We start from the raw sequence: 72,089 nt of genomic DNA, 5'->3' as shown, positions 1-72,089 counted from the left end.
CTACGACCCAGCAATTGCACTACTAGGTATTTATCCAAGGGATACAGGTGTGCTGTTTCAATGGGGCATGTGCTCCCAAATGTTTATAGCAGCACTATCGACAATAGCCAAAGTATGGAAAGAGCCCAAATGTCCATTGACGGATGAACGGATAAAGAAGATGTAGTATACATACACAATGGAGTATTACTCGGCAATCAAAAAGAATGAAATCTTTCCATTTGCAACAACGTGGATAGAACTAGAGAGTGTTATGCTAAGCCAAATAAGTCAGTCAGAAAAAGACAAGTATCATATGACTTCACTCATATGTGGAATTTAAGATACAAAACAGATGAACATAAGGGAAGGGAAGCAAAAATAATATAAAAACAGGGAGGAGGACAAAACATAAGAGACTCTTAAATACAGAGAACAAACTGAGGGTCGCTGGAGGGGCTGTGGGTACAGGGATGGGCTAAGTGGGTAGCGGCATTAAGGAAGACACTTGTTGGGATGAGCCCTGGGTGTTATATGTAGAGGATGAATCACTAGAATCTACTCCTGAAATTATTATTGCACTATCTGCTAACTAACTTGGATATAAATTTAAAATAAATAAATAAATAAATAAATAAATAAAATTTAAATAGCAAACAAAAAAATAGTAAAAAGTGGTTTGTGTGTGTATGTGTGTGTGTGTAAATGATTATTATTATCTCAATCAAAACAAGGGGATAAATATGAATTAATAAGATTAGAAATAAGAACAAACTATATTTCTGATTGTGTGCTTGCTTACAAAAATATAAAGCATCAAAAAGAAACATAAGCAGTTAGCCCACAAAGATGCCTGATCCTGGTGGACATGAAAATTTTCCAAACTTTCAAAGAACAAAAAAATTCCTATGTCACATAAACTTTAAATGTGTGAGTGTTTGCATGTGTATGTTGTAGGTTAACCAACTTATTTTATAAAGTGAAAATGATTGATTTCAAAATCTGAATAGGAAACTGAAATCAAATTATAGGTAAATCTCATTAATAAACAAAAACATTAAGGACAGAAAACAAACAAAAGGAGAGAAAAATATTTTACATGTGCTAGTCACTATGCTTAATTCCAGAAATCCAAAACTTGTACAAAGAAGTAAAAACAATATAGCACATCATGTTGGATATATAAGTTTTATCCATAGAGATTTTAATAAGTTGTTGGCTATAATTCTCATCTCTTCCTAATGAAAAATTTTAAAATCAAGTGTTACTAATTTAGAGATTCCTTTTTTGTCATATGGAACTTAGTAATTCATCAGAAAGGTGGATTTCTGGTCAGCATTGTTTAAAACCATTTCTCTTATATGAGAATATATCCTTTACTCTGGAGAAAGCATGTGCAGGAAGGAGGACTGGTAACAAGAAAAATATTAGCACCTCGGGGCAGGGACTCTCATATTTACAGATTGTGGCACTAGGGATCCAGGATCCAAGGAGAGATGAATTCAAGAGGCTCACATGTAGGAAATAACTTAGCAACGCCCAGGAAAAGGGAATAGGAACAATTGCTTCCAAATGCCCTAATGATATACTTTTTTTCCTTTTTGCTTATTTTTCTTTCAGCTGCCTCCAAACTATTTTTATCTTCAGCCATTCCAAACAGGAAATGGAGGCAATGTTAGCCATGTTGGATTGCCAGTCTAAACATGATGGAGTATGCACGGAAAAGAGTCTATTTTATTCTTAAAGAAACACACATTGGTTTTCTCAATCAGGATTTGTTGTTCTAGAAATGTTGTCAGTAACTATCAAGAAGAAAATATTATGTATAAATGTTGGAAAGGAAGAAACAAGAGTGTCTATTTTACAGATGGCATGATTGCAGACCTAGAAATCTAAGGAAATCAACCGAAAATTACTGAAAGTAATGAGTTTAGCTACAGAACTGACACTAAAAATTTTGTATATATGTATATATAATATTTATGTATAGATTGCATTGAATTATATGTTCATGTCAATATATATGCTGATATAAAACCAGGGAATACAATAAAAATGGATTTCTATTGTTGCTATTACAACAAAAACAGATTAAATGCATGGGGATTGACTTAATTTGTGGCAAGGGTTATTCAGAGAAATTATAGAGAGCGTAACATATTGAGTGCTATGCCTGCTCCTAATTAGGAAAGTAAATATAATAGTATTTTCAAGGTTAGTCTGTAGATTTATCAAAGCCTCAGCAGGTTAACGTACCTAACAAACAAAGAGTACAATTCCTCTGGTATAATAACAAGAAAAAATCCAAAGAAGGGTTATTTTAAGAAATATAATGATTACAGACTTATCCTACTTTATATTTTGTGTTAGTACATTTTAAAACATAAAGTGCTAATCATGAAGGCAATAGGGCACGACATTGAAAACATAATTAAATCAGAAAAAAACAGATGTAATAGATTCATTCAAAGAGTTTGAGTATGACAAATCAAAAGTAATACAGTGAGGAAAGGAATCAGTAATAAATGCTACTGAGACAACCAGAAATTGGTATAAAAATCATTTACTTATGCAGTACTTAAGAACCAAATTGGAATCGGTTCATTTGTCAGACTATGGCAAGTCTTTAAAATTCCTAAGACTCCTTTTACTCTTGGTATGGTAGGACTTATAACACCTATGTTTGAAGATAGTTTTGAGGAGTAACTTAATAATGTATGTAAAGCATTTAGCACAGTGCCAGGAACATAGTGAGTAATATCATCCTGAATCAGAGCGTTAAATACAAACTAGAACAAACTGGCTAAATGATCCAGAAATGTAAACGGGAAAACATTTATCCCAGTGGTGGAGAAGAAACAAATTTCTGATCATAGAAGCATGAAGAACATTATCAGAGACAAGACGGACAAACAAAAACTTAAAAACAAAAAACTTTCAAACAGAATGTATTATTGAGAATAAATACATATTATTGAGCTCCTAAGTGAGGTGGCTTTGGAAAGAGTGTTGCCAGCCAAGGTAATGGGGGGAGGGTAGTGGGGGTAGGTGGGAGTGTGGGGGCTGGTGCTGGACTAAATTTGAGGATGGTCTGAAGTCTCTGTTTGTCAAAAAGCCCTATCCTAGGGGAGGGGTGTGCCCAGGGCTTTCTTTACATGAACCCAAAGGAACTCAAACCCAGCAAAGGTGGCCCCCTCCCTGTTCTAACACCTCCTTCGGCTAGGTTTATCCAGAGCCCTGTGGTCCCTTCTCCTCCAGCTTGTGGTCCAGAGGGGCTTCGTGTGGGCAGGACAGGTTCGTGGTTCTCCCAGTTTGCACTGCCAGCTGAGCCCCTCTCTCTCTCCACAGAGGCTGCTCATCTGGCCCAGCTCCAGACAGTCCAGCTGCTTCTGCCAGCCTCCTCCAGCCTGCTCAATGGTCCCATCCGTGTCCTGTTTACCCCTCCACCCACCTAATTAATGTCATTGCCTCAGCTTTTTTTTTTTTTTCTGCTCTAGTAATCCCAAATTGTATGTCATTCCCACATCCCCACCCCGACCGATACACCTTCTGTATTACTCAGGGTTCTCCATACATGAAGAGATTTTTCTTGAAATGTTTATTTATTTTGAGAGAGCGAGTGAGCAAGCGGCAGAGGGGCAGAGAGAGAGAGGGAGACAGAGAATCCCAAGCAGGCCCCAGGCTAGCAGCCCAGAGCCCGACGCGAACCCATGAACCATGAGGTCATGACCTGAGCCGAAATCAAGAGTCAGACATTCAAATGACTGAGCCACACAGGTGCCCTGAGATTTTTTGTAAGGAATTGGCTCACACAATTATGAAGGCTAAGAAGCCCAGACCCAAGAGAACCGATGGTGCAGTTCCAATGCAAGGAAAGCCTGAATGCAGAAGACCGATAGCCCAGTTCTGAGACATAAGGCAAAGAGAATTCTCTGTGCACTTACTTTTTTCTTCTATTTGGGCCTTCATGGGGGAACCCCACCCACAGTGGGAAGGGCATTCTGCTTTACTAAGTGTATCAATTCAAATGCTAATCTTATCCAAAAAACACCCTCCCAGGCATACCCAGAAATAATACTCAACCAAATCTCTGGGCACCCCAGGTGGTCCAGTCAAGTTCATACAAAAAATTAGCCGTCACAGACTCGCTGCACAGTTCATACCTCAAAGCCTTTGCCCAGGACTATTCCCTCTCTCTTCTTCATCTGGATACTTTATCCTTTATGACTCAGGTAACTCCTCCAGGCAGGCTTCCTTGACACATCCTAGCTGAACCAAAAGCTCTCTTCCAAGCATCATAGCAACCCACCTGTGCATTTCTCCCCGACTAGGTTGCAAATTTCTTGTGGGCCAGAGACAGTCATAGCTCTTGGCCGTCCTTGTTCCTAGCACGGTGCAGGCCCACGCTCGTCCTGGGGAAGGTTTTGTGCCATCTGCTGCTGTCTATTTCACTGCTGGCCACTAGTCTGACATCACTGTTTGTCCTACTGAAGCTGCTCATACGATTTAGACAGCGGTTCTTAGCCCTGATGCACATGGGAATCTCCTGGAGAGCTTATAAAAATACCAGGGCCAGGTCCCCACCCAAAGCCAATTAAATCAGAATCTCTGGGGGTGGGCCCAAGTATCCATACTTTTTCAAAGTTCCCCAGATGGATTTGCCCATGCTGCCAGGATTGAGAATCATCAATTTAGGACATAATTCAGAGCTTCAGGGCCAAACTAAGAGATGATCGCAATTCTGAGTCTGACTGGGCAGATGGGGAAGGGCACCCTGCTGATAGGGTTGCTATGCAGGGATTAGGGAAGTCAGGAAGCATCTCAGCTCCCTGTCAGGGCCTCCCCCTCTTAACTCCGCCCCCCCCCCCCCCCACCATGAGGCTGAATGCTTATAGTTATCACTTTCACATGTTCTTGAAGGCTAGCTGTTTAAGCCCTGTCTCCTGGAGCTGGCTTTGAATGCTGCCTCACTCATTCACAGGCTTGCCTTTACTCCTAATGAGGGGGATGGGGCCCTTCATCTGGCATTACGGTACTTCATCCCTTGGGGCTTTCCCTCTAGAGCAGAAGGGTTGTATGGTAGTAATGAGGAGGGTCCAATGTGAGCCTGGAATATATATAATTTTAGGGACCTTTTTAAGAAAAAGAATACAAATTTACAAGTCACAAAATTGCTAGGGCCTTCCCAAAGTTTGGGGAAGGGCCAGCGCAAGTGCCGCAACCTGAATTTTAAGCTTCAGCAGGTTCAGAGCAGACCTGCTTCTGAGACTAGTAGCTATGATTTACTGTGTCAGTTTGCACCAGACACTTTTCATCTATGGCTCTCTTTACAACAAACAAGCAAGGATGGGTTATCCCAATCTTACAAAGGAGGAACCCCTGGTTCAAAAGTGTTTGTTACTTATGCAGAAGTCACGTATGTGGAAGTCACATATGTGGAACTAGAATTTGATCTAGTTCTGACTGGTTTCTGGACCCAGACTCTTTCCATCACACCAGCAGATCTCAATATCTACAGAGGCTGTGTATGCCCTGGGGCCTGGGATCATCATAAGAGGTAGGCAAATCTATAAGTATACCAAGTATTGTATGCAGGTTGAAAAATTAAGGTGGCTTGCATATGTATATGGAATGTTTTCTACATTATATAGATGCTGTTGTAGTTAGAAATCATTTAAAAGCACAAGTGTTACTTAACAGCCTAAATCGCAGTCTCCTTTCTCAATCAAGAGATATGAAAAGTACAACTCTTGGGGCGCCTGGGTGGCGCAGTCGGTTAAGCGTCCGACTTCAGCCAGGTCACGATCTCGCGGTCCGTGAGTTCGAGCCCCGCGTCAGGCTCTGGGCTGATGGCTCGGAGCCTGGAGCCTGTTTCCGATTCTGTGTCTCCCTCTCTCTCTGCCCCTCCCCCGTTCATGCTCTGTCTCTCTCTGTCCCAAAAATAAAAAAAAATAAAAAAAGAAAAAAAAAAGAAAAGTACAACTCTTATATGAGCACTTGCAGAACTTTTTGATTTTAAAAGGGATCCTGGTGCTGGAAAGGTTTGGAGGGACTCTTCTCAAATAGTGGTCTCTAAAATGAGAGATCACAAAACAGTCTGTTAGGGTAAAGGAAGACTATATCAGAAATTCTATCTATGTTTATTCTTACCCTTACCTTTAAAAATATCCATGTATGTTTATGTTTCATAAGGTATATACACGTTTGTAATTATAAATAAGTGCATATTGCATGACAAAAGTTAAGAGCACAGACTCTGGGGTCAAACTGTCTGGGTTAAAATGTTGGGTTTGCGTTTGTATGTCCTTGGAAAAGAATATTTTCTGTGCTTCAGTTTCCTCACCTATACAATGGAGATAATAATACCTACTGCATAGAGTTGTGAAAATTGAGTTAACGCATGCAGGATATTAAGAATAGTGTCCTGCAATATAATAAGTGCTGTGGAAGTTTTTTTTTTCTGTAATTAAAACAATGATTATTATGCATATATTAAGTGTACATTCTCTCTCTCTCTCAACCAAAAAAGGTGTGATCCTAAAAGTTTGGCAATTACAGCTCTAACAATTCAACTAACTATTGTAGAAGCAGAGAAACAAATTAATCTGGGGCAGCAGATCAAGAACCCCCCCCCTCCCCCCAAGCTGCCTCCTCCTGCTTAAGCCAGATTCTAGCTTTGGGATCTGGGCTAGCACTGCCAAACTGCCTAACTACACAAGAGTTAAAAGAGGCACTGATACGCTGGAATTATTTCTCTTTGTGTTGTTCTCCTGCCCAGGAATGGGAAACAGACTGCTACAGAGAGCTTCCCTCTGAAAACTGGGGGTGGAGAGACCAAATAACAAGGCTCCACTTACAGCAGCTTCCCACTCCCTCCTGGAAGAAGAAAGGGGTCTGTGTGCCGGGGGCCCCTCCCCTGCCAGCAGCCTGGCAGAACAGCTGCTGATCCCCTGCCCTGAGATCCCTTTGCCTCATCTCCAGGCTGAGGCACCGGGAAGTGGCAACATCAGCTTTAGAGAAAAAGAGAAAGAAGTACATTGAGTTTTGCTTATGCTGTTGACTTTTCTTTCCTCTTTTGCTCTTTCCAGGGACAATTTCACAGTCTGTATCCTCCTGAAGCCTCAACGCCCTCAAACCAAGAGGTCAGCTGGTCTGGCTTTCCTGACTTCCCAGATGCTATCATCCAGATTCCCTTCCTCCTGAAGGAAAATCCCTGAAGACCCTTGCTAAGTCCCAACCCCCACTCCAGGCTCCTCTCTCTCATTGGGTCTGCCTCTCATTTACTCCAGATAGATTTATAACTTATGCAAATACATGTAGATGATTAGGCAAATGATTATGCAAATGACGCCTTTCCTTTTCTCCATCCCAATTCTGGTAACACTGGGAGAAAGGAACAATAGTGATTAAGTCCTGACATTCGAGACAAACATGGATAAACCCTGAGGGCATTATGCTAAATGAAATAAGTCAGACACAGAAAGACAAATACTGCATGATTTCACTTATACATGTGGAATTTTTTTAAAAAACCAAACGCACAGAAACAGAGAGTAGATTGATTGGTGGTTGTCAGGGGCTGGAGGGCAAAGGTGATCAAGGTTACAAACTTCCAGTTATAAGCTGAATAGCTTCTGGGGATCTAATGTACCACAAGGTGACTATAGTTAACAATACTGTACTGTATATTTGAAAGTTGCTAAGAGAGTGGATCTTAGATGTTGTCACCACACATGAACCAAAGGTAATTAGGTGAAGTGGTGGATGTTAACTAACGTTATTGTGGCAATAATTTGTAATATATGCATATATCAGATTATCATGTTGTAAGCTTATATGATGTTATATGTCAGTTATTATCTCAATAAAGCTGGGGAAAAAAGGATTGAAAGATGGGAACTAGAATCAACGTGTAAACAGCAAAGAAGCTCTAATTTTAATCTAGAAAATAAAACATAATGGCTATTTCACAGCAAAAATTTATTTCCACAGAGGATAAAATAAAGGAGGTCTTTGATCCTTAAGTTTCCATGAAAGCCTCACATCTGTAGCAAATTATAGAATCTGGCTCCCTATACCCATTGCATTTTCCCACTGAAATTAGTGATCCTTAGGAAATGGTCAAGGGGACTAATTTCTGTATTTTATCAGGACTTCATACTATTACGTTGGTGTATTATACACTGAAAAAAATCCTGAATCTTCTGCCTAGTAGACAAAATATCTTCATATAAAAAAACATAGGTCCAACTGTTCAATTTCTATTTTAAAAACTCTTGCCCTATTTTAAACAGTTAATAAAGCTGGCTTTTCATGAACCATATAAGAATAAGTAACCGTGTTTTTAAATTGACATGATATTATAATGCTCACTCTTATAGACTTAACAAAATCTATGATTCAGGAGTTCTGCTAAAACTTCTGGGAAAGGTTATTGGAAGCCAAGCACATGCTGACCGCTGAGAATTTAATAATTTCAAATGCTGTTGCAGCTGAAATTCTATCTCCAATTTCCACCTACTCAGATTGTCTATTATTTATGAAACTGACCCTCATCACGTCCGCACACAAGCCCTAGGAGCCCACAGAATACTTTGTCTAAAGTTATAAAAACAAATGTTATTAGAGAACCATCCTTAAACATATGAATTATATTCTATTGCTTAGTTAAAAGAGAACCCCTAAATTGGAATTTCTTAGAAAACTTCTTTGCAGCGCCATCTAGTGGGGAGTGCAGAAAAAACCCAGTCTGAATACACCTAGTTCTTGGAATGATTTAAATTTTACTTAATGAAGCTTGTTCCATTTTCTGACATAGAGCCTAAATTATGAGATAGTCTTAAGGAATACTTGGGTAATAGAAAAAATAGTAGTATAGCAAAACTTAGATTTTCTCCAACACTTCAGATTTCAAATTTCCATATATTCTAATAAATATTCTTGAATTTTGTATTTCTTTTTATGTAATGTTATGGTCTTAAATAAAGAGAATTTGTTAGTTACACCACAAAATGTAATTTGGTTTTTAGTTCTTTGTAAGCATTCTTAATTTTTTTTTAACATTTATTCATTTTTGAGAGACACAGTGTGTGAATGGGGGAAGGGCAGAATCTGTGGCAGGCTCCAGGCTCTGAGCTGTCACCACAAAGCCCAACGTGGGGCTTGAACTCACCAACCGTGAGATCATGACCTGAACCGATGTCGGACGCTTAACCGACTGAGCCACCCAGGTGCCCCTCTTTGTGAGCATTCTTAAATTTAAGTCACAAATTAGGAAACATTTTATTGGATCATGTGTTCTAAAGTCAGGGGTGGGTAAACAAGGCAAAAGTTAGGTTACCAATGGAAATTTAGTTTTTACACGACATTATGTTAAGCTGTGCTAGACACTTTTTAAACAGACAATTGATCATCAATGTTTTTATCCAAAATGCCTGCCTTCTAGGAGCTTACATTTGGGGAGGGAGCAGAGAAAAGAAGCAAAGAAATATATAATATTTCAGATGGTAATTGTGCTATGGAAAAAAATGCAATATTGAAGAAATAGGAAGAATAGGGGAAGGGAATTGTTGTTATTGTATGTGGTATAGGCAGAGAAAGATCTCACAAGGTGACATTGAAACAGCAAAAGAAGAGAGAGAGAGCAACCTATGCAGAGAGCTGAGGGGAGTGAGTTTCCGGTAGACAGAATAGGAAGTGCAAAGGCCCTGGGTGGGAGTTTGCTTGACATATTCTGAGAACACCAAGGAGACCAGGAAGTTATGGGGCCTTGAGGCATTGCAGATAATCTCATTTTTATTCTAAATGAGATGGGAAACCACTGGAGGATTTTGAATAGAAGAGTTGCTCTGGCTGTTGTGTCAGTAAGGGCATAGTAAAACAAAGGCTGAAGAAAGGAGTCCAGTTAGGATGTGCTTACCCTAGGTGAGGAATTATAACTTGGATCCAGGTGACCACAGAAGAACCAGTAGTAAGTACTTATATTCTGAATATATTTGCAGGTACAGCCACTAAGATTTGCTGGTGGATTTGATATGGAGAGTGAGATAGAAGAGTCAAAGATGACACTAAGGTTTACAATCTGAGTAAACGGCCGGATGGGACTGCTACTTACTGAGAATGAGACAAGCTTTAGGTAAAGCCTGTATGGGGGAGTGGGGGCTGACAGATATCAAAGAGCTCAGTTTTGAACATTCTAAGTTTTAGATATCTGTTAAACATCCAAATGTATATTTCAAGTAGACAAGACAAATGGGAGTTGTCCAGGCTAAAGGTGTGAAATTAGGAGTTTTCAGTGTGTTGATGATATTTAAAGTCATGCAGCTGAGATCATCAAGAGAGTAGATGTACAAAAACAAAAGAAGAGCTTTAAAGATTGGGCCCCAAGGCCTTCCAACATTTGGAGGTGAGAGAAATAAAGAAACAGCAGTGGAAACCAAGAAGGAGGCTAGTGAGGTGGAGGAAATTAAGAGAGGGGTAGGATCCTGGAACGGGAGTGAAGCAAGCTTTGTAAGGAAGAGGGAATGATTGATGAGTCAAGTAGGATAAAAACTATGACTGACCTTTGGACTCAGCAATAGAAGAGCATTGGTGACCTTGACCAGGCAGTATTGGTAGAGTGGTGGGGATATAAGGCTGATTAGAATAGGTTCAAGAGAGAATAAGAGGAAGGCAATGGGAAGCAAGGAGAATAATCAATATGGAAGTTTTACTATGAATGAAATAAAAGTGTTGGGAGCTAAAAGAGGAGACAGGATCAAGATTTTTTAAGACAGGAAGAAGGTTTTTTAAAATATTTTTTAATGGAAAATATTACAGCTTGTTTGTAGACTGATTGGTAAGAAGCCACAGAGAAAGGGAAGTTGGGGCAGAAGAAAGAGGGAAGGGTTGCTGGGAGAACGGATCTGAGTAGGTGAAAGGGGATGGGATCCAGAGCCGAGTGGAGGAGTTGGGTTTTGACAAATAGTTCGTTCACACAGAAATAGGAGGGAAGACAGGATACATGAGCACAGATGCAGGGAGGTGGGTATATGTGTTGATGGCTGCCTGTGGAAGTTCTCTTCTGATTGCTTCTATTTTCTCTGGGAAGGAAACAAAGACATCAACTGAGAAGGAGGATGGAGAAGGCAGTGATGGAATTCAGAATAGGAGGTAGGAACAGTCAGCCAGAGGACTGGGGAAATGAATGGATGAGAAAATGTAATAGGATAGCTTCCTTGAGGTTAGTGGCATTAATTTTTTAGTGACCACCTCCTTCTCTGAATTCCAATACTAATGTTCTACATTATTCATTTCCCCATGACACATTTCATTCTATTACTGTTTATCTGATTTTGAGAGTCCTATCTTTTTTTTTTTTCCCAATTATTCCTTACCTGTTTGCAAAAGGGTCTGAGACAACTCACATGCCATAGAGAATTATTTAAAACTATGTACCTGAGGGCTTCAGAAAAAAAAAAAAAAAAAAAAAAAGCTATACGTGTGGTCCAGTACTGCAGCCACTGTTTGGGGAGATCTAATTCTCAAGTACAGTGCTATCCAATCTGCAGAGTTAACATACCGAAACCCACATCCTTCCACCTGGACTGTACCACTAATAAAGGTGATATTAGGCCCCCATAGTTTACTTTCTGATTTATTCCTTAATTTATGTGGAAGCTTGCTGGTGAAGCCATTCATTGGAGACCCCCTTGAAGACCCTAAGAATTTAGGCCAAGGAGATGTCGGGATATTCAGAGAATATTTTGAGACTAGAGAAGATTCTGCTGATTGGGAATTGAGTTCCTTGAGGATTCAAGGGAAGGATTTGGAAAGTTGAGGAAGACAAGGCATCAGATAGAGAGATACACAGAGCTGCGTAGGGCCGAGAGTTCAGGGATGAAGTGAGAGGTGGCTGGGGGTTTGGGCTTTCTGCAGTAAATGACCAAAACAGGGATAAGGTACAATGAGAGTAATATGCATACACGGCAAAGCTGTGTATTGAATGCTGTGGTACACTGCCCACATCCCTCCTTTTAGTACCAAGGCACTTACTCCCTTAGCCCCCCGGGAAGTTGGCTGCTGGGAGAGGCCGAGGACCTGAAGGTAGATAGATACCTTGTTCAAGGCCATGCCTCACTGGGGACAACCCACATTCGAAAGCAAGTAAAGGCATGCAAATTCAGGAGGCCCGCTGAAGCTTTGCTGTACCTGCCTTGCAATTCAACTCCTCCTTCAGCTGAGTCTTGCTTTCTTCATTCCTTTACAGATGTTGTTACCCAGAGCACTCAGCAGCACACCTTCTGCATGGAAATCTCATCACCAGAGTCTCTTTCCTGGGGATCATGGCCTATGACAGATGCTAACAGAACTGGTCCCAGGAAGCAAACTCTAAAATGGGATTTTGGAGCTGCGTTACAAACCAGGCAACTGACAATGAAAACGTCATCACTGGTGGTAAGTGGAATATCAAAAGCTTCTAGCATGCTGTAGCCGTGCGAAAGTTAAAATTTTCATCAGTGGAGAAGTTGAGGTGGGATATCCACAGAAGGTAATGAGAGCAATATCTCAGGCATTTGAGAGGTTTATAGGAAGTTGTAATTACATGGAGTCAGATGGCTGTTGCTGGGGGCTACTGCTGCTCTAGAGAAATACAATAAAAGGTGTGAAGGTCATTAATTACCAATGTAAGATGAACAGTGAGTGTCAGAGGCCTCCCCTGGCAGCATGTAAGAGACTCACCTCCTGTAGTCACAGTGCAGGAAAAACAGGATCTAGCCGAGGAGTACATTACAATGGAAATGGAGTTCCAGAGGGGGCTGGATTCTCATGGCAATTCTGCTTTGCCAAAGTTAGGGCCTTCATTGGGAAGAAAAGGGACCCTGTGACTTGGAATGGGGACATCTGGATCAATGAATTTGAAAACATAAAATTCTGTGGAAGAGAGCTGCCATCCTTTCTAAAGACTTGTGATTCCGCAACCCCCACCCTTTGCTCCAAGACAATTCAGAGGCTTCTGTTCTGCCAGACACATGCCCAACTCAGGAAATATCTTCCTTCCTGGCCACCAGAAAAATAATTAGAGTTAAGTCACAAAATAACCCATTCAGGGCAGTGCTGAGACTAAGGGAAGGTTTTATAACCCCAAGGATCTATAGGACTAGCCAACATGTATCAGCAGAAACCAGGAGAGTATGTTTGGGAGTGGGCCCTGAGTGTGCTGGATCAAGGTGAAGGCAGACATAAGCGTTGGTAAAGAGAGCTTATCAATATGGAAGCATTCTCCGCAATAGAGAATTTAATGCCTAGGCAAAGACTCTGGGACACATTACTAATAGACTGCTAAGTAGGCTCTTGGAGGCTTGGAGAACGTGATGGCACATACTCAGTGAAGTAGAAATCCCAGAACCGTCATGGCAGATGGTGAAAGAAGAAGGAATCAAAAGACTCAAGAGAAGTGGCTTCAGGTAAGAATATATATGGGCAATGGCAAATTGCCAAATGGTCAGATGGTTGGTCAGGGCCTAGAAGGAGAAATATTGGAATATAAGAGACAGCAAAACTGGGGAACTGAGGGATGGACCTCTGGGAATGGGTACAAAGCGTGAAGAGCTGTGTGTTAATATCATTCAGAAAACTTCTACCACAAAAGAGTAATCAAACAAACAAGTAGGTAGAGTGGCCAGGCCTGCTGTCATTAATGATCCAGTCCTTGCCCACCTTATTTCGGGCAGAAATAGCCTGTAAACAGAGTGGGCTTGGCCGTCAGGATGGAAGGTATTCATGAGCCCATCAGAATGGGCTCCCACTCACCAACGCTAATCTAGCTGCTGAACGTACAACTAGCACCAGACATTGTACTGTCCTTTGAGACCAACCAACCACTTGGTGCTAACCCGATTACATTGGAACTCTTCAGTCAGCAGGTCAGTGATTTATCTTGACTGAAACTGACACACCCACGTGTGTGTTTTCCTTTCCTGATTACAGGGCTTCATTTTCCGAGGACTTAGAGAGGGTCTGAACCAGTGACACAAGAGCCCACATAATATTGCATCAAAGGACACACTTTAAAACAAAGGTGATATGGAAGTGGCCATTTGACCATGGGTTCCCTACTTTGGTTACATACCACAAAACCCAGAAGCTATTAGCCTTCCTAATAGAATAACATCTCTTTGAAGTTACTGTTGAGGTAGCAGCTCGGAGATGATAATCTGTGAGGATGGGGTATGGTCCTCCGGATGCAGTTCACACCCTAAATCAATAACCATTAATGTGGTGCTATGTTCCTAATAGGTAGAATACAAGGTTATAGGAAACAAAGAGTGGAAACCGATATGGCCCCATCTACCATCACTGCCAGTGACCCACTTGGAGAATTTTGCTTACTGTATCAGCAACTAACACTGAGATCTAGAAGTCCTGGTTCCTAGAGAAGAAATGCTTCCACCAGGGACGCAGTAAGAGCCTTTTTACACTGTATGTGCACTCAGTCACTGTTGGTTCTTTGTGCCAAGGAAAGGAGTCACCGCTGTGGCATGGGTAATTGACCCTGATCACAGGAAGGGGGAAAACTGCAGATAAAAACATCATCAAGGTTAAATAGAAAATCTGACAAACATAATTTAATTATTGAGCTTACAATAGAATCCCGTATTTATCAAAGAATGCACATTCTTTTCTAGCACACCCAGAATATTTATAAAAAATGATGACATGTGAGATCAAAAGAAACCTATTAAATGAATACCAAGTAGCATGTGGATCAATGGTTTCCAAACATTTTGGATCACACCCCTTCATTGTCGTAGTTTAGATTCCCTGGGAAGCTGACTCTGTCATGGAGATTAGTGTGCAGAATGTTTAGGGAGTGTTCTTGGGATTCATACCTGTGAAGGAGAGAGGAGGAAGCAGGAATGAGGAGAACTTGAGCTTCAATGCCATATGGATGATGGCCTCAGAACAATGCCACTGGGAGCTCTAGAGCTGTCAGACCTTCAGAATTAGGACAAGAGGACCCGGCACTTATACTCCTGCACTGAGCACTCATTGGATGCAAGACCCCTTTGGAAGAAGATGTGACTTTGAGCAAGGCAATCCCCAAAGAAGGCCATTTCCTGGCTGCACTGCTGTCAGCTAGCAAAATAAATCTCTCATTCTTTTAAAAAAAATTTTTTTTTTTGGGGGGCGCCTGGGTGGCGCAGTCGGTTAAGCGTCCGACTTCAGCCAGGTCACGATCTCGCGGTCCGTGAGTTCGAGCCCCGCGTCAGGCTCTGGGCTGATGGCTCGGAGCCTGGAACCTGTTTCCGATTCTGTGTCTCCCTCTCTCTCTGCCCCTCTCCCGTTCATGCTCTGTCTCTCTCTGTCCCAAAAATAAATAAACGTTGAAAAAAAAAAATTAAAAAAAAAATTTTTTTTTATTTAACATTTATTTATTGTTGAGACAGAGAGAGACAAAGCATGAATGGGGGAGGGTCAGAGAGAGGGAGACACAGAATCTGAAACAGGCTCCAGGCTCTGAGCTGTCAGCATAGAGCCCGACGCGGGGCTCGAACTCACAGACCGCGAGATCATGACCTGAGCCGAAGTCGACCGCTTAACTGACTGAGCCACCCAGGCACCCCAATAAATCTCTCATTCTAAAGGAGGATCTGAGTAAAGGATCACTTACATCTTAGCATACATCTCTAACATGTAGGATGTTTGTAAATTGGATATTTTTGTTACTATATTGATGTGTACACACATTATAAAACATGATAAGATAGAAATTGATAAGTAATGAGATAATGATGAAATAATGTTAAAACCTGTTTTAATAGGTGACGGTTTCATATTATTATTAACTAATACCATAGGACACAACACACACTTAGGCCAAGCTTCATCATGAATAGTAGGTTATAAATCAACATTCCTAATAATTTTTTTGATCGTTTCAAAGCTCTTTGATCAACGTCTTGCCAGATCTGACTAAATCATTCTACCTTGTAATGTACCTGACAAAAAGCTGGTATCAGACCTAACAGCTCTGGAGTTTTCTTGTTTACCTTTGTTTGCATTATTTGCATTATCTTTAATTGTGCTTTCTTTCAAGGAATCTTTTGTGAGGCTTCGTGTAGTTAGATTAAATAATTAAGTCTAAATATCCACTTACCCCAGCATACATATTCTGCAGTATTTCTTAATATGCTGGCAGCAAATGAAAGAGGAGGAAGCCACTGTGAACCTTTTATATGTGTTAGAATTCGCCCTCTCCCTGCAGGATACTTCACTCCTGACAGGGCTGTCTGAGATGCAACCTGGGCAGGCTGACGGTGTCTACATGTGCCTGAAATATTAATAACGATTAATTTGTTTTTAGACAATCCTATTTCTAGTACTTTCTGCCTGTACCTCTATGAGTCATCTGTTATACTTCCTTGGGTAGGGGCACTCCATTTGGAGGTCTCTGACCTACTGAGCAGAAGGTTTGTGTACTCCAGTTTTAGCACCTCCCTTGTGGTCAGTGCACAGAGATACTGCTTCTTAACTTACTCTTCTTTTCCTTTGTGCCATTGTCGATCCCCTTTCCTTCTGATAATGCAAACTTTCTTTGAGTGCTTTTGTCTCTAAGTAGAGTCCATTTGAGGTTCAAGTAGGCTTGTGAGGCTGTTTCCTACTAAATGTTGATTTAAAACCCTATTCTCAGTTTCTTGTTGGGCATCTCCATGAGCTGCCTACAACAATTCTAAGTGAAACATAACATAAAAGTTTATGGACAATTCAATATCAGGTTGAAAATCATATCACACTGGGAATTTTTTTTTTTCTTAAAACAAGACATCCTGTTTAATGAGACTGGATTCTCAATCCTGCCTGTGCATCCGAATTACCTATGGCACTGCGAAAAACAAAAACAAACAAACAAAAACAAAGACCCACTGATTCTTGGCCCTACCAGTGATAACGAAAGACCTGCAATAACACTGGCTTCTTTACACATGATAGGAATTGATTTCTCTCTTACATAAATGACTGTTGGAAGGTGAAGTAGCAGCTCTGCTCCATGAGGTCTTTGGGGACCAACCTCTTCACAGCCCTCCATTCTGCTATCCCTAAGGCATGACCTTTGTCCTCCTGGCCTAGCATAGTGGTTGGACTCCAGCTGTCACACCTGTGTTCCAGGCAGCAAAATGGAAGAGGGGACAAAAAAGAAATGAGCAAAGGAAGCACATCATGTGAATTTTAAGGGAGGTCCCCCAAAGCTGCCATGTGATGCTTCCATTTGCATCCCATTGTCTAGATCGCAGTCACATGTTCACAACTGGTACAAGAGAAGCTGACAAATATATTGTGTATTTTGAGCTATCAAATGCTCAACTAAAAAGTGAGAAGTTCGTTACTACAGAAGAAGAAAAACATTGGGGGACACCCAACAGTCTGCCAAAACGTACAAACAACTCTCTAGGCCTTGGCAGGCTTCGGGAATCCAAATGCATCTATGGTCGGGCTGGAGAAGGTTTTGCCCTACCCATCTGAAGGATTTCACATTATGGCTAGAATTAGCAACTGCTGCCTCTTAGAGAAGGTGGAATAACCCTAACTACAGTGAAAGATGTGCACGAGAGAGATTGCATCAGCTCTGCTCACATCATCTTATTAGATGCTTTCAGGCACTCATTCTGCTAGGCTATTTTAAGTTTGGTGAAAGACAATAAATAAATATTACAATTGAAATGCCCTGGAATACCCTGGACAAGAATTAAAAGCTCTGCTCATCTCTCTCATGTTCCTCTTTGTCAGAATGCTAGAAGAAAAAAGACTAAGATGAACAGACAAGACGAAACCTTTGTAAAACTTTGGTTCCGTTGGAGACACCAACCTAAAGAGAGACATTGGCTTTACTTTTGTCAACTAACTTTTGTTTAGAAAGATACTCAGAGCAGGGCGCCTGGGTGGCTCAGTCAGTAGAGCATCAGACTTCAGCTCAGGTCATGATCTTGCAGTTCGTGCGTTCAAACCCCATGTCGGGCTCTGTGCTGACAGCTCAGAGCCTGGAGCCTCCTTTGGATTCTGCGTCTCCCTCTCTCTCTGCCCCTCCCCGCTCATATTCTGCTTGTCTCTCTCTCTCAAAAATAAATAAACATTAAAAAAATTAAAAAGAAAGATATTTAGAGCGATAAACAGAAGAGTTTTTGACTTGAAATCTCTACAGAGTACCCTGGAAACAATACAGGGTGTTGCCCAACTCCAGGGGATGCTATTCACAGTATTTCTAGGTGAATGGCAACCCCTTGGAACACAGTATGAATGGTGTCCTCACAGTTGTATAATGTTGCTGTCCTGCTAGGAAGCAGCGTAACTTGTCTATTAATCTCAAAATTATAAGGTGGCAAGATAAGCAGATGGCATTGATAGCCCCAATAATCAAAGTCTATTTTGTTCTCGCAGAAAGCTATTATTAAACATAGTCCAGAGAACTTAGTTTCTATTCATCTCATCAGTGGCTACCAAGAAGACCCAGCCAATCTAAGTAAGCCTACAGTATTTCTGATTTCTAGGTGCCTATTTTATTTTATTTTTATTTTTAAATATTAATGTTTATTTATTTTTGAGAGAGAGGGAGAGAGAGCATGAGTGGGGGAGGGGCAGAGAGAGAAGGAGACACAGAATCCGAAGCAGGCTCCAAGCTCTGAGCTGTCGGCACAGAGCCCAACCATGAGATCACGACCTGAGCCAAAGTCAGATGCTTAACCGACTGAGCCACCCAGGTGCCCCAACTAGGTGTCTATTTGAAAGACAAATGTTAGACCCTAGGAATTTCAGGTTCCTACCGTGCTGTGGAGTATGATTTGCATACACACTTCCGAAACATCATTAATCAAGGGAGTTTAGGATTCCACACCTTATCTCTCACACACACCTGTTCTTGCTAGAAATGAATAAGTAGATAGCAACTGCAGCTGCACAGTGGCTTTACTGATTTAAGGAACATCATTAGTCTCATCTTTAAAGCTGGAGTATTATGGCAAAGCTTCAAGGGTGCTTCTAATATATAGTTCTTTTCAGAGTCAATTGCCATTAGGACACATTTTTAAAATGTCATTCAGAAGCTGTTTTTTTTTTTTTTAAGATAGGCAGTTTTAAAGTTATCAACAACAACAAAATAAGCCTTTTAAGCAAGTGCATTTTCAAGGATGAAATAGAATATCCTGAACAGGTTTCATCATATTAACCACTGTTGTATGTAGGACCCAACAAATTTAAATGAGGTTTGCCTCCCTTGATATAAAATAAGAAAAAATGAACTCCCATTTCTTCTTTCCACATTATATAGAGAATGTTAGTCCTTAACTCTTACTGGGTCACAGACACTTTGAGAATATGATGTAAGATAGGGTATGTCTTCTAAGAAAGACACTCAGATACATATACACAAACATTAGTGTAAATTTTTAGGGATTATTGACTCATAAAATCTACTCATAGACACTTTAGTTTCAAAACCCCAATCTAGAGGGTAGTGTAGTTTTAAGAACTCAGAATAAAATCCACTCAGGGACGCCTGGGTGGCTCAGTTGGTTAAGCGGCTGACTTCGGCTCAGGTCATGATCTCGCGGTCCGTGAGTTCGAGCCCCACGTCGGGCTCTGTGCTGACAGCTTAGAGCCTGGAGCCTCTTTCAGATTCTGTGTCTCCCTCTCTCTCTGCCCCTCTCCTCCTCGTGCTCTGTCTCTCTCTCAAAAATAAATCTTAAAAGAAAAAAAAAAAAGAATAAAATCCACTCAGTGTCTAAAGAAGAAAAAGTGTGTGTGTGTGTATGTGTGTGCATGCGCTTTAACATTAATTTGAAAATAAGTCACCTTGCAGACCAAGCTGCAAGAAATTACAGAAATATTTTCTTTTTTTTAACGTTTATTTATTTTTGAGAGACAGAGAGAGAGAGAGAGAGCGGGAGTGGGAAAGGGGTGCAGAGAGACAGAGAGAGAGAGAGAGAGACAGAATCTGAAGCAGTCTCCAGTCTCTGAACTGTCAGCACAGAGCCCAACGTGAGACCCCAATCCACAAACCGTGAGATCATGACCTGAGCCGAAGTCAGACGTTTAACCGACTGAGCCCCCCACCAAAGGTCCCCAGAAATCTTTTCCATTGTTGTCTTTTTTAAGATTTTATTTTTTATTTTATTTTAATTTTTTTAATGTTTATTTATTTTTGAGAGAGAGAGAGAGAGAGAGAGAATGCAAGTGGGGGAAGGGCAGAGAGAGAAGGAGACATAGAATCCAAAGCAGGTTCCAGGCTCTGAGCTGTCAGCACAGAGCCCTACATGGGGCTCGAACTCATGAATAGCAAGATCATAGACCCGAGGTGAAGTCAGACACTTCACTGACTGAGCCACCCAGGTGCTCCTAAAGATTTTATTTTTAAGTAATCTCTGCACCCAATATGGGGCTCAAACTCACAACCCCAAATCAAGAGTTGCATGCTCTACTGATTAAGCCAGCCAGGCGCCCCTTTTCTATTGTTATCTTTAATTTCAAGGACCAATTTATATAAAAATCCAGCAACATACAATTTAAAAATTATTCTAAATTAAACTACAATTCAAGGCACACTCTAGGGTTTTTGTTTGTTTTTGTTTTTGATAACAGAAAACACATTCATTCCATATTTCTCTATCAGAACGTTTGATAATTTTATTTGGGTTCATGGGTGAAAATACTATGAAAGTTCATTTACATCACACTAAAAGACAACTTGAGCCCATTTGTTTATTTACTTATTTACTGACAATTCTGAGGAATAATTCACATACCATACAATTCACTCATTTAAAACTACACAACTCAGTGGTTTTTAGTAGATTCACAGAGTAATGTAACCATCACCACAATAATTTCAGAACGTTTTCGTCAACCCAAAAAGAAACCCTGTCCCCATTAGCAGTCACTCCCCATTCCCTAGCCCCTAATTATTCCAGTCTTAGGCATCCTACGATCTGCTTTCTTTCCCTACAGGTTGGCCTACTTTGGAAATTTCATATAAATGTCTATACAATATGTGGCCTTCTGTGATTGGCTTTTTTCATTTAGCATGACATTTTGAAGGTTCATCATGGTATAGTAAATATCAGTACTTTATTTCTTTCTATGGCCAAATATTCTATTATATAGCTATACTATATTTTGTTCATCTATTTACCAGTTGATGGAGATTTAGGTTGTTTCCAACTTGGGGCTCCTATGAAGAACATTACTATAAACACTTGTGTACAAGTTTTTGCATTGACCAGCCCATAAAAAGCATAAAGAGAAATCTTATAATTATAACAAAACTATACAGAATTTATTTTGCAGTCATGTCAGACTTTTCAAGATTCAACAATTTGCATATCCGGCCTCACAAAGCTCATCATGACCGGGAAATTGGCATCATTACTTTATCATAGAATCAGAGGAGATTAGATGTTTTCTAAGATCCCTTCTTACATTAAATCAATAATGATTACTTTCTGTTTCGTCTCCATGCACAGAAAAGAAAGATAGGTTGTAGACATCTCCTGGTCCTGCGGAAATTATCAACAAACATTACTGAGCGCCTTACAAGCAGCAAGCACAACTGTGCACATGTACCTGGGCTGTAGATGGAAGTAATACACCAAGTATGACTTGCCAAGCTACTCTGAGTTCCCCATTCTAGTGTGAAGTACTTGACTCCCTCACTATTTCTCAACTGTGTTTTGCCCACTTTAATACTGTTATGCTTTTGACACTCTTCCTCTCTTTCTGGTAACTACTTCTGCCTCTCTTTGAGCAACTTTCCATTCTCACTCACAAAGACCCTCATTGTTGATTCGACCCTGCCAACTATCTCCACTCCACCTCGCAGACTATGGACTAAACTTCATCACAGCTTTCCATGCTGGATTAATGCCCCTCTGGACTCCAGGTTTGCCACCTGCTGTGCAAGATGCTCAGGAGGTGCACAATGGATGTTTGTTGAACGACAGATCCATAAGATTTCCTACCAGTGCCACGTGTGTGAGTTTTAAAGGGATAAAATGAATTTGTGGCTTAGTTGCATTTTTCAGTCATTAATTGATGACACCCTTCTCCAATGATCAAAGCACTTGGAAGCCTCAACTTATTCATGAGTCTCTTTCCTTAGCTATTTTGGTATTAACAGAGTTTATTCAGTGGGATTGAAATAATTTACTCGATAGGGACAGATTCAGAGGCATAGGAAGCACACTCCTAAAGATTTGACCCATTAGAATAATCAGACAGAAGACCCAAAGAGAAGGTTTATCTAACCAATTATTTCTTTTGCTTTGTATTTCAGAGCAATCTTACTTTGGATTTTCAGATTTAATTTCAGTGAAATTCAGTGAGCATCACCTGATGTCAGCATGTGAGGCACAACCTGGAAGGCTGAATCACAATTTACTGCTAGGGGGTCCTGCCAAGCTTTGCCATTCTTTCAGAGGAGGGTTTCCTAAGGAAGCCAATTTTTTCAGATAGTCACAGGGCTCTAGTTGTGGAATATCAAGATTCTGCCTATAATATTTCTGCAACTTCTCTAGCACTGTCGGCAACCCAACTGTGGAGGCATAGAACATGGGCCCACCCACGTGCCTTGGCCATCCATACCCAAGTAAATAGACAACATCAATGTGCTCTGGAGTAGCAGCTATCCCTTCTCCCAAGATACGGAATGCTTCATTGATGAGTGAATATAAGCAGCGCTCAAGGATCTCATCCCGGCTAATGATGCGTGGTTCAATGTGATAGGTTTCTCTGTACTGTGACAGAAATTCAGAAAGCCAGGGATCAGGTTTGTGAATCCTACCCAATGGCTTATCATATTGGTACCAACCCTTACCTGTCTTCTGGCCAAATCGTCCTAATTCACAGAGCATATCGGGAATTGGGCAATATCTCTCATTGCCCCGCTTTCGGGCAGGAGTTCCTGGAGGCAACGTAGGTCCAGTAAGGCCTTCCCCTTGTCGACATTTCCAACCCACATCCAATCCAGAAAGATCTGACACTCTAAAAGGTCCTATTTTGAAACCAAACTCTTCTAGCACCTGGTCTATCTCTTCTGGCTTACTGCCTTCTTCTAACAAGAAATATGACTGATTGTAATAATGCTTTAACATTCGATTGCCAACAAATCCCTTACAGTTGCCTACAACTACTCCAATTTTTTTAATCTTTTTTGATAAATTCATAACTGTGGCAATAGTAGTAAGGGAAGAGTATTGGCTGGGAATAATCTCTAACAACTTCATGATATGAGCTGGTGAGAAGAAGTGAGTGCCAATGACCAAGTGAGAGCGATCAATGGAAGAAGCAATCTCATCAATGTCCAGGGCTGAAGTATTGGTGCACAAAAAAGTTTCTGGCTTGCACACAGCTGACAATTCAGCAAAGACTTGCTTCTTCAAGTTAATTTCCTCAAATACTGCTTCAATGACTAAATCTACACCACCAAGCTCTTTCATAGACGTAGTTAACCTGGGTTTTGGTCCTGACCAATGGTGGCTGCTATGCTGCATTTTGGATGCTTCCTTTTCCAAAACAGAGGTTATTATCCCATCGGCAGTCTCTAGCTGCTTCTTGTCCAATTCTATAGCAATCACAGGGATCTTGGCCTTTGCAAAAGAAATGACGATGCCTCGGCCCATTGTTCCCAAGCCTGCAGATAAGATCAAGCAGAGAAAGAATGATTCAGTGATGTTGGGAACTGGAAAATACTCAGTAAATGAGAGGCTTCTGTGGCAATGGGGCATTTAAAGAGATCAATTCAAGGAATACAAATAGAAGCCGCATTCTTGGTTGAAGAGGACAACCTTCCCTGATACAGAAGGACTGTTCTTTGGTCAAGGGTATATGAGTAGCTGCTAGAACCTCCAAACAAGCTCTCAAGAAATACAAATGGATTGAATATTAGTTAAGATTAGGCACTGTGTTAAGTGCTCCAGAGGATGGGACATTCAGTAATATTCACACACATACACACTATTAGAATTAATAAACAAGTTCAGCAAGGTTGCATTATACAAGATCTATATACAAAAATCAATTTTATTTCTATATACTAGCAATGAACAATCTGAATATGAAATTAAGAAAACAAATCTGCTTACAATAGCATTAAAAAGAATAAAATACTTCACAATAAATTTAAGAAAGAATTGTAAGACTTGTACCCTAAAAAACAGAAAACATTGTTGAAATAAATTAAAGAAGACCTAAATAAATAGAAAGACAACCCATGTTCATAGATCAGAAGACTTAGTATTGTTAAAATGGCAACACTACCCAAATTGATCTGCAGATCCAATGTAATCCCTATCAAAAATCCAACTGGCTTTTTGCAGAAATTAACATGATATCCCTAAAACTCATATAGAAATACAAGGAATCTAGAACAACCAAAATAATATTGAAGAGGAAGAACAAAGTTGGAGGATTCACTCTTCCCAATTTAAAAATTTATGACAAAAAGCCATTTATGAAAAGCCCACAGCTAACATCATCCTCAACGGGGAAAAACTGAAAGCTTTTTCCCTGAGATCAGGAACACGACAAGGATGCCCACTCTCACCGCTGCTGTTTAACATAGTGCTGGAAGTTCTAGCATCAGCAATCAGACAACAAAAGGAAATCAAAGGCATCCAAATTGGCAAAGATGAAGTCAAGCTTTCGCTTTTTGCAGATGACATGATATTATACATGGAAAATCCGATAGACTCCACCAAAAGTCTGCTAGAACTGATACAGGAATTCAGCAAAGTTGCAGGATACAAAATCAATGTACAGAAATCAGTTGCATTCTTATACACTAACAATGAAGCAACAGAAAGACAAATAAAGAAACTGATCCCATTCACAATTGCACCAAGAAGCATAAAATACCTAGGAATAAATCTAACCAAAGATGTAAAGGATCTGTATGCTGAAAACTATAGAAAGCTTCTGAAGGAAATTGAAGAAGATTTAAAGAAATGGAAAGACATTCCCTGCTCATGGATTGGAAAAATAAATATTGTCAAAATGTCAATACTACCCAAAGCTAGCTACACATTCAATGCAATCCCAATCAAAATTGCACCAGCATTCTTCTCGAAACTAGAACAAGCAATCCTTAAATTCATATGGAACCACAAAAGGCCCCGAATAGCCAAAGGAATTTTGAAGAAGAAGACCAAAGCAGGAGGCATCACAATCCCAGACTTTAGCCTCTACTACAAAGCTGTCATCATCAAGACAGCATGGTATTGGCACCAAAATAGACACATAGACCAATGGAATAGAATAGAAACCCCAGAACTAGACCCACAAACGTATGGCCAACTCATCTTTGACAAAGCAGGAAAGAACATCCAATGGAAAAAAGACAGCCTCTTTAACAAATGGTGCTGGGAGAACTGGACAGCAACATGCAGAAGGTTGAAACTAGACCACTTTCTCACACCATTCACAAAAATAAACTCAAAATGGATAAAGGACCTAAATGTGAGACAGGAAACCATCAAAACCTTAGAGGAGAAAGCAGGAAAAGACCTCTCTGACCTCAGCCGTAGCAATCTCTTACTTGACACATCCCCAAAGGCAAGGGAATTAAAAGCAAAAGTGAATTACTGGGACCTTATGAAGATCAAAAGCTTCTGCACAGCAAAGGAAACAACCAACAAAACTAAAAGGCAACCAACGGAATGGGAAAAGATATTCGCAAATGACATATCGGACAAAGGGCTAGTCTCCAAAATCTATAAAGAGCTCACCAAACTCCACACCCGAAAAACAAATAACCCAGTGAAGAAATGGGCAGAAAACATGAATAGACACTTCTCTAAAGAAGACATCCGGATGGCCAACAGGCACATGAAAAGATGTTCAGCGTCGCTCCTTATCAGGGAAATACAAATCAAAACCACACTCAGGTATCACCTCACGCCAGTCAGAGTGGCCAAAATGAACAAATCAGGAGACTATAGATGCTGGAGAGGATGTGGAGAAATGGGAACCCTCTTGCACTGTTGGTGGGAATGCAAATTGGTGCAGCCGCTCTGGAAAGCAGTGTGGAGGTTCCTCAGAAAATTAAAAATAGACCTACCCTATGACCCAGCAATAGCACTGCTAGGAATTTATCCAAGGGATACAGGAGCACTGATGCATAGGGCCACTTGTACCCCAATGTTCATAGCAGCACTCTCAACAATAGCCAAATTATGGAAAGAGCCTAAATGTCCATCAACTGATGAATGGATAAAGAAATTGTGGTTTATATACACAATGGAATATTACATGGCAATGAGAAAAAATGAAATATGGCCTTTTGTAGCAACGTGGATGGAACTGGAGAGTGTGATGCTAAGTGAAATAAGCCATACAGAGAAAGACAGATACCATATGGTTTCACTCTTATGTGGATCCTGAGAAACTTCACAGGAACCCATGGGGGAGGGGAAGGAAAAAAAAAAAAAAGAGGTTAGAATGGGAGAGAGCCAAAGCATAAGAGACTTAAAAACTGAGAACAAACTGAGGGTTGATGGGGGGTGGGAGGGAGGAGAGGGTGGGTGATGGGTATTGAGGAGGGCACCTTTTGGGATGAGCACTGGGTGTTGTATGGAAACCAATTTGTCAATAAATTTCAGGAAAAAAAAAAAAAAGTAAATCTGTAAATAAAAAAATAATAATAAAATAAAAAAAATAAAATAAAAATTTATGACAAAGCTATGGTATTCAAGACAGTGTGGTATAAGGATAGACATAATAGAGCAATGAAATATAATTGAGAGTTCTGAAATAATCTCATAACTTATGGCCAATCAATTTTTGATAAGGCTGCCAAGGTAATTCAATGGGGGAAAGGATAGTCTTTTCAACAAATTATGCTGGGACAACAGGATATCCATATGCAAAAGAATGATGTTGAACTCCTACCTCACATCATTTACAAAAATTAATTCAAATTGGATCACAGCCTGAAGAGTTAAAACTATAAAACTCTTATTAGTAAATCTCCATGACCTTGGATAAGGCAATGGTTTCTTAGACATGATACCAAAAGTATAAGCAACAAAAGAAAAAAATAGATAAATTAGACACCATCAAAATTAAAAATTTTTGTGCTTCAAAGGATGCCATAAAGAAAATAATAAGAACCATGGAATCATATATCTAGTAAAGGACTTGCATCAAAATATATAAAGAACTCTAACAATTCACACAAGATCCCTCATTACTACCAGGATGTAGAAGATGCAGAGAACAACTGTAAGGCCTTGGAGGAGACTGTCGAGCAGGTGCTGGCAAACTATGGTCTGAGGGCCAAATCCATCCCACTGCCTATTTTAGTACTGCTGGTGAGCTAAGAATGGTTTTGTATTTCAAATAGTTGAAAACAACAACAACAACAAAAAAGAATAATATTTTCTGACACATGCGAATTATATCAAATTCAAATTTCAGTCCCATAAATAAAGTTTTATTGGAACACAACCACACTAATTTGACTCCATATTATCTATGGCTGTTTTTGTGTGCAGAGTTGAGCAGTTGTTAAAGAGATGATATGGCCCAGAAAGCCTAAAATATTTATTATCTGGCCCTTAACAAAAAAAGTTTACTGACTCTCTCCAAAGGAGAATGGCAGAGCCATTAGTTCGAAAAAAAAAAAACAAAAAAAAACCAGAAAACAAAAAAAAAAAAACCTGGTCTTAGATGACCATATGGAGCAAGCAGGAAATAAATCTTTATTGTGTTAAACCAGTATTATCTATTACAGCAGCAGGTTATCTGTTACCTAACCAACCCATTGTGGATGAAACCATTTTGTTGATGAAACCCATTGTGGATGAAACCCACTGACCAGCTTTGGGATTGGTTTTGAATACAGAATGCTATCAGTCATCAGAAATCATTGTTTCTCTGGGATATATTTAATTTTCAAATTGTATTAACTTACTTAATATAACAAATATATTACATTATTTGAAAATGTTTAGTTTTCCAAAATTAATAAACGTCTGCATTTCACTCAGTAGCAAGAAGGCTGGATAGCTCTCACTGCTATGGCAACTTGTATCCTAAACTTTAGCCTGGGTAAATAGGAGGTAGAGCATGACGTTCAAAACCCTGGCCTCCTGGCTCTCAGTCTCAAGCTCCACAAACATTTCTACCATTATAGAAATTATAATCTCACAGAGACAACAAGGACTAACAAGATGTAGTGTGAAAGCAATTTGTAAAGTGTAGCGTAAGGTAAGTGATATCTCAGAACTGACAACAGAGCAGGGAAAGAAAGGCAACTTCTGAAGGTATAGTTCTTTTTTTTTTTCTAATGTTTTATTTATTTATTTGTGAGGGAGAGAGAGTGAGCACCTGAGTGGGGGAGGGGCAGAGACAGAGAAGGAGACAGAGAATCAGAAGCAGGCTCCAGGCTCCAAGCCATCAGTGCAGAGCCCAACGTCGGGCTCCAAGCCATCAGTGCAGAGCCCAACTCACACACCAGAAGATCATGGCCTAATCCAAAGTCGGATGCTTAACCAAATGAGCCACCCGGGTGGCCCAATAGAGTTCAGTTCTTCAGAGCTCATCTCTTAGAGATCTGCTAAATGACCTTTGGCTACAAATCCACTCATAATCCAAATCATAAATGCTTTTTGTAAGTGTCCTAGCCATAATTTTAGATTCTCTTTAGCTCGATGATAAACTGACACAGATCATTTAATCACTGAAACCAAAACATACATGAAAACACAATATGTATTTCTTTTTAAAAAGTTCTTAGCTCCTAATTTTTCTTTTCACAAACTTGTGTCTCAAAGATCTCACAAACAAAGGGCTGAAAAGCCAAGCTTTTCACTGTTGGGAATTACCTTTTCAAAGGTACATATTATATTGATATTGACTTTAGTTTACTAATTTTTCCTCATTAAACACATATAGACAGGAGCAAGGAGTCCTGCTTCCCTAACAACCTATTGTCTTTAACTGCCATGGAATTAAATCTGGTCAAGAACCTCTTCTTTTGACAGAAGTAAATAAAGAATAAGGGCTGCTTTCACTACTGGTTCTGCAGTTCTAGTCCACTGCAGTCTCCTCCCCTTTTGATGGCTTTGAGAGTGCCCAGCCCTGTTCTGAGAAGCCTGGAATGGGCTCGTGGAAGTACACAGTTGGGGTTTTGCCAGAGGGGAGAGTGAAAGGGCAGTAAGTCATGGAGTGTTTGAAGTCACTGACAAGAGCGTGGCTGACATGATGACCCTGGAAATGAAATCTGAATGGACAAGAAAGTCAAGATAAGGGGAGCTGATCAAGGAACGGATGCAGTTGGAATAACCAACTAAAAGATGTGGGAAGATACAAGGTTGTGGGGTAAAGGTTGGATTTGGAATTTCAGAGGTGGAGGAATATTCAGGGTAAAGACAAGACCCATGGTAAAGGCATGAGTAGGGGTCATGGAATTGAAGTATATGAACATTACTGGATCTGAGGAGGCAAAGGCACCTGGAAGGAACAGGACTGGATGCATTGTCCACACGGATGATGAAGACAATCAGGATGGCAGCTGGATTTGGGAGAAAGTGGATAACTGTGAGCCAGGTACCAGAATTTTCAGCCAAGTGGAGGTGGGGGTGGGGGGCGCAATACAGTAATGAGGAGGGACAGAACGATAAGAGCAGATGGCAGAGCTACAGAGGAGTGTCTTGAAAGAGATAATGGTCTGAGAAGGGAATTGGGAAGTGCCACTGGGGCTCCTGGGCCGTGAAAGAAGCAGTAGCATTCTCCTGAGAGGGGTGCCCAGAGTAAGCAAGGTTTCAGGCAGGAGACAGACAAGGAGTCATTAGTGAAGCAGAAGAGGCTGTAGGAGCGTTCCAGAGGGCACTGGGTACAGTGGGAGGCTGAGTCACAATGAACAAGTACAGGGCAGTATGGGGACAGACATGAAGAAGGGGGAGATGACCAAACTCTCGCTTTATTTGTATCCAAGTTATCATCTATGTATTTTAAATGCTTTTTCTTCAAAAAATTTTTTTAACGTTTATTTATTTTTGAGAGAGAGAGAGAGTGCAAGCAGGTGAGAGGTAGAAAGAGAGGGAGACACAGAATCTGAAACAGGCTCTCAGCTCTGAGCTTTCAGCAGAGAGTCCAACATGGGGCTTGAATTCACAAACTGTTGAGATCAGGAGCACAGCCGAAGTCAGACATTCAACCAACTGAGCCACGCAAGTGCCCCTTAAATGCTTTTACAAATATTTTTCTGAACAATATGGGGTACACTTAAAAAAAACAACTTCAGGGGCACCTAGGTGGCTCAGTCAGTTAAGCGCTCAACTCTTTATTTTGGCTCAAATCATGATCTCACAGTTTGTGAGATTGAGCTCAAATCATGATCTCACAAACTGTAAGATTGAGCCCTGCATTGGGCTCTCCACTCATAGCACAGAGCCTGCTTAGGATTCTCTTTCTCCCTCTCTCTCTGCCCTTCCCCAGCTCTTTCCCCACCCCCTCTCTGACTCAAAATAAATAAACAAACTCAAAAACAAAAACCGAAGCAAAACAACTTCAGACTTTTAGACATTTCATGTCAGACATGAATTTAGAATCTTTTTATAAAGGCTCACAACAAGGAACTAGGGAAACTCTCAAACAATGATTGACCAACACAATACTGATATATTTCACCTTTGCAATTGTATTGCATTAATTATTCTTGGCGTGAAGGAATATAGAGAAGAAGAAACAGGTTAAGTGCACATCAACTAGGAATAAATATTGGTGGTGCTGAAAAAGCACAAAAAAAAGGAACATTCATAGTTCTCTGTCTCACTCTCTCTATCCACCTTGTTTAAAAACTGTAACTGGGGGGTGTCTGGGTAGCTCAGTCAGTTAAGCGTCCAACTCTTGATTTCAGCCCAGGTCAGGATCTTATGGTTCATGGGATTGAGTCCCATGTTAGGTCCTGTGCTGACAGCATGAAGCCTGCTTGGGATTCTTTCTCTCCCTCTCTCTCTGCCCCTCCCCTACTGTGAACATGTGCTTCTTGCTCTCTTTCTCAAAATAAATAAATAAGCATTAAAAAAAGTCAAAAGTGAGCAGAGTGCAGACTGCAAGGAGCACAGTGTGACTGATACAATAGGCCAAGAAGATGTTGAGCGGGCTCTTTTCCTCCAAACTGGGTTGGTGCTGGACAGCTGCGTGAGGGTTAAGAAAGCTGACACTTTCAAGAAACTATGGACTTCCTCCCCCAGAAGACTGTACATAAGCTGACACATATAACATTTTGCTTACCATTTCCGGGGGTTTAAAATCCACCAGAGACCCTTTATCCAATATGTCATTTGCAAATATCTTCTCCTATTCCATCAGTTGCCTTTTAGTTGGTTGTTTCCTTTGCAGTCCAGAAGCTTTTTATCTTGATGAAGTCCCAACAGTTAATTTTTGTGATGGAATAGGAAAAGGTATTTGCAAATGACATATTGGATAAAGGGTTAGTACCCAAAATCTATAAAGAACTTACCAAACTCAACACCTGAAAAAACAAATAATCCAGTGAAGAAATGGGCAGAAGACATGAAGAGACACTTCCCCAAAGAAGACATCCAGATGGCCAACAGACACATGAAAAGATGCTCAACATCGCTCATCATCAGGGAAATACAAATCAAAACCACCTTGCAACACCACCTCACACCAGTTACAGTAGCTAAAATTAACAACTCAGGCAACAAGAGATGTTGGCGAGGATGTGGAGAAACGGGAAGCCTCTTACACTGTTGGTGGGAATGCAAACTGGTGCAGCCACTCTGGAAAACAGTGTGCAGGTTCCTCAAAAAATGAAAAATAGAATTACCCTATGACCCAGCAATAGCACTACTAGAAGTTTATCCAAAGGATATAGAAGTATCGATTCATAGGGACACATGTACCCCACTGTTTGTAGCAGCACTTTCAACAATAGCCAAATTATGGAAAGAGCCCAAATGTCCGTCAACTGATGAATGGATAAAGAAGATGTGGTTTATATATATCATGGAATACTACTTGGCAATGAGAAAGAATGAAATCTTGCCATTTGCAACAAGGTGGATGAAACTCAAGGGTATTATGCTAAGTGAAATAAGTCAGTCAGAGAAAGACAGATATCCTATGTTTTTACTCATATGTGGAATTTGAGAACCTTAACAGACCATGGGGGATGGGAAGGGGAAAAATAGTTTCAAAGAGAGAGGGAGGCAAACCATATGAGACTCTTAAATACAGAGAACAAACTGAGGGTTGATGGGGGCAGTGCAGGAGAGAGGGGAAAATGGATGATGGGCATTGAGGGATGAGGCATTTGCTGGGATGAGCTCTGGTGTTGTATATAAGCGATCAATCATGGGAATCTACTCCCGAAGCCAAGAGCACAATGTATACACTGTATGCTAGCTAACTTGACAATAAATTATATTTAAAAAAATAAAAATAAAATCCACCAAAGACCATTCTTGGGTCAAGACTAAGAGCAAAGGAAGATTAGGAAAGTGGCACAAAGAAGCTAATCAGAGGGCTAGCTTCTGAGGAAAGAAGACGTTTTGTTTGGGAAAATCGCTGAGGGAAAAATTAAGGTCACTGTTTCAGGGTGCATAGAGATTTGAGGAGAATGATGTTGAATGACGAGAAGTGAATGGACCCAGGGACCAGAAAGGCAGAGCCTTCATTCCAAATACCTAGCTATAAGAGTGACAGACCATACCTTGAAATGTGGCAGAAGTAATAACCATTGTTGGGAAACCCAGGAGTGAGAGATTCATGCAGGGAAGAGGAGGGGATGAGTAAAAAATGCCCAGAGTCTGGAGTTAGACCGAATGTAGACCCTTACACCGCCTGTGTTTAGCTTACTGTTGAGAAGGTTGGTGTCTCTAGGCCTCACATGTAAAATGAAGATAATTCATGGGCTGGGGTGCAAAATAAGTTAGCTATGCAAGTAACGTGTTTAGCATAGAGTCTGATACCCAGTGGCCCTAAGCAAATGGTATCACTTTATATGTGCAGATTTGGAAAATGACTTTAACCACACTACGTTCTTACCGACAACACCAACTGAGGAGATGGGCCGTGGTGACACCGTTTTCCAGGATGCTCCAGAGGGAGCTGACCACTTATTTGCCTTCCTCTCAGCAAAGAAAGCATATTGCAGGGCTTGAGCCTGCCCTGATTTCTGAAGGTACATAAACAGCTCCTCTTCCTTCTTGATGCCCACCTCATAGGGATACTGTACAGCAGCCTGGACTGCACGGACACAAGTCTCCTGAGAAAGGCACCCAGGATGCTGCTTCCGCATCTTCAAAAGGGCTTCGCTGAAAATTTCGTCCATGTTGGGCAAGCTCTGAATTGGCTTGTTGCAGAGTCTACGGGATTCTAGAGATTGACCTTCCAGAAATAAGAAAGATAATCACATCTTTGGAAATGTTACTTGTGCCAAGGGAATATGAGCAAATAATAACAATAATAATAATAATATAACCTATTCAAATTCAAAATACAAAATTAAATGCTATTCATCAAAATACTTAACGTAACACTAATATCAAAATATCTGTTATCTTTGCACCTTAGTCCTGCAAGATAGAATTCAACAGATTCAAAGTAATTTTCAAGTTACCTAATTTCGGCATAAAAATTGCATTTTCCTTCTGTTCCAAAACCGAGACAGTGTTATAGTAGATGAAATATTAAACTCTCCGTAGGTTTCAGGAAAATATTTCTGAGTTAAGAATATTTTAAATCCAAAATAATCTTAACTCTGTTCCTAACAGTAACAAAAATTTAAAAACACCTAGAAAAGAAGGCAGTGCTATATTGGTGCAAGGAGAGACATACAAATCAGTGGAAGAGAACTGAGTGTTCAAAATTTAATCCTGACAATGAGAGCCAACTGATTTTCAACACAGGTGCCAAAACAATTCAAGTGAAGTAAGGAGAGTTTTTTCGATAAATGGTGCTGAAATAACTGGATGGCTACATGCAAAAAAAATAAAAAATAAAAAATAAATGGATCCTTACCTAGAACCATATACAAAAATTAACTCACAGTGGATCATAAATCTACATTGAAGAGCTAAAACTATAAAAATTCCTAGAAGAAAACAGAAAAGCTTCAGGACCTCGGGTTAGGCAAAGTATTCTTAGCATAATCCATGAAAGAAAAAAATCAATAAACTGAACTTCATCAAAATTAAAGACATTGCACTTCAAAGAACACCATAAAGAAAAAGAAATGATTGGGGCGCTTGGGTGGCTCGGTCGGTTGAGCATCCGACTTGGGCTCAGGTCATGATCTCACAGCTTGTGAGTTCGAGTCCTGCGTCGGGCTCTGTGCCGACAGCTCAGAGCCTGGAGCCTGCTTTGGATTCTGGGTCTCCCTCTCTCTCTACGCCTCCTCCGCTTATGCTCTGTCTCTCTCTGTCTCAAAAATAAATAAACATTAAAAAAGAAAAAGAAATGATAAGCCATAGACTGGGAGAAAATATTTGTATGGCAGGCAGAGTAATGCCCCCCTCCCCATGTCTACTTCCTAATCCCTAGAACCTATGAGTATGTAACCTTACATGGCAAAGGGACTCTACAGATATGATGAATGTTAAAGAACTTGAGATGTGGAGATTATCCTTTATTGTCTAGATGTTCCCAACCTAATCACATGAGTCCTTAAAAGAGGAGACCCTTTCCCAGCTATGTGGAGAGAGACACTGGTGAGGAGGAAAGGTAAGAGAGACACAGCATGGGGAAGATTTGACCTGTTGGTGATGAAGTGGCTTTGAAGGTGGAGGTAAGAGGCCAAGAATCAGGGAACTCAGTGGCCTCTAAGCCATTCATTTCAACTTACAACCAGCAAGAACTTGGAGATGTTGGTCCTATAACACAAGACACTGAATTGTGCCAACAACCTGACTGAGCAGGAAACAGATTTTCCCCTAAAGCTTCCAGAAAGGAGTACAGCTGCAGATACTGGATTTTAGGCCAGTGAAAACCTCCCACCACACTTCTGACCTATAGATCTGTAAGATAATAAAAATTGGTGTTGTTTAAACTGCGAAACTTGCAGTAATTGTTATCAACAGAAGACTAGTATGATTTACAAATCAAATATCTAATGAAGTATTTGTATCCAGAGTATTTAAAGAATTCTTGTCTCTCAATAGTAAGAAGGCAAACAACTCAATTTTCTAAATGGGCAAAATTTTGAGGGATATTTCACCAAAGAGGATATATGAATGGCTAATACATATGTGAAGAGGTATTCAATATCATCAGTCATTAAGGAAATGCAAATTCAAACCACAGTGATAAAAAACAAACAAACCATAGTGAATGTGGTAGGTAGTCTCTAAGTAATGTCATTTTTGAGATTAAGTTACAAAAAGACTGGCTTCAGTCTCATTCACCCTCTCTTGCTCTCTCACCTGTTCATTCTAATGGAAGCCAGCTGCCATATGTGAACTGCCCTTTGGGGAAGCTCATGTGGCAAAGAACTGAAGGAGACCTTCAGCCAACAGCCAACGAGGAACAGGGCCAACACACCCTATGGGACTGAATCTTACTAACAACTACTTGAATGAATTTGGAAGCAGATTCTCCCCCATTCAAGCCTTGAGGTAAAAAGAGCCAGAGGCAATACCTTGAATGCAATCTTTTGTGAAACCCTAAACCAGAGGACCAAGCTAACCACATCTACATTCCTGACCCACAGAAACTGCCAAATAATAAATGTTTGATTTTAAGCAGTTACATTTGGGGGTAATGTGTTATGTAGCTAGAGAGAACTAATATAGACCCACTAGAATGACTACTATCAAAAAGACATCACTACCAAATGTCGGTGATGATGTGGAGTAACTGAAATCCTCAGACATTACTTGTGAAAATCTAAAACAGTATACCTATTTTTAAAAGTCTCGTAATTTTTAAAAAGATAAGCTTATTGTTCAACTGAGCAACTTCACTCCTAGGAATCTACCTAAGAAAAATGAAAACATATTTCCACATAAAACTTGTATATAAATATCCATAATAGTATTATTCATAATAGCTCATCAACTGATGAATGGATAAAAAAAATGATGTGGTATAGCTATACATTAGAATACTATTCAGCAATCAAAATACTATCAGCAAACTACTGATACATGCTACAATTCAAATGAGCCTCACAACATTATGCAAACTGAAGGAAGCCAGATACAAAAAATTACATATCATATGATGCCATTCACAGTAAATGTCCAAAAAGGCAAATCTATAGAGACAGAAAGATCAGTGGTTGCCTAAGGCCAGGGGTAGGAGGGGGGTAAGCTGCAAAAAGACCTGAGGGAAATTTTGGGGGTAATGACAAGTCCTAAAACTGATATATGGCGATGGTTGTGCAACTTTATAAAGTGAATTATGCATCACTAAAGCTGTTTTTAAAAATGCCTAGAAATGAATTTATCAAGAAATATACAAGACCTTTAAGAATGTAACTATACCATTTTATTGAAGAACATATAATAAGACCTTAATAAAGACAGACTCATGTTTCTGGATATAAACATTTAATAGCATGAAAATATAAATATTTTCCATATATATTATATATGAATTTCTCATTAGAACCCTTGTGGTTCTGTATTAAAAAAAATAATAACTCAACAGGGGCACCTGGCTAGCTAGCCAGTAGAGCATGTAACTCTTGCTCTCAGGATCGTAAGTCTGAGCCCCACGGGGGTCATGGTGCCTACTTGAAATAATAATATTAATAAAAATAAAAATAATTTGGGGTGCCTGAGTGGCTCAGTTGGTTAAGCATCCGACTTCAACTCAGGTCATGATCTCTCTGTGAGTTCGAGACCCGAGTCAGGCTCTGTGCTCACAGCTCAGTGCCTGGAGCCTGCTTTGGATTCCGTATCTCCCCCTCTCTCTGCCCCTCCCACACTCACACTCTGTCTCTCTCTGCCTCTCAAAAATGAATAAATGCTAAAAAATAAAAATAAAAAAACTCAACAGAATGATTCTAAAGTTTGCATAAAAGAATAAATGTGTATGAAAACATTACATGTTATATATTAGAATATACTTACATAAAATTCCTAAAAACCTGTTATGTCCTGTTATAATGTTATCAGTCATAATTTTAACATGTATGTCACAGAAATAACCAAATTCTCTTGTCACCTGCAATATAATAAACTCTCTTGTCAACTGCATTATAAGAAACACATTATCAGATCTTGAAATAAAAAGAATAAACGTGTAACATATTACGAAAACTGTTGTCTAAACCACTATACCAGAGACTTTTTTTTAAAAAGTGCTACCAACTCTTTAAGGATACACCATTATATCAAGAAGGTACACTTCAGTTAATTAGACAGAAAACCTACCAGGTCTTATAAAGCAGTTTCACCATAAAAAGGTATATGAACGTGAACCTGTCTGGCATTGGTGTGTTATTATGTGTGCAGGGGAGAGTGAGTAAGATTTGGATTTAACCATGTACGCATGTAAATTTATCTGTGAGGCATTGTATAATCTCAAAAAAATTTTTTTAACCTAGGAGGCAACAATATTTCTTTAATGCATGATTACTAAGTAGAATTGAAAATAATGGATTTTTAAATTAATGCTTTCCCATATGATGTTAATAAGAGGGTTCAGGAAAGGAGGGGAAGACAGTGGATAGCATATGGTCCCTGTTTGCCCTGCTATTGTTGGAAGGACATGAACTCTACCCAACAGGTTTCCAATTATTTGCTCAATTATGCAATGTATTAGCCTGATCCTCAACTTATAGGAAGGCAAGCTTAGCAGAGAAGGATGGAGACCTTTCCAGGGCCTACAGTTGATTTAATTCCCGATGGCCCAAAAGGAAGACAGGAACGGTCAGTGGGGAGAGGAGGGAGAAGGGCCAAGTATGTGGAGGACAAGTGGAGGAGGAAAGGGGGCTGAGCTGTCAGTGTTATAGCACAAACAGGCAGCTGGGGCAGTCTGTGCCAGGGACAGGTATGATATTTTCAGTGTGTTTCTTACACACTTGGTAGTTTTAAAGTCTTGGTAATTTTAAATTCACTTAGCTGTACCTACATAGTCTGAGCGCTGGATCTCTGTCCTTGTGACCCTACCAGTGTTCCCGTCTCATTAGGACTCACTCCAACACCATAGTACTCATCAGAGTTATCCAAGAAATTTAAGCAGTTCAGATGCCCATGCCCCACTGCAGGCTCAGTTAAGAATATTTAAGGGTGGGGGGTGCCTGGGTGGCTCAGTCAGTTAAGCATCCGACTTCAGCTCAGGTCACGATCTCACAGTTCATGAGTTCGAGCCCCACGTCAGGCTCTGTGCCGACAGCTCAGAACTTGGAGCCTGCTTCGGATTCTGTGTCTCCCTCTCTCTCTGTCCCTCCCCTGCTCACATTCTATCTCTCTCTCAAAAAATAAATAAACATTAAAAATTTTTTGAAAAAAGAAGAATACTTAAGGGTGGGGCCTACACATGAATATTTTTTTTTTATTTTTTTCAACATTTATTTGTTTTTGGGACAGAGAGAGACAGAGCATGAACGGGGGAGGGGCAGAGAGAGAGGGAGACACAGAATCGGAAACAGGTTCCAGGCTCTGAGCCATCAGCCCAGAGCCTGACGCAGGGCTCGAACTCACGGACCGCGAGATCGTGACCTGGCTGAAGTCGGACGCTTAACCGACTGCGCCACCCAGGCGCCCCATTTATATTTTTAAAAATTCAACACTTGATTTTGAGGTGTAGCCTCTGGAAAGTCCAGGAGTAGAGCATTAGGTCAGCCACTGCGTATCCAAGATGGCTGCAGTTCCTGGCAAACTTTGCCCCGGGCCAGAAACTGAAAAGGAAAGAAAGAAAAAAGAGGGAGAGAGAAGAAAAAAGAAAAGCCTGCTTAGTGGTGTGCAGTAATTACTGCAGTAATTATTGCTGATCAGCATAATGCTGTTATCCTGGGGATACTCAGAATCTCTCAGACTGCAGATGGGCATTCTGGGAACTACCATGGCACTCGTCCAGACCAGTCTAGGGCCAAGCTGAGCACATCCACTGGAGAGTTTTGGATCAGGGCGCAAATATGGATGCTTTTTCCCTGCTCAATTTCCTCTCTCTTTCTTGCTGTAACTATAAAGGAAGCTATTATCTTACAAATTTGTTCTATTAGAACAAAATATCTTCAGGATTTCCCCTTTGGGTCTACAGGTGTGGTGTTTTCAGTGTGTGTTTCTGTACACCTGGTTGTTTGAAAATCCTGGTCGTTTTAAACTCACTCAGCTGTGCCTACATAGTAAGAGAGGCAAGTATGGGCAGGACAGCACCAGCATTTGCTGCCCAGGAAAATGGGAGGGGAGGAACTAATTAGTGATTCAAATATGCTTATAATTGAATTATTTCCTTGACCCATTCACATTTTTTCCCTTAATTCTTTGAGGTATTCTAAGGCAGAAGAATATTCAAGTTGTGATTAAAAAAAAAAAAAAAAAAGCAAATCACCCTCCTAAAGGAAAAATAAAGAAGTGATTATTTTCCCTCTTTTCTTTCCGGGAAACTGACAGAAAGATATTCTCCGCCTAGTTTAAAGAGAGACACAACATGCAATTTACAGAAATGGTTACCTAAGACATAAAGGACTGACTCCTCCAATTCTGACAAACAGTAAGCTGTGTTTGTCACAGAAGCTCTGCAAAGGACAGACAGAACCACTGCACTTTTCCAGTCTTACAGGAGGTCACCCTCAGAACTTGGGTATCACAGAAAAAGGAAGCTCCATTTAGACATGTGCTTCAGCCGTCTATGTGAGGCAGGGTCACTCTGCTCTTGTGAGACATGTGTATATAAATGTTCACAGAGAGCAAAAAAAATTACAAAAAGCAGAAGATAAAATGGAGAAAAAGGCGATGAAACCAGGTAAGATTTGTTTAAAGTCACAAAATTGAAATGAATAAACAGACCAAAGTCTTCAGGCAGAATTAGAATCGCTAAAAATGGCTAACACGGTGCAGTAACAGTAACAGAACCAGGATTCATTACAGGGACAAAAACAGCATTAGGTTCCTGGGTTGAGGCCCCCAGCTGGATGTCCCCTGTGCTCATCTTTGATTTTTTTTTTTTTAAATTTTTTTTTTTTCAACGTTTTTTATTTATTTTTGGGACAGAGAGAGACAGAGCATGAACGGGGGAGGGGCAGAGAGAGAGGGAGACACAGAATCGGAAACAGGCTCCAGGCTCCGAGCCATCAGCCCAGAGCCCGACGCGGGGCTCGAACTCACGGACCGCGCCCGACGCGGGGCTCGAACTCACGGACCGCGAGATCGTGACCTGGCTGAAGTCGGACGCTTAACCGACTGCGCCACCCAGGCGCCCCCCCTGTGCTCATCTTTGAATAACAGCACACACTTTCAGCTTCACACCAGAAGCATGCACATGGGAACAGGGAATTCTTACTCACTCTGGAAATAAGCAGGCTGTTGGCCAAATGCAAGTGCAAATAAATAGCATTTTACAGGACCCTCTCTTCCCCAGTTTAGCAAAGCAATCTGGTTTGGCCAAGTAATTTGGAATTGCTCTGCTAAATCCATTGCACTGCACTGCAGTAGTCTGAGAAGCTTCATATAACAAGAGCATTAAGATGCCTGAAGCTAATTAACTTTCACAGTCAACTCTCCAGGATGCATGTTAAGTTTGCAGAGAAATTTGCAGCTACTTCCCAAATCATATTTTTAGATATATGCTAACCTCCTATATTCCCCTCCCACCCATAACTGGTTCCAAACTGCTGATTGTAACGTTGACCATTGGAAATTGAAACTAAAGAAATTCCTTAATGGTTTCCATGTTATTATTTTTAAATCAACGTTTCACCAGGGAAAGTGGGGGTGGGGTGAGGGTGGGAGTGTGGGGTGTGAGTTGCCAAGATGGAGTGGGAATAAGCTGTATTAGTGAAATAGTTTTACAAATGGGAAAGGAGAACTCAATCATTTCACATGTATTTTAAAAATTGAGATATAAATCACATACCATAAAAGTCACCATTTTAAAGTTTACACTTCAGTGGTTTTTCTCATACTCACAAATACCTATTATAAAATATAAATATATGTTTATAAAAGATTTTTGTGGAGCCTCTTTCAAGTCAATCCACCATTTTTGTTCTGGCAAATAACAACATACTAATAGCTATATTTAAAAGCAAACAAAGACCCAAAAGAAGAAAAAGAAGAGGAGGAGGAGGAGGAGGAGGAGGAGGAGGGGAAAGCCTGGAACAAAAAGAAAGGAAAAACACAAGACCTTAAATGAAAGTGAAAGGCAAAATAAATAAGCCTCTCTAAGCTATGCATTTTGTAAGATAATGAATGGCAAATGTACATACAATTCTTTCAAGTAGTCCTTTGTTGATTTGCACTATTTCTCTACCTTGTATCTCTGGCATTTACCTATTACAGCAGCAGCAAGGAATCATAGGCTTCCAAACAGTGGAACTCATTCTAAAAACAACAGCAACAAATAGTAAAATTCCCAGAGTTTTCCATGGGATTCTAAGCCTTAATCCCCAAAAGACACACAGTGGAGCTGCCCAGGTTGTAGCAAGAACCAAAAACTGGAGCTCAACCATTGGAGCCTGGGAGGTCTCAGAACAGGATCTGAAACCAGCTAATTTTATTGAATCTTTTCCTTTTATTGATAAAGCCCAAAAAGCTAATTTACTAAGATCGATAGAAGATTGAGACTATATCATCCAGGTCTCCTGACTTCCTGTCCTGAGCTCATTTCTCTACAGAGAAATGCACCTCTTCCTGCATCTCCTCCACACTGGCCAGGCATCCATTTTTCCTCTGGGTAAATTTAATGACTCAGATATTAGGAAAAGATAAGCCTTTAAAAAAAAAAAAATCAAAAGTCTTCGTTACCTACTACCCAGTGATAAAAATTCATTACCTATCACAACCAGTGATAAAAATTTCTTGGTTTAGTTCCTCATGCAAATATGCACATGAAGACATAAACACACACATTTGTTCAATTTCCTACCTGGCTTTTTTTTTTTTTCAACGTTTATTTATTTTTGGGACAGAGAGAGACAGAGCATGAATGGGGGAGGGGCAGAGAGAGAGGGAGACACAGAATCGGAAACAGGCTCCAGGCCCTGAGCCATCAGCCCAGAGCCTGACGTGGGGCTCAAACTCCCGGACCGCGAGATCGTGACCTGGCTGAAGTCGGACGCTTAACCGACTGTGCCACCCAGGCGCCCCGTGGCTGTTTTCTACTTAGCATTACATGTAAGCATTTTCCCAAGTTCTTCAAATTTCTTAAAAAATGGAAGTTTTAATGGCTGATTAGTTTGCTTCATTGACATCTATCATCTTTTATGTAACTAATCCCCTAAAATTAAATTAGGTTTTTGAGTTGTTTCCAGTATTTTACGATGATAAACTTCAGTGGGTATCACTGTACACAAATCTTCGTATACTTCTGTGATTATTTCTTTATGATAACTTCCTAAGAATAGAAATACTAAGTCAAGAGATGTGAGCAAGTCTCAGTACCTAACTGCCAAATTGCCTTTAGGTGAGATGTATTACAAGCAGTATAATAAGAGCTTGTCTCAGCTCAATCTCACCATATTATTTTTCTTTTCCAATTTGCTTGGCAAAAATTAGCATCTTCCAGTTCACTAGTGAATTTTTCATTACCCATCAAGTTTAAAAAGCATTTAAGAACCAAATATATACTTACTATACAACTCAGTAGCATTATTCTTAGGTATTTACCCAAGAGAAAGGTAAATATGTCTACAAAGACTTGTGTAGGTCCAAAGTGAAAACAACCTAAATGTCCATCAACTAATAAATGGGATAAGCAACGTGAGGGACATCCATACTATGGAATGAATGCTATTAGGTAATAAAAAAAAAATGAAATATTATTACATGAAACAACCTGGATGAATACCAAAGACATTATGTTACGTGAAAGGAGTCACACATGACAGACTACATGCTATATTGTGATTCCAACTTTATATGAAATTCTAAAAAACAAAAACTATAGTAACAGAAAGTAGGTCATTGATTATCTGTGGCCAAGGGGCAGGGAAGAGAATCTACTGAAAAGAGGCATAAAAATACTTTTTTTTTTAGGGTAATAGAACTATATACTGATTGTGATAGTAGTTACACAGCTACAGACAATTATAAAAATTCTTCAAACTCTATACTTGAAATGGGTAGATTTTAATGTGTGTAAAGTATACCTCAATGAAGCTGGAAAAAATAAACACAGAAGCAAAGATTACTTATGAAATTTTTTGAGAGAAATTAAATTATTGTAATTTTTGCATATTTCCTTTACTTTTGGGGCTATATTCATACTCTATGTAGCTATAATTATAGAATATATGTAAATTTATATTTTGGACATTTTTATCCACAATGTTACATATTTCGGTATAGTTTTCATAATTATAATTTAAAATAGTTATACATAATTTCCCAAAGCCCCAAACCATTTCCCTACTGTTAACAGGTGAATTGCTAAATTTTAAAGCAGATGATTCCTAAAAAAAGAAGGAATAAAGAAAAATAAAATAAAATAAAGCACGGTTCCTTCTCAATATTTGGACGCCACCAAGTGGAAAAACTGTGCAATGTTACTGAGATTGAAAAGACCATTTTATAAATTTTATAAACAGTAATTTAATGCTTAGTTTTCTAATTTAAAATTTATTTTAAAAGTTAAATAAATTACAAAAATTAAAACGGAGCATTTTACAGTTTACTGTAAAAAGACAATGATCCTCATCTATCTCTTTTAGTTACTTAACTCTCAAATCTCAATCTAGGGAATTCAGTTAAGGACAAGAACTTCCTGTGGAAACCTAGTTCTTTACAACCTAAAGCCACAGGTGTAACTGTTAGACATGGGTCTATCATAAGCCTCAAGCCAAAAAATCACGAATGGATTTCCAAATGCAAATAGCCTTTGTTGTCAGCCCGGTGACTTCTAACGAAACTATAAGCTCTGCCAGGAGGCACAATGAAATCAGTGATGAAAAGTTGGTGAAGACTGTTTGGAAGGCAGAGAAAGACACCAGGAAACTCATTCCCTTTTGGGCAAAGACTTGCTGATTCTCTTTATGAGTCACCAGGATTTTCTCTCCACGGTCCTGGACTCTCCAGTTCAAGCTTTTCCTATTGCATTGAAACAGCAACTGGCTAGAGCCACAAAAAGAAAGATTATTTCAGGGAAGTGTTTGGTCCCTGCTGGGGTCAACAAAAGAATGACTTTTTCAAAGGAATGCCTTTGAGTGACACTGAGCCATTGCCTACCACCAAGCAGAAAGATGAACATGCTGCTCTATCTGTGACCCAACACTGCTCCCAATTATTTTTTCTGGCACTCTTTAACCCTCTCCATCTTGCTGCTGCTCTCCATAAATTGAAAAGGAATAGTGCCACTCCAGAGAACTTTTAAAGGGATGCCATGAACCCACAAAATGAGAAACCAGTGACAGAAAGAAAATACAAGCTCACTGAGACAAAACTATGGTTTTATTGCGGTAAATTAGAGAGGCTTGTTTCTAGTTGCTGAAATGTTTGCTTGTTTTCATTTTAATTATTTCTTACAGAAAAGTCATTATTTCAAAACAAAATCAAAAGGTACTAAACGGTAAACAATGAAAAGTCTTCTTCCAATGGCTTCCCTGGCTGACCAGCCCCATTCCCAGAGGCAACCATGAACCATTTCTTGTGAATCTTTACATAAATATCTTATATGTAGAAGAACAGTTACATATATACATTCTCTCCATATAGACATTCAGTCCCATCCCCCTTTCCTTTTTGCACAAATGGTGAACCACTGTTCACGGTGACGCTTTTCACTTAAGAGTAGGTTAAATCATAGCATTCACACCGAATCAATGCATAGTTTGTCATTCATTTTAAAGTTGTATCATATTCTATCGCATGGATGTACCATAAGATATTTAAGGAATTCCTTATTAAAACGAAAGTTTAGCTTGCTCCCAAACTTGCGCTATTTTCATTATTCTTACCAGAAATTCTCTGGGCTAATTTGATTGCTTCTTCAACCGGGTCTGAGTTCACCATTTCATCTAGAATGCCCAGCTTGAGTGCTTCGTCTGCCAAAATGTGTCTTCCTAGAACAAAACAAAATAAAACAAACCCAGAGAACTGTGTGAGATTAAAGCAAAAGCATTACTTTCTCTGGTAAGGAAGGTTATCTTTCCTGGATACAAACATCTATTCCTAAATGAAATAAGTAAGCAGCACGGTAGAAAGTAGTAGACAGGTCACTGCAGAGGTAACCAGAAAACTTAGTTCAAGCTTCAGCTCTACCTTCTACTCTTTGTGTGATGATGAAGAATTGTAGAGGGACCACACCTTCCTCCTAGGTAAATGGGAAAAATTATGCTTACCTTGGTAATTCTGGGTATCACCTGAGAAGAATACATTTTCTTTATATTCTGTAAATCTCTATAGAAGCACTTTGTTAACTATAAGTCTCTATATAAGTGATGATTGGTTTTTTTGCTAATAATAATAGAGGTAGTAACAGCAGAGCAGTAGCAGTATCTATCTTACACCAACATACATACAAACACTGATTGCAAAAAACAAAAAACAAAAAAACAAATAAACACAGTCCTAAAACAGAAATATAGCTGGGAAACGGGGAAATTAATGATTAAGTCGACATTATGTAAGTTATAATCAAAATTACACAGGACAAATGGGTGGACTTCTGTCATTTTTTGCCGACCCAGCATCTCAACCCCACCCTAAGTTTGTGGAATTGCTATTGTGTGAGCTTTGGACCCTGCCTTTTATTGCAGAAGCTAAAAGGGAAGCAGAAGTGATCAGACAATTGTTCCTTCAGGTCCACGCAGTTAGGGTGTGGCCCATGACCCCAAGTTTGGCGAAAGGAGTGCTCCATAGAGGGTTTTTAGCCTGGGGTAATGACACTAAGCGGCAACTAGCGACATCTAGCGTCTGGTGGTGGCACCGGCAGCCTCCAAGTATAGAATGGCAGCTTTAGGGTGTTAAGAAATTTGATGAGGGGCGCCTAGGTGGCTCAGTCAGTTGAACGTCTAACTTCAGCTCAGGTCATGATCCCCCAGTTCGTGGGTTTGAGCCCCATGTTGGGCTTTGTGCTGACAACTCAGAGCCTGGAGCCTGCTTCAGATTCTGTCTCCCTCTCTCTCTGCCCCTCCCCCACTCAGGCTCTGTCTCTGTCTCTCAAAAAGAAATCAACATTAAAAAAAATTTTTAAAAAAAGTTTGATGAGCATCACTCCTGAGTTCTTCACCAGGTGTAAATATGTAAATTAATCTGAATATTCTGAAGTAGAGGGTTAAGGGATATAAGCATCCCTTATCACAGGGTCAAGAAGAAAGGCAACAATAACACCTGGCTTGCTTGCTTTCTTGCCAGTAACATCTTGCCTTGTGAAAGTGATCATCAGATCAGTCTTGGTGGCGATAATTCCACAGTCCTTGCTGCTCTTACAGTGTTAGTGGATGCCATCTTTGAGACAAACCCTCCTTTCCTGGTTCTTAGTAGCGCTTCAGAGAGTTAGAAATGGGTTTTCTTGATTAGAGAGACAGTTCAATGATTTTTGGCAGGAGTCACTCTGCAACAACATTATTTGGTTAGTTTTCTGGAAGTGCCTTTGAAAACAGGCTCCCAGATTTCCTCCTGGGGTGAGACAGGCGGTGAAGAGTGGATGAGTGGCTGCGGGGGTCACATCTCCTGTGTAGAAGATCACTTGGGTGAGGGGTGAGTGCCCAGCCTGCAGCCTGCAGACAAAATGGAAAATGGAAACCTGAGTACTAAAAGGGTCTTTGGGGAAACTGAGTAGGAAATGTGAACTACCCAAAAGATGTACTGAAAATTCCTTCAGCTGTGATGGTCTCTTCTGGCCTGGATTTCACAAAAGTGCAGGTGTATCACTGCTGTTCTTAGAATGTCAGTGAGATTCTAGGTACTTTTATTGTCTCAAGGGCCTAAAGATGCAGCTCTGTATATACAACCCAAATCTTCAGGCTCAGATTTAAACTTGCTTTTTCTCTTTCTACTTCAGTGTAGACAACAACCACTGTCCAACGGACTTTAATAAGACCCCTGACTAGAGCTACTATAAGGAGACCCAGGGTAACCAAAGTTCAGACTTCTCTTCTTCAAAGTGGGTAATCTCAATTTTTTCCAATGTTTTTCACGGCTTCTTTTCCAACCTTTAGAACATTTTTGCCTACATAGAATCCTTTCCAGATGTCATTTTAAAGTCCCCCTAAAATTGTACAGACAACGTAAAAAGATAGGTGTATGATTCTGTTAGTTTTCTTCTAACTCACTGTGACCTTTTCTATGCAAATCAAAATCCATCATATTCTTAGTTTTTACTTCTTCTCTTCATCAAGTTAAAAATAGTGATATTTCTATAAGCAGCAGTGCTTTGGAAAAGGCAATCCTAGTTCACTTCATTTCTTTTTGTCAAAGCAGCCAGATTTCTTCCTGATTTCCCCCAAGATACACTTGCCTTCCAGACTTAATGATAAAAACAGAGACACAAAATTCCTCAATATTCCCCCACATGCTTCAATTTTTGTAAACCTTAGGCTTTACAGACTCATTTCACACTATTATAATTTCCCCATATTTTCTTCTGCTTTGCTTCCTTTCTATTTCATCTTTTGCAGAATGAACTGTCTTCTGTGCTTTGAATTTCTGTAGTCTGTTGGATGATAAGCATCATCTTAGGAATTTTACATTTAGATACTTAACATACTGTACATTCTTAAAAGTGTACTTATCATAACATTGTAAATTAAAACAATTTCTACTTTAATTTATTAAAGACAAGAAGTTTAGTATATTTAGGTTTTCTAACTACCCTTTCATAAGATTTAGAACACCCCCCCCATGATTTGAAAGAAAAAATAAGCCTTTTTTACACACATAGACTCATATTATTTTCTAATTTGGACCACATATACACAGTTTTGTATTGTGGTTTCTGTGTCTAAGAAAAGAGATCTCAATTAGCAATTCTCAAACTTTTTAATCTTAGGATCCCTTTGCACTCTTAAAAATAATGGAGGACTCCAGGGGCACCTGAGTGGCTCAGTTGGTTGAGTGTCCGACTTCGGCTCAGGTCATGATCTCATGGCTTGTGAGTTTGAGTACCACGTCAGGCTCCGTGCTGATAGCTCAGAGCCTGGAGCCTGCTTCGGATTCTGTGTCTCCCCTCTCTCTGCCCCTCCCCCGCTCATGCTCTGTGTCTCTCTCTCTCTCTCTCAAGAATAAATAAACATTAAAAAAAAAAAACACCTATAAATAAATAAATAAATAAATAAATAAATAAATAAATAAATAATGGAGGACTCTAAAAAGCTTTTATGTGGATTATTTCTTTTTTTTTTAATTTTAAAAATGTTTATTTAAACATAAAGTCACCCAGGTGCCCCTATGTAGATTATTTCTATCGGTATTTACTGTATTAGAAAGGAAAACTGGGGTGCCTGGGCGGCTCTGTTGGTTAAGCGTCCAACTTCGGCTCAGGTCATGATCTCACGATTTGTGAGTTCGAGCCCCGCGACGGGCTCTGTGCTGACAGCTTGGAGCCTGGAGCCTGGATTCGGATTCTGTATCTCCCTCTCTGCCCCTCCCCTATTCATGCTCTTTCACTCTCTCAAAAATAAACACTAAAAAAAATTTTTTTTAGTTAAAACTGAGAACTTTAAAATGTTTATTGTATTACTTTAAAATAACAACGATAAATGTTAACATTGATGTTAACATGAATAAATTTTTAATTAAAATAACTATTTTCAAAATTTTAAAAGCTTAGAGAGTGTCATTAGTTTACATTTTTACAAATTTCTTTCAAATCTGGCTTAATAGAAGACAGATGGATTCTCATTATCTGCTTCTTCATTCTATCTGTTCTGACATCATGTGGCATACAACAACCTATGGAAAATTCTAGTATACATGTGTGAGAGAATGAGTGGAAAGGCAAATAATGTCCTATTGTTATGAAAGTAGCTCTGACTTTATGAACCACCCCGAAGGATCTTAGGCATACCCAGGAGTCCCTGGACCACACTATAAGAACTTCTGATTTAGATTATCATTTTAAAGACTGTATAGAATCCTAGAATAGAATCCACAGTCTTTAAAATGATGATAATATATGACAAATGTATGACACATTCATGTACTAGGGCCGTGTATTATCTAATCTGATATATGTTATTGCTGCGTTGGAGCGTGGGTACCAAGGATCGTATATGAATGTTCCATACATTTAGCATTTATTTGTGGCTGAGTGATTTAGTTATTTAGTTATTTAGTTATTTAGTTATTATTTAGTTATTTTGAAAGTAATCTTTTGCTTTGTTTTATCCTTTGGAAGCTTGCAGGATCCATTTCCTGGAAGTTCAAAATCTTTACCAAAGTACATCAGGGAATTGATATCTCCGCATCAGTTTTTCCAGGAAAATGGTGAGCCTGCTAAAACATGATCTCTGATTCCATTTCATATCTGAAGAGTTTCTTCTATTTTTTCTTTTGGTTACTGCTTCTCACATCTTTGCTTCATGCTTTGAGAGCTCTTATTATTCATAGCAGAGACTCTGATTATATACCTTCCATATCTGCCGCCTTCCTTTACATTTTATGTATCTTTTTGTTAAATTCTTCTGACTTCACAGAATTCCATAAATGTGCCTCTGTTTATCCTCCATGTTGCTGACTGAGTTGTCTGTTTGACCATATCTTCTTTTTGTTGCTTCTAAAAGAAGGTATTTGGGCAAATGTTTTGCTTCCAGATAGTGTGTTCTTATTTAACAAATAATAGGTGTTCTTTTCTAATTTAGAATATTTTCTAAAATTGTCATTTTCTTTAATCTGTTTCATATGAATGTTTCACCCTTTTTTTTTTCAATATATGAAATTTATTGTCAAATTGGTTTCCATACAACACCCAGTGCTTGTTTCAATCTTTTAAAGTCACAGAATATCTTTATAGGTTTTGGGTTTAGTGTTAAGTTTTTGTTTGTTTGTTTTAGTCACAGAATGATACTTGCTGATATCTATTATCACTGCCTGGGAGCCCCAGCTACTAAAATTCACCCTCAACCTCTTGCTCAAATGTAGAGAAAACTCACCTGGACTTAACCCACCTGAAAGGCAGGTAGGATAAAGATGCCACTCACAACTTCTCCCCCACTATTCTAGATGGTAAGAGGCATCCCCTCAGCGTCTAGAGCCTGAATGTATCCTTGTCCTGGGAATGACCATAAAGAAATTCATGAGCTAGAGCAAAGCTCTGTGAGAACAGAGCAGCGATTTTGTGTGCTGTTCAGTGAACAAGGAGGACGAGCCATAAAAAATGAAGCAGAAGCAAGAGCAGGGAACTGTAGTTCTTGTCACTTGATCGGACAGAGAACATCAGGGAATGAATTGCAAGGTGCTCTAGCAAATCTTTTGTGGTTACTGCTAAAGATTCAGCTGTTTCCGGGTAGCATTTTCAGGCAACTGTGGAAAAGCAACGGTGGCTGCTATAATTGCTCCACTTTCCAGAATTACCTCTCTAATGGTTTTCAAATCAGAAAAGGTTAGCTACTTACTTATTAATTTCATTTAAATCTGTTTACTTATTAACTTCCTATGGGGACAGTGCCTACAAAGCCGGTGTTTTTACAACATTAACATCAGTAGGGGATCTTCAACTTTCAATAACAATTTTTTTAGCATAGTCGGTTAGGGGAAAAAAAAACAACCTTCCAAACTGAACAGCAACAGTCGTAATAGCATCATTATTAATAGCTACTGTATTAGTTTCTTATGCAAATTCCCACAAACAGAGCAGCTTAAAACAACATACATTTATTATCTTAGTTTAGGATATCAGAAGTCTAAAATAGGTCGGCAAAATTGTGTTCCCTCTGGAGGCTCTAAGGGAGAATCTGTTGCATCGTCTTTGCCCGCCTCTAGAGGCTGCCTGCGTTGCTTAGCTTGTGGCCACTTCCTCCATCTTCAGAGCCAGCTGGTAGCATCTTGTCTCCTCTCTAACCTCCTGCCCTCCTCTTCTAAGTACCCTTGTGAGGAACTGGACCAACCTGGAAAATCCAAAGTAATCTACCAGCTTAAGATCCTTAATTTAATCACACCTGCAAAGTCACTTTTCAATGTGAGGCATCATATTCACAAGTCCTGGGGATTAGGACACAGACAACTTTGGTGGGGTGGGAGGCATTATTCTGCCGACCACAGTTACCATTTATAAAATGTCTTCTATGTGTCAGGTACTGTACCAGAAGCATGTTATGTCATTTCATTATTCCTCAAGGCAACCATGTAGTTGTTTTCTGTTGAGAAAATGGAGTCTGAGAGGAGATCAGAAAACCTCTCTCCTAAACTCCAGGCCAGTCTGTCCAACTGTCTACTTGGCGTCTCCACTTGGATGTCTAACAGACCTCTCAAACGTAACATGCCCCCAGCTAAGCGCTTGTGATTCCTCCCTACATCCCACTCTGCCAGTAGCAATCTCCATCTCAAAAATGGCACCATCTTTCCAGCTGCGCAGGTCATTAGAATCATCCTTCGCTCTGCTCTTCCTTGCACATTTCACTTTTTTGATAAATCACAAAATCCTGCTGGCTCTACCCTCATAATATATGCCGAATTTGACCATGATTCACCATTTACATTGTTACCGCTCAGGTCCCAGCTCTCATCTTCTGTCCCTTGGATGACTGTAGCAGGCTTCTAATCAGCCTTCCTGTGTCTGCCTTACCTCTAATTAATGTATTTTCAACAGCCAGGGTGATCCTTTAAAAAACAAATGAGAGGGGCTCCTGGGTGGCACAGTCGGTTAAGCGTCCGACTTCAGCCAGGTCACGATCTCGCGGTCCGTGAGTTCGAGCCCCGCGTCGGGCTCTGGGCCGATGGCTCAGAGCCTGGAGCCTGTTTCTGATTCTGTGTTTCCCTCTCTCTCTGCCCCTCCCCCGTTCATGCTCTGTCTCTCTCTGTCCCAAAAATAAATAAACGTTGAAAAAAAAATTTTTTTAAAAACAAATGAGAGCATGTGACTCTGCTCAGAACACTCCGATGCCTTTCTACCTCATTGAGAAGAAAAGCCAAAGGTCTTTGTATACTCTTCAAAGCCTTACATGATGTGACTTCATCCCCTACCTCTCTTTCCCTTCCTCACTTCACTCCAGCTGTATCCACCTTCTCGCTTTTCTTTGAAACTTCCAAGTATCCTGCTGCCTCAGGGCTTTGCATTTGCTATTTATCCATGTGGAATGCATTTCTCCAGATATTGGCATAATAAGCCTCCTCATCTCTTTCAGGTCTTTACTCAGATGTCATTTAGTAGGAAAGCCTTTTTAATCCCTCCATCCCTAACATTTTATATTAAAATATTACCTACCCCTCCATCTCTAACATTTTATATTCCCACTTTGTTTTGTTTTCTCCTTAGCACTTATCTCCTTCTAACTTACTATGTCTATACATAGTAATATGTAACTTACATATATATCTAACTTACTATGTATGTATATACATATTATATACATATATATATACATATATATATATACATAATAGATAGGCATATGTGTGAGTATAAAGTTGAAGTAACTAGCCTCCAAAGTGGCTCCAGTGAGCTTCACCTCTTGGTGTTCAAGCCCCCTCCCATGTTGAATAGGGAAGACCTGTATAAATAATTTCATATATATATATTCATATTCATATATTCATATATAAAATATGAAATATATATTTCATATATATATATATATAATACATAATCAATCAGAAAAGATGGTGCATAACTCCAAAGCTAGGTCCTAAAAGATATCGCAGCTATTGCCTTGCTCTCTCTTGGATCTCTCAGTCCAGAGGTAGTCAGCTTCCATATTGTGAAGACACTCAGGCAGCTTTAGGGAGAGGTCTATGTGGAGAAGAAATGCCAACAGTCAGCACCAACTAGCCATCCATGTGAGGAAGCTATCTTGGAAGTAGATCCTTCAGCCCTACTCAAGTTTTCAGACAACTACAGCTCTAATCAATGTCTTGTTTACAACTTCATGAGAAACCCTGAGCTTAGAGTCCAACTAAGCTGGTCCCAAATTCCCGACCCACAGAAATATAGAGAGAAGAAACACTGTCAATCAAAACATGACTCTTTCTTCCAACCTTACTTCAACTGGAAATCTCTTTATAAGTCTTAGAGGATTTGGTAAATCCAGGATCTCTAAATGTTTTCTATTGTTGCATTGTTCACTTTCCCTATGGAAAGAGAACTTTCATTTGTAGCTAATATCTTAATACTTGGAAAATGAAAAATTCAGTCATTTCCACACTATAACTTCAAACCTTTCCATGACAATTCTGGTTTTAATTCTCATGTACATTATAATTTCTAAATTGAGTCTGCATATAATACACCCTATGTGAATACAAGTGTTTATGCATGGACACGTGAGCTATAATAAAATCTTACTTATAATTAGTGCTCTGTAAACACTTTCATTTAGAAGGCACATGGGGTGTCGGGTGGCTCGGCTGGTTAAGCGACCAAGTCCAGCTCAGGTCATGATCTTGTGGTTTGTGGGTTTGAGCCCACGACGGGCTCTGTGCTGACAGCTCAGAGCCTGGAGCCTGCTTCAGATGCTGTGTCTCCCTCGCTCTCTGCCCCTCCCCCCCTCATGCTCTGTCTCTGTCTCTCAAAAATGAATAAACATTAAAGAAATTTTTGGGGGGAGGCACTTACGTGTGATCTTCATGGTAATGTCTGAGAAGCTCTCAGGGAAAGTACTCCTTCCATTTTACAGATGAGAAAATTGATAGTCAAAGAAATTAAAGTATCCTCTTAAGATTACTTGAGTGGGTAATGGTCAATCCGGAATTTCTCTAAATCTTAAACCAGTTCCTCGAATTGCTCTAGACAGCTGTTGTCAGGGTTTGTACTGACCTGAGGTAATTAAATCGAGTGCAGCAGGAACTCCAATGAGTCTGGGGAGAAGCTGGGTTCCTCTTGCACCAGGAAGGAGTCCTAGTCTGACTTCTGGGAAGCCAATTTGAGCCTATTAAAGTTTGAAGGCATAAAGGTCATTAGAATGAGACAGCATGTAGAGTAAAGGGGAGGATTCCTCTGGATTTCCCACACTTTCAAAAACACTGTTTCAGGAGTTTCTGCAGAGCAATGCACACACACTCTCTCTCTTAAAATAAATACATAACAAAAAGCGAGAGTGCCTGGGTGGCTCAGTTGGTTAAGCGTCCGACTCTTGATTTTGGCTCAGGTCCTGATCTCAAGGTTCCTGAGATCAAGCCCTGCATCAGGCTCTGCCCTGACAGTGTGGAGCCTGCTTGGGATTCTCTCTCTCCCTCTCTCTGCCCCTCCCCCTACTCTCAAAATAAATAAGACACTTTAAATAAATTAAAAAATGTTTAATGTTTATTCATTTTTGAGAAAAAGAGAGAGAGAAAGACAAAGCACTCGTGGGGGAGGGGCAGGCTCCAGGCTCTGAGCCATCAGCATAGAGCCTCAACCATTGAAATCATGGCCTGAGCAGAAGTCAGACGCTTAACTGACTGAGCCACCCAGGCACCCTGACACTTTAAATAAATTAAAAAAAAAAAAAAGTTTTTACAGGGCAAATTAGTGCACACCCTCTACTTAGGTTAACAACATAAACAGAGCTGTGCTGTCCCTAAGTCTTCATGTTGAAATACATCTCTAACTTCTTACATATTTTTTTCTCTGACTCCATTGTGATCTGTTTCAGCCAACAAACGTTATATTGCCCAGAAACAGCTTTATGGAGCCCTAAAAGAGCCAGGAAGCCGAGAAATTAAAAGGAAAACTCACAGAATAGGAGAGAATATTTGCTAAGCATGTATGTAGAATATATAAAGAACTTTTCACAACTCAGTAATAAAAAGACAATCCAATTAAAAATGGGCAAAGGAGGGGCACCTGGCTGGCTCAGTCGGTTAAGCATCCGACTTCAGCTCAGGTCATGATTTCACAGCTCATGGGTTTGAACCCTGTATTGGGCTCTGTGCTGACAGCTCAGAGCCTGGAGCCTGCTTCGGATTCCAGGTATCCCTCACTCTCTGCTCTTCCCCCACTCAATCTCTCTCTCTCTCTCTCTCTCTCTCTCTCTCTCTCTCAGAAGTAAATAAAAAACATTTTAAAAATTGGCAAAGTATCTGAATAGACATTTCTCTAAAGAAGAGATACAAAATAGCCAATAAGCACATGAAGAGATGTTCAATATCATTAGCCCATCAGGAAAATGCAAATCAAAACCACAACAAGATACTATTTCACATCCAATAGGATGACTATAATAAACACACACACACACACACACACACACACACACAACACACACAATGTTACACAAATTTTCCTAGCATCATTGTTCATAAAAGCCAAGAAAATAGAAACAATTCACATGTTCACCAACTGATGAATGGATAAAGAAAATGTGGTATATCCATACAAGGAAATATTATTTGGCCATAGAAAGGAATGAAGTACTGACAAGCTACAACATGGGTGAACGATGACAACATTATGCTAAGTGATAGAAGCCAGTCATAAAAGACAACATGTTGTATGATTCTGTGTATATGAAATGTCTAGAATAGGCAAACCCATAGAGACAGAGAGTAGATTAGTGGTTGCCTAGGACTGGGGGAGAGGGGAGATGGTGGGTTACTCCTAAAGGGTATGAATTTTCTTTTTGGAATAATAAATGTTCTAAAATCCACCGTGGTAAGGGTTACACAGCCCTGTGAATATGCTAATATACCATTCAGTTGTACACTTTATTTTTATTTTTTTAAGTAGGCTCCACATCCAGCGTGAAGCCCAGTGCAGGGCTTGAACTCACAACCCCGAGATCAAGACCAATCAAGAGTCAGATAACCAACTGAGCCACCCAGGCACCCCTCAATTGTACATTTTATTTTTAAATGTTTTTTTTAATTTTTAAAAATGTTTATTTTTGAGAGAGAGACAGCAAAGGCAGGGGAGGGACAAAGAGAGATGGAGACACAGAATCAGAAACAGGCTCCAGGCTCTGAGCTGTCAGCACAGAGCCTACCGTGGGGCTCGAACCCACCAACTGCGAGATCGTGACCTGAGCTGAAGTTGGATGCTCAACTGACTGAGTCACCCAGGCGCCCCTTAAATGTTTTTTTTTGTTATTTATTTATTTATTTTTGAGAGAGAGGGAGCATGAGCAGGGGAGGGGCAGAGAGAGTGAGGGAGACAGAGAATCCAAAGCAGGCTCCGAGCTGTCAGTGCTGAGCCTGATGCAGGGCTTGAACCCAGGAACAATGAGATCATGACCAGAGCCAAAGTCAGACACTTAACTGACTTAGCCAGCCAGGCACCCTCAATTGTACACTTTAAATGAATGTATTATATGGTTTTTGAGTTATATCTCAATAAAGCTCTTACAGAAAAAAAATTAGACAGCAACTTCAGTCCAGGCAAGAGAATGAGTTCAAGCCCTTTACCACATGCCTCTCTTGGCTATTTAAAAGTGGCTAAAGTTCTGTTAGCTTTGTTACAGGTACAGGATGGGAGGAGGAGGGTGCTTTAATGCAGACTGTCATTTACCCACATTGTGATTCCAAGAGCTCCAGAATACCTGGAATATTTAAGCATTTCTCACACAAGGCATTCCTATCAGTCAGTCAAGAATTTTTCCATCACTGTTCATCCCCATCCCCTGACTTATCATTGCTTATAACTTATATCTACACTCAGTGTGCAGAAGGCATGGTAAGAGGGACACAGAAAAAGGAGCACTTAGGATATATGTCTTTATTCATAAACTCTTATAAAAATTAAAATGCTGGGGTGCCTGGGTGGTTCAGTTGACTGAGTGTCCAATTCTTGATTTCAGCTCATTTTATGATCTCAGGGTTCATGGGCTTGAGCCCCATGTCTGGCTCTGTGCTGACCCTCATGCAGAGCCTGCTTGGGATTTTCTCTTTCCCTCTCTCCCTTCCCTCCCCTGCTCTCTCTCTCAAAATAAATAAATAAACATTAAAAAAATTTAATGCTACAAGGAAATGTTAAATAAATTATGGTATATCTATAAGACAGAATTATACAGCCATTTAAAATGATATGTTTAAAGACTATTTACAATAAGCTTAATAGCAGGTTTCTTGTCAGAAACCATGGAGACCAAAAGGCAGTAGGTTGACATATTCAAAGCACTAAAAGAAAAAACATGCCAAACAAAAATTCTACATCCAGCAAAACTAGCTTTTGAAAATGAAAACAAGGGGCACCTGGGTGGGTTAGTTGGTTAAACATCCAACTCTAGATTTTGGCTCAGGTCATGATCTCATGGTTCATGGGTTCGAGGCCCATGTCAGGCTCCACACTCCCAATCCTGCTTGGGATTCTCTCTCTCCTTCTCTCTGCCCCTCCCCCATTCTCTCTCTCTCTCTCTCTCTCTCTCTCTCTCTCTCTCTCAAAGTAAACAAACAAACTTTAGAAAAATCAAAATGAAGGCAAATTAAAGCATCCTGAGGTAAAAACAAAAATTGGATTTGTTGCCAGCACATCTGCCCCACAAGAAATCCTTCACAGTGAAATGAAAGGACACTAGACAGGAACTCAAATCCATGTGAAGGAATAAAAAACAATGATAAAGGATCACTATTTAGGTAAATATAAAGGACAAATTAATATAAACTTTTCTGTATAATTCTTCTTTCCTATCTGATTTAAAAGACCCCTACATTAAGCAATAATAAAAAATCTATATGTTTTCACTCTTATGTGGATCCTGAGAAACTTAACAGAAGACCATGGGGGGGGGGGGGAGTTACAGAGAGGGAAGGAGGCAAACCATAAGAGACTTTTAAAAACTGAGAATAAACTGAGGGTTGATGGGGGGGGGAGGGAGGGGAAGTTGGGTGATGGGCATTGAGGAGGGCACCTGTTGGGATGAGCACTAGGTGCTGTATGGAAATCAATTTTGACAATAAATTTCATATTTAAAAAAAAATCTATGTTAATGGGCATACAAACGTGTAATGATACAATTTGTGATAATAACAGCATTAAAGTAGTGGGTAACGGAACCATATAGAAGCAAACTTCTTTGTATACTATTGAAATTAAGTTGGCATTAATCTGAACTAGATTGTTTTATTTATTTATTTTTTTTAACTTTTTTTTTTAAACGTTTATTTATTTTTGAGACAGGGAGAGACAGAGCATGAACAGGGGAGGGGCAGAGAGAGAGGGAGACACAGAATCTGAAATGGGCTCCAGGCTCTGAGCTGTCAGCACAGAGCCCGACACGGGGCTCGAACTCACGGACCGTGAGATCATGACCTGACCCGAAGTCGGACGCTTAACCAACTGAGCCACCCAGGTGCCCCTGAACTAGATTGTTTTAAATTAAGACGTTAATTGTAATCACCAGGACTTTCTTACCACCAGTAAGAAAATAACTCAAAAATACATAGTAAGAGAAGGAACAAGAAAATGAAAAGGGTAATAGAAAATATCTATGTAATACAAATGAAAGCATTAATGGAATAATTGAGAAACAAAAAAGATAGAAGACAAAGGAAAAAAATAGCAAAATGGCAGAAGTAAGTACTTCCTTATTAGTAATTGTGTTACATGTAAATAGATTAAACTCTCTAAAACAGATTGGCAGAATGCATAAACAAATAGGCTAAATATGATATTAGTATAAAAATGGAGTACAAATGAAATACAATATAATTCCAAAGGTAGGTTTTTTTTGTGTGTTTGTGTGTGTGTGTGTGTGTGTGTGTGTGTGTTTAGTTCATTTATTTTGAGAGAGAGCACGTGGGAGGGGCAGAGAGAAGGGAGAGAGAGGATCCAACACTAACAGCATGGAGCCCTACTTGGGGCTTGATCCCACAGATGGAACCATGAGATCATGACCTGAATGGAAACCAAGAGTCAGACACTTAACCAACTGAGCCAACAAGACGTCCCTGTAGGTGTTTTTTTTTCTTAAAGATGGCAAAGAAAAAGAAATTTTAAAAAAGCTATAAGAAAAATATATTACATAGGAAGAAGACCAAAAGAAAATAAAATAGAATATTAATAGTGGTTATTTCTGAACTGTGAGTTTATGGGGATTTTAGTTTACATCTTTATACTTTCCTGTATTTTTTAGTCTATCACAATGATCAACATTATCTTTATCATTAGAAAAATATGTTACTTACAAAATGTTACCATTCTGAGACTGATATCACAGACCTCATCTACATACTTAATAGCCCAAATTAAATCTATTTCCAGAAACAAATGGATTTACAATTTTGTGCTATTTTCAAATAGGAAATTGTCTTCTAAGGTACTAATAATTACAAGGGACCACAAAACCAAAACCTTTGAGGAAATAAAAATTTAAATAAGTATGCATACTCAGGGATGAGAGTCAAAATATTTTATACCTCATGCTGCATAAGCATGGCTCAGCGGAACATGACGTGGGTCATACTACTGGAGCAGAGTCGTGGGGGCCCTGTACCGACCCAGTAGTTCCCCTTTGGTTTGTGTTTTATGGGGAGACCCAAGGGCTAGGGCTAGGGAAGCAAATGGACAGTCATGGGGCTCAGGGTAACAGCTATTTACTCATGGAATGGACATTTTTCAACATGTCAACAACTACTACCACTGTGCTGATGCATAGCAACTGAAAAACCAGTGCTAAAAATACATAAGAGTTGTCAACCAGGAAGCTAGCCTTTCAAAATGATCACCACTGAGGCTTATACAACATTTAGACATCGCCTTAAGGAAAAGCCCCCCACACTGAGCCCCATATGGAGCTTTAGCGGTTACCTCTGCATGGGCAATCCTATAGTGACAGCCCAGGGCCAGCTCTAGTCCCCCTCCTAAAGCCATGCCTTGAATAGCTGCCACCACGGGCTTCTCATTTCTCTGTATTTCATCTACTACGTGTCCCAATACGATGGCGGGCTTTCTAGGAGCAGTGAAGCCGTGGATATCAGCACCTAAAGACACAGAGAAGGAAAAAGAGAGGTGGAGAGACTTGGACTTTGTTATAGACAATAAGGTATCAGATAACTCTCAAGGAATTTCAGACCTTTTTGGGACCACAAAACATTTAATTCTTTGGCTGGACACACAGTGAAGGAAAAATAACCTGGAAAATGTAGAACATTACAAGAGAAAATCCTCAAACCTTGATCAGGAATCCTGTAATCTAAAATCTGTCTTCCATATGATAGGTAGTAACTCTACCTGTAAAAAATTAAAAGCCTCAGAGAAGGGGGAATAGAGATTCAGAAGTTGAACCAGCCCTCCTTCCCCTTCTTTTTTTTTGTATAGTATTGCTCACCAACCTTATTATATCTTTGTTAAGAGCATAAATCATTACAACATAAAACCTCAGCATAAAATACATACATATTTGTGAGTTATATGTTTTATGTTTTTGTAATAGATTGTTTTTATGATCAATAAAAGCAACATTTATTTCTTTTCCTAATTATAAAAATAATACATGCATTATAGAAAATTTGAAAAATACACAAAATAATAAAGAACATAAGGATCACCCCAAATCACCACACAGAGATAACAACGTAATATTTTCATGAATTCTTAATTGTTTCCCAATGCATATATGTAAATGGCTTTGTGACCTTCAGTAAGTTATGCAACTTTTTTATCATAACACCTATCTTCAGTGACTTAGGAGAGAATTAAATGAAAGTTTGCTATCATATATATTTAACATTATTGAAAGCATTCTATAACATCATTTTTCATATTTTCCTTTTTTCACATAACATTATACTGAACTCTTCCCCATAGAATTATCTACTCTTTGAAAACATTAAGCTTGGCAAGAGTTAAAAAGTTAAAGTAATTCTTTCATATCAACCTATTTAACTTTTCATTTCTACCTGTACCTTACCCAGCATCAATCCAAGATTATGATTTTTTTGCTCACCAATCCATCATACTCACACTCTCATCTAGTGTTATTAGTTATTATTTCTATTCCTTTTTGGCTCAAGAAATACAAGATATCTCAGGCCTATCAATCCTGTAAGTTTAGATTTAAATGATTTTTCATGTCATAATAGCAATTAGTGCGTATTGGATAAATACTTTACATCAGGCACCGTGCTAAGTAGTTCCATATACTCTCTTATTTGATTTTCTTAATACGTAGGTTAAGTAGTATAACCATCTCCATTTCACAGGTCAGGAAGCTAAGGCTTTGAGATGTTAAGTGACTAGTTCAAACATATGACCAGTTAATTACTGGTAGAATAAGGATTTGAACTCAGTTTAACTACAGAGCCCACATTCTTAAACGTTATTACTACATTTTTCTACTTGTAGCATAAGGTTAGTACTAGTATCCCAATTTTACAGAAACCAAGGCACAAACAAGAGTACAGTGATTTCACTTTTTAACTGTTTATTTCTGGCATATAGAAATGCAATAAAGTTTTGGATATTGATTTTATATCTAGCAAAATTATAAGTTATTAATTATAATACCTTTCTAATAGATTATTTTGATTTTTCTGCAAACTCTATCATATCTTCTGGATGATGAAGTTTTGTTTCTTCCTTTCCAATCCCAATACCTTTCATTTGTCTCTCTAGCCTTACTGGACTGGCCAGGGCCTAAAACACAATGTCAAACAGAAATGGGGAGAGTAGCTAGCCTCATCTTGCTCCTATCGCAGAAGGAAAGCTTTGTTTTGTTTAGTTTTGATTTTTTCATTTTTAAGTAATCTTTATACCCAATGTGGGGCTTGAGCACAAAACCCCAAGATCAAGAGTCTCATGCTCTACTGATTGAGCCAGCCAGGTGCCCCAGGAAGGCTTTCAACTTACCATTTTATCTGATATTTTCTATAGGTTTTCAAAAATGGATTAAGACATTTTCTTTCTATACCTAGTTTACTAAAAAAATTTTTTTTTTTCAAAATTTTTTTTTCAACGTTTATTTATTTTTGGGACAGAGAGAGACAGAGCATGAACGCGGGGGGGGTGCAGAGAGAGAGGGAGACACAGAATCGGAAGCAGGCTCCAGGCTCTGAGCCGTCAGCCCAGAGCCTGATGCGGGGCTCGAACTCACGGACCGTGAGATCGTGACCTGGCTGAAGTCGGACGCTTAACCGACTGCGCCACCCAGGCGCCCCTAAAAATTTTTATTTTTAATGCATGTCAAATGATATCAAATGTTTTTTCTGCAGTTCTTAAAAAACTCATATGATTTTTCTCTTTTAATCTTTTAATAGAATGAACTACATTAATCTTATAATGTTCAACCAATCTGGAATTTCCGGGAAAAAAAAGTGATGCCTTCCACTTTTTATATATTGTTAGATTCAATTTTATGATATATTATTTAAGATTTTTATACTTATGTTTATGAATGAAACTTGCCTTTCATTTTGCTTTCCTTTCTTTGCAAATTTCATTTGTAAGTTTTGCTTTTTCATACTGGCCTTGATAGGTGTTGGTATCAAGATTATGCTAGCGTCATGAAATGAGTTGGAAAGAGTACTGGATTGAATGGTGCCCACGCAGAACCTGTGAAACTTACCTTATTTGGAAATAGGGTCTTTGCAGATATAACTGAGTAAAGATAAGGTCATACTGGATTTGGGTGGGTCTATATAAGATCAGGGAAATCTGGACGCAGGCGAGAAGGCCATGGAAAGAGACAGGAGTGATAAGGCAATAAGCCAAGGAACACCAAGGGTTGCCTGCAACCACAGAAGCTAGAGGAGGCAAGCAAAGAGTCTTCCCTAGAGCCTCTGGAGTAAGAATGACCATACAGATACCTTGAGTTTGAACTTCTACCCTCCACAAGTCATCGGTTATGGCAGCCCAAGGAAACTAATATGGGAAGTGTTCCCTCTTCTTTTATTCCCTAAAACATTTATGTGAAATTCAAATAATATTTTCCTTGACTTTCCAGTTAGGGCTTGCCAATAAAGTCATTTGGGGCTGGAATTTACTCTGTGAGATTTTTGATTACTGATTCGATTTCTTTAATGGTTTTTTATTTCCACTTGAGTCATATTGGGAAGCCATAATATTTTCATTATCTTTTTTTTTTTTAATTTTTTTTTTTTTAATTTATTTTTGGGACAGAGAGAGACAGAGCATGAATGGGGGAGGGGCAGAGAGAGAGGGAGACACAGAATCGGAAACAGGCTCCAGGCTCTGAGCCATCAGCCCAGAGCCCGACGCGGGGCTCGAACTCCCAGACCGCGAGATCGTGACCTGGCTGAAGTCGGACGCTTAACCGACTGCGCCACCCAGGCGCCCCTCATTATCTTTTTTAATGGCTACAGTATCTGCAGTGATATCCCATTTGCCATTCCCTATATTCATTGTGCCTTCCCTTTTTCTCTTGATCAATCTCTCCAGAGGTTTGTAGATTTCATTAGTCTTTCAAAGAACTAACTTTTGACAGTCTTGAATCACATTTGTTTCTATCACAGTAATTTCTCCTCTTCATTATTCCCTTTCTTCTACTTCATTGGGTCTAGTAGTTCATTGGTTAGTTCCTTGATATAGATGCTTAACTCGTTATGTTTCAGTCTGTTTTCTTTTCTGATAAATACCTTTAAGGTTATAAATCTCCTGCTAAGTTTTGCGTTAGCTGTATCCTTCAGTTATATATGTTGCATTTTCACTATCATTCAGTTCTAAATATTTTCTAAATTCTATTATGATTTCACTTTGACTCAGGGATTATTAAGAAATGAATTTAATTTCTAAACATATGAGTATTTTTAGTTATATTTTTGTTATTGATTTCTAGTTTAATTGCATTGCTGTCAGAGAACATATTCTAAGTAAAATGTATTAAGACAAGTTCTTGTGGTCCAGTATCTGGTCAAATCTGTAAATGTTGCAAATTTGAGAAGAATGTATATTTTCCAATTGTTCTATATAAACCCATTAAGTCTAACCACCTCTAATGCTTTTCTAGGAGAATTTTTTTTTCTATCCCTGAGTTCTAACTACATTCTCCCTTTTCTACCTTCTTTCTTACAAAGAAATATTGAGTTTTCTATAATTGGGATCCCTCTCTCCATGGTGCAAAGTCACTCTCTTGGGCTTCTGACCTGAAGTTTCAAAACAACAAGTAAGCCATTTCATAACTGATTAATGTTTGGCACATTATTTTAATCTCTCTCAGGTTCATCCTTCTCATCTATAAATGGAGATTGTAGGATTTACTGAGGATTAAAGTATGTGTAAAAATACTACTGTTTTCATTATTAATAAATAAATAACCCATATAGTACTGGCACATAGCAGGCAAGATAAATGGTAATTTTATAATGATTATCATTTTTACATTTCTTTACTGTCATGATTCCAATATCTATTTCTTCTCAGGCTGCAATTAACATACATTAAATTCCATTGGCTACAGTAACATTACAGAGGCCTTCATATAGGACAAAAGGCATAATATATTCATTTGGGAAAAGAAGAAAAGCTACTACAAATACCACTGAATCACCATTTCAGATTCTTTTGCCATATGTTTTCAATATTTTTGCATCTTCATAGAATAACCCAATAAAGATAGTCATGGTCACTGAGATGGGTGACTATTAGAAGAAAAATGAACTCAGGGGTGCCTGGGTGGCTCAGCCAGTTAAATGTCTGACTTTGGCTCAGGTCATGATCTCGTGGTTTGTGGTTTCAAGCCCCACATCAGGCTCTGTGCTGACAGCTCAGAGCCTGGAGCCTGCTTCCGATTCTGTGTCTCCCTCTCTCTCTGTTCCTCCCCTGCTCGTGCTCTGTCTCTCTCTGTCCCAAGAACAAATATACGTTAAAAAAATTTTTTTTTCAACGTTTATTTATTTTTGGGACAGAGAGAGACAGAGCATGAACGGGGGAGGGGCAGAAAGAGAGGGAGCCACAGAATCGGAAGCAGGCTCCAGGCTCTGAGCCGTCAGCCCAGAGCCTGATGCGGGGCTCGAACTCACGGACCGGGAGATCGTGACCTGGCTGAAGTCGGATGCTTAACCGACTGCGCCACCCAGGCGCCCCTAAAAAAAAAATTTTTAAAGAAGAAAAATGAATTCAATTTCAAGTCTCTGTCAGAAAGAAATAAAAAATAACATTTATTGAACATCTTCTGATGCAGGCACTGCACTAGGGACTTTCAGATATATCTCATGTAACCTCACAAAAACCTATTAAGATAGATACTACTATCCACTTTCTAAACAGAGAAATTGAGGAGTTCAGGAGATTACAGGGATTCGTCCAAGCTCCCATAGGGTGGAGATATATGCAGAGCAGGTATGTACCAACAAGTGTATATTAGCAGGTATAACACCCATCAAGCCTGGGTGTCCTCCAAAGGCCCATCCAATACAAAAGAGAGAAAGGTCAAAGTCTTCTCTGGGTCTTTCTGTGACTCTTGTCTCTCTGCAATGTTTCCCATTCCGATTCAAGTCTCCCATATCCATTACCCACCCTACGGTATTATCCACAGGGACGGCTAAGGCAGCATCGGTCTCAGGCTGTGGTTGGATTCCAAAGATAATGAGAAAGAGTTAGAGACTGGTTACCTGCAGAGAATTTGCCATCTGCTCCACAAATCACAATGGCTTTTACTGTATGGTCTGTTATAGCTTTCTGCAGTCCCTCTTTTATTCCATGGAGTACAGATGTACTAAAAGAAAAAAAATTACACGAGGCATTAGAATTAAATTTATACCATCTCAGACTTCTTTCCTAACAATGAAAATTGAAACACACACGCAATATATAAAAACCCTAGTTACTCACTGTTCAGTTTTCACTAATTTGATCAACTAATAATAAACATGTCAACTGTGAATTAAGCACTGGACTAAATAAATGAATAAGCTTTTTCTTGTTTATAAGTTTATTTATTTATTTGAGAGAGAGCAAGCGAGTCGGGGAGGGACAGAGAGAACCCCAAGCAGACTCTGTACTGTCAGTGCAGAGCCCAATGGAGGGCTCAAACTCATGAACCATGAGATCGTGACCTGTGCTGAATTCAGATGCTTAATTGACTGAGGCACCCAGGTGCTCCAAATGAATAAAAAAAATTTTTTTTAAGTTTATTAATTTTTGGGACAGAGAGAGACAGAGCATGAATGGGGGAGGGGCAGAGAGAGGAAGAGACACAGAATCTGAAACAGGCTCCAGGCTCTGAACTGTCAGCACAGAGCCCGACGCGGGGCTCAAACTAACGGACCGCGAGATCATGACCTGAGCCAAAGTCAGATGCTCAACCGACTGAGCCACCCAGGCGCCCCTAAAATTTTTAAAAAATAGTATTTTCCTACAGTTTGCTGTAACTTTGGCCACTTAGAAGCAGCACTAATCAATTTAAAAGTATCATTGTACATCTTCTATGTATACTGAAAGGAGCTTATAACATCCTAGGAAATGACAAAATGTCACACTAAGATGGCTGTAATGAAAATACAAATAAAGTGATGTGGACATTCACAGTGAGAAGAAATTACTTTCAATTTGTCATATTGGCAAAATATAAGAAAACTGAAATAGTCTAAAAGAAACAACCCAAGAGATGTGTCAGGGGCTTCAAATTACCCCAAATATCCAACCTTCCCCACTTCCTTCAAAATATTAAGCATCTAGTTTTTAGCTGGATACATGACTGCCCAAAATAAAGGTTGCATTTTCCAGCTTGTTATGCAGTAAAGTCAGCCTAAGGCATTAAGTTGTGGTCAATAGGATGGAAGCAGATTTGGTATATCCAACTTTGGGAAGAGTTCTTAAAGGATTGGGTATGCTTTTCTCTTTTCCTTTTCTGGCAGGAATGGGGATGTGATGGCTAGATCATAAGCAGCCATCATGGACCAAGAGGTGGAAGACCTGAAATGAGGATGGCAGAGCAAAAGATAAACAGAATTGGGAACCCTGATGATTGTGGAACAATCACATCATTCTAAGACACTGCTATGAAAGAAATCAACTTTATTTTGCTTAATCCACTACTCTTTTGAGTTTTCTGTCACTGACAGCCAAAGCTAAAACTAACTAATTTAGGAGGCAGAGGCAAGATCTGGGGAAAAAAAGGGCACGCAGTAGATTTTGCTAAGTTTCAGTTGATGAGGGAGTCATCTATAAAAGAGAGCTATAGTCAAGATTGAATGAGTCAGCCAAAGGCAAAAAGAGTTGAGTGTAAATCCTCTGGATGCACTCTCATTTAAGAAGTGGGAGAATTTTAAAGAGCAGTTGGGGAGAGAGGAGTCAACGTGGTGGAGAAGTAGGGGGACCCGAAGTTCTCTCACCCCTCAAACACAGCAGTGTTGAGGCCAGAAGACATGGAATTCCAGGAATCCGGGCTACGGACTGACAGAAACATCTCCAGGGGCCCACAGGGACAACATGGTGAGCCACAGGTGCATGATTACGAACTGGCAGAGATAAAATGGGTGGTGTAGGCGCGGAGGGGAGGGATCCCCTTCTGTGGAGAAAAGGAAGAGAAAGAGAGGCTGCGGAAGTGTAGGATTGTATTTGGACAACAGAAAAACCACAGATGAGGGAATGGAAAAAAATGGAGAAAGAACCAATTTCTAACTGTGGGGCTTTCTCTGCCCTGTTCCTGCACCTAGAGAGGAGGAGAGTCAGCCCCAGGCTAGGTAGCTAGCTCCCAGGAGCAGTGGGAGAGAGCAATCCTCTCCCTTGAATGCTGTGGGAAGAAGGCAAATAGCCATTCCAAGGACAAAAGACCCTGCAGGCGCCCACCAGCTAGAGGCCCTTTGTCGGCTGGGTGGGTGGTGACACTACCCCAGAACCGGGGCACCCAGTTCCTTTATGACATAAGGGTTTGAATCCCAGCCAAGCACCAGGGAGGCGCGGGAGACAGTGGAACGGGACATAGTGGCCCACTCACACCCACGTGGCACTGTGAGGAGGGCCTAAACAGAGTGGTTTGGGACACCCAGTCCAGGAAGGAGAGACTGGGGTGTTGCCATTTTTCTCTCCATCACCCACAAGGTGGGGTTTCAGGGATCAGGGCCGCAGTGGAGGCGGGACCTGCCTACACCAAACCACGCCCCTCCATGCCTAGTAACTTGGCCGTCTAACAGAGCAAGATTGACACTGACCAACCAGACAGCCCCTCCAGACCAGCACAGACACTGGTTCCAAGGCACTGTCAGCTATTGGTCCAGGGGGTTTACATTCTCTGATTTGATTCATGGTCAATTCTTATTTTCTGTGTATATGTAGATACATATTTTTTTCTTTTCTTCCTCTTATTTCTTCCCTTCTCTAGTCGGGTTATTCTGGCTGTTGGTTTGTTTAAACAGACATTTTTTTTTTAATCTATTCTTTTAACACCCCTTCTGTATCTCCTTTTTTATTTTCCTCTCTCTCTCTGGACTGGCCATATAGTTTCTCTGATTGTCTTCCTGGGCAATTTTTTTTTTCTTTTACTTTTCCCTGCCCTGTCATTTCTCTCCTTGTATAGGATAAGGCCTTTTTCACCACAACCCCCCCTTTTAAAATTTTTATCCAGGGATACTTCAAGGAACAAATCATAGCACACACGGTAGAAGTTCCAAACCACCACTACGAGTAGGGAGACAAAGCAACCAGAGTCTCAACGGAGAGCACAAAACACACTCCAAAAACACCTTCTGAACGGCCAGGCCCTGGACATAACAAACTATTAAAACACATAAGGGACAGGGGTGCCTGGGTGGCACAGTCGGTTAAGCGTTCGACTTCAGCCAGGTCACAATCTCGCGGTCCGGGAGTTCGAGCCCCGCGTCAGGCTCTGGGCTAATGGCTCAGAGCCTGGAGCCTGTTTCCGATTCTGTGTCTCCCTCTCTCTCTGCCCCTCCCCCGTTCATGCTCTGTCTCTCTCTGTCCCAAAAATAAATTAAAAAAAAAAAAAACATTTTGAAAAAAAACACATAAGGGACAGAAAACTAGCCAATATGACGAAACGGAAGAATTCTCCTCAAAAGAAATTCCAGGAAGAAATGACAGCCAGAGAACTGCTCAAAACAGTTATAAACAATGTAACTGAGAAAGAATTTAGAATAACGGTCGTAAGATTAATAACTGGGATTGAAAAGAGCATAGAAGAGAGCAGAGAATCTATTGCTGCAGAGATCAAGGAACTAAGAAATAGTCACAGTGAATTGAGAAATGCTATAAATGAGGTGCAAAATAAACTAGATGCAGTGACAGCAAGGATGGAGGCAGAGGGGAGATTAAGTGGAAAAGAAGATAAAATTGTGGAAAATGATGAAGCTGACAAAAAGAGAGAGAAGAAAATATCCACGTATATAACTTCAGAAGAAGACAGAAGAAAGGGCAGGAAAGTATCCCCACGTAGAGAAAACTTGAGGAAGCTGAAATGAACCCCAGGCAGCAGGGCCTGCTGGAGGGCCTTGCAATGATGGCAGCTAACACATGTTCCATGCCAGTTTATGACTTCCAGCAGATGTAAACTTCACCACAACTTTATGAGGTAGATACAAACGTTTCTCTTACAAGAGGGGAAGGGGCAGGCTAAGGACTAGAAACTTTTTTTTTTTTTTTAATTTTTTTTTTTTTTTAACGTTTATTTATTTTTGAGACAGAGACAGAGCATGAACGGGGGAGGGTCAGAGAGAGGGAGACACAGAATCCGAAACAGGCTCCAGGCTCCGAGCTGTCAGCACAGAGCCCGATGCGGAGCTCAAACTCACAGACTGCGAGATCGTGACCTGAGCGGAAGTCGGCTGCTCAACCAACTGAGCCACCTAGGCGCCCCTAGAAACGTTTAAAATAGCTATGAGAAAATATTTTTTGTTATGGGCGTTAGACTGTGAAACGTTTCCCCCAAGTTCTTTTTTTTTTTTTTTTAATTTTTTTTTCAACGTTTATTTATTTTTGGGACAGAGAGAGACAGAGCATGAACGGGGGAGGGGCAGAGAGAGAGGGAGACACAGAATCGGAAACAGGCTCCAGGCTCTGAGCCATCAGCCCAGAGCCTGACGCGGGGCTCGAACTCCCTGACCACGATTTCCTAACCTGGCTGAAGTCGGACGCTTAACCGACTGCGCCACCCAGGCGCCCCTCCCCCAAGTTTTTGATGGGCATGGTTTTCTCTTATGAGCAGAGGCTGAGGCAGAGTCCTAATATTTAGTAATTCTAACTAAAATACAGACAAGTCCAAAATGGATATGTAATTATATTATGTTTTTCTTCATCAAAACCAAAATAAGTTATTTTGCTTTTTTTTTCTGAGAATGGCAAGAAAGTGGACATATCATCCTTGTATGATTTTCATTGCTGCACTTTTTTTTGCATGACTAAATGCAATAACTCATCTGAAAAATAAAAATTATAATATTAATATGGTAAAATCAAATCTGATGACACTAAGATAAAAATTCAGGTAAAATTAGCAGGTCTCCTCAATCCAGTCTCTCTTTTGTTCCAGCGGTATGTGCTAAGAATGTTGACCAAAGGTCTTTCACCCTGTTTTATATATTCATTGTAAATTTTAATTTTGGCTAATCCTACTCTCCGAGGATGGACGGCTCTATCCTGGGCTGATGGATCACTATCCTTTTTCCAAAGATATGGAAGACCAAACCTATCTAATAACCTCATTAATTAAAACAAAAACAAAATCAACTAGCATTAATCTCAGTTTTGAAAGCAATGCCGTAAGCGCATTGCACACGTAGGTGAGAGAATTTAAAATAGGCGAAGGTGGGGCGCCTGGGTGGCCCAGTCGGTTAAGCGTCCGACTTCAGCTCAGGTCCTGATCTCGCGGTTCATGAGTTCAAGCCCCGCGTCAGGCATCTGTGCTGATGGCTCAGAGCCTGGAGCCTGTTTCAGATTCTGTGTCTCCTTCTCTCTCTGACCCTCCCCCATTCATACTCTGTCTCTCTCTGTCTCAAAAATAAATAAACCTTAAAAAAAATGTTTTTTAAAGAAAAAAAAATAATAAAAGGGGCGAAGGTGCTCCATGATGAAATCAAAGAAGATAAACTGCACAGTCTACTCCATAGGCTACTTACTAGGCTTACTCCAAATGGATCCTCCACTACAGCACTAAAGCCTTTAAGTTTAGAACAAATCAGGAGAAAGAACTTTGCATTTCTGTCCAGGCCACAATTCACCTTTACTCACTGCCTTGGCATTAATAGGAAACTTTATCATCAGATTTCTAACTCTTATGAGTTACACTTTATTAGGGCAGCCTGTATTCGAGATTGGGAAGTAAGAGGTCAAGGTCTAGTGGGCATTGTGCCTTTAGAACAGAATGTACTCATGAGAAGTCAAAGCCGCCAGCAAGTAGAAGAGCAGGAAACTGGCACGTATGGCCCGTGTTGGAGTCCAGCTCGCCCACTTAGAGGCCATCTGCCTGCCTCTGAGCCTCAGTTTCCTCACCAGTGAAACACCGGTAGGAGTTCGCTGCGAACGTTAACCAAGCTAACCTATGCACAAGGCCCTGGCATTCGCCGCGGTTGTCTGTGTCGGTGTCTCTCTGCTTTTAATCCAGCAGGGGAAAGCCAAAGCCTCGGAGCAGGCAGGCGGCGAAGGGCCCTCCGTGCCCGGGCTGGAGGCAACCCAGCCCGTTACCTGATGGCGTTGACCGGCGGGTTTCGAAGGCGGATCAGCGCCAGCCAGTTCCGCGGCCGCGTGTACTCGGCCATGTCTGCTCGGTCGCGGAGGTCGCTTGCGCCTCTCACCACTGGGCACTGCCGCTTTTCCAGCCGTCGCGGAGCCGGCCCCGCGAGGAGGGGCGCCCGCTGGGCCAATGAGAGCCCGAGCCCGGCGCCACCTCCCGCTGCGCATCCTCCCACCCGCTCCTCCTCCTCCCGGGACCCCAGTCCCGCGCTCTGCAGACACTTGTGCTCTCTTTCTCCGGAGTGGTTCCCATCACAACCTAGGTCAGAGAGGACGGTGGAAAATGGGTGCAGTTGCCAGCAAGTCGGAGTTTACAACACCCTGGCCCAAAGAGGCTGCCTTCTCTGGAAAACTTCAGGGTTCAC

The 72,089-nt window shown here is 40.1% G+C and overlaps 1 protein-coding gene across 1 annotated transcript; it reads right to left on the bottom strand.

The window, feature by feature from the left end:
• Positions 1 to 20,608: 20,608 nt before the first annotated feature.
• EHHADH (enoyl-CoA hydratase and 3-hydroxyacyl CoA dehydrogenase) lies at positions 20,609 to 71,833 on the bottom strand. Its single transcript, XM_043594690.1, has 7 exons — positions 71,677 to 71,833; positions 65,652 to 65,755; positions 59,893 to 60,065; positions 53,989 to 54,100; positions 45,035 to 45,139; positions 33,022 to 33,363; positions 20,609 to 23,635 (listed from the first exon to the last, which is right to left on the bottom strand). The coding sequence occupies exons 1-7, from the start codon at positions 71,748 to 71,750 to the stop codon at positions 22,374 to 22,376; spliced, it is 2,172 nt and encodes a 723-aa protein (XP_043450625.1). The 5' UTR covers positions 71,751 to 71,833; the 3' UTR covers positions 20,609 to 22,373.
• Positions 71,834 to 72,089: the final 256 nt, after the last annotated feature.

This window comes from Prionailurus bengalensis, chromosome C2 (genome assembly GCF_016509475.1).
Source record: "Prionailurus bengalensis isolate Pbe53 chromosome C2, Fcat_Pben_1.1_paternal_pri, whole genome shotgun sequence".
NCBI classification, from domain to species: Eukaryota; Metazoa; Chordata; class Mammalia; order Carnivora; family Felidae; genus Prionailurus; species Prionailurus bengalensis.
This window is presented reverse-complemented; position numbering and strand designations above follow the sequence as displayed.

Excerpts from the sequence above, each read along its gene's own strand:
- EHHADH (XM_043594690.1), bottom strand. The coding sequence starts at position 71,750 with ATGGCCGAGTACACGCGGCCGCGGAACTGGCTGGCGCTGATCCGCCTT. Across the intron at positions 45,140-53,988 it reads ACTCGATTTAATTACCTCAG|GAAGACACATTTTGGCAGAC; the intron begins GTCAGTACAAAC and ends GTTTTGTTCTAG. Across the intron at positions 33,364-45,034 it reads ATTAGCCCAGAGAATTTCTG|GTCAATCTCTAGAATCCCGT; the intron begins GTAAGAATAATG and ends TATTTCTGGAAG.